This window comes from Euleptes europaea, chromosome 11 (genome assembly GCF_029931775.1).
Source record: "Euleptes europaea isolate rEulEur1 chromosome 11, rEulEur1.hap1, whole genome shotgun sequence".
Lineage (NCBI taxonomy): Eukaryota > Metazoa > Chordata > Lepidosauria > Squamata > Sphaerodactylidae > Euleptes > Euleptes europaea.
Genome location: NC_079322.1, coordinates 32,404,543 through 32,476,631, shown reverse-complemented (window position 1 = coordinate 32,476,631; position 72,089 = coordinate 32,404,543). Strand labels below are relative to the sequence as shown.

Here is a 72,089-nt window from a genome sequence, read left to right as displayed (position 1 = left end):
AGGAAGGACAATTCAACGGAGCAACTGCATTAGAGCCACATGATCTACTTTTTCAATATGAAGAAACCGAGAAATGTATTCACTCTTTTAAAAATGAAGGTTATGACCAGATTGATATCTGGTTCATACTTCTATAGAAGGTGATAATGTTTTTCTTTCTTATAGTGTTATCACAAAAATTTTAAAAATAAAAAGCCATGCAGGAAGAAAATAGCTTAACTGAAGAATTATACTGGGTAAGGTGGGTCGTCCCCCAGGTCCCCTCAATATTATAGAAGAAATACAAGATCTATTTTTATAAAATTGTATTCATGGTGGAATCAATTCCTATGAGCTCAATTTTTATGAAAATTTGAAAAGGATATAACTAAAGGGAAAAAGGAAATATTCCAATTTGCCTGGATTATTTTTCACATTTGAGGCTGCCCTCCCCAAGCAAAATGGCTAAATTGTAAGAAAAAGCAAGGTAGGGTCAACAGGGGAAATAGATGCAGAAGGGTCAGGGATTCAGCCCAGAATTCTGGCAAGGACCATGAGGAGAAACTCCAGATGCCACGGTTATGAGCACAGAGGGATTTAAAGGGGAATTCGATATATTCATAGTGGATATGTCCATCTACATCTATTAGCCAAAAAGGGATCTCTGTGTTCAGAGAATACCAATTGCTGAATTCCCAACAGCTGGAAAGCAAGAATAAGAGGTGGCTTTGGGTTCCACTTCTAGGATACCTGGTTGGCTATTCCAAGAATCAGGATGCTGGACTAGATGAAGAACTGGTCTGTTCCAGCATTGCTGTTATTACGATCTTACTACCCAATCCTAAAATGTGAAAGAAAATTAGTGTTTGGAATGGGAATGCTGACTGCTACACCTGAGGAACTAATTCTCCCAGTAAACTGGCATTGCATTGGCGTGGCAAGCGTTGAAGAGAGAGCGCTTGTGAAAAATACTTTGGCCAGAACATGTCGTACGTTCAAAGGCTTACAGTGCAATCGTAAGCAAAGTGGACTCTGATCTGGAGAAACGGGTTTGATTTCCCATTCCTCCACATGAGCAGCAGATGCTAATCTGGTGAACTGGATTTGTTTCCCCACTCCTACACATGAAGCCAGCTGGGTGACCTTGGGCTAGTCACACTCTCTCAGCCCCACCTACCTCACGGGGTGTCTGTTGTGGGGAGGGGAACGGAAGGTGATTGTAAACTGGTTTGATTCTTCCTTAAGTGATGGAGAAAGTCGGCATATAAAAACCAACTCTTCTTCTTCTTCTTCAAAGTTCTCACTCAATGGGTCTAGAATGGCATAACTCTTCTTAGGATTGCACTATTAGTCATTCTTCTCTCAGTTGGCAGGACACATGTTCCAATGTATTTTCATTAAGCTTCTCATGTGTTTAGTGTCGTATTCAGCCCCGACTATAACCCTCATTTTGGAACAGTGTAATTGTGGCAGGCAGTTTTAACAGTCAGGGGTACAGGAAGACCAAGGTGCCTCATCCACGAGACATGAGGCAGACGAGGGATCTCCATTCCCTGCAGTGAACAGCATTTTCTGACTAATACAAAAAAGGCAACCATTTATATTGCAAAAGTGATAACAGAGCATTTGGGATACCAGAGGACGACATTTTAACATGCCGAATAACCACCCTGACCGGTAGCTGTTTGAGGCTGACAAGAAGTCTCCAAGTTCTGTGAAACAGCCACACTGTTTTTAGTTAATCGGTTCTAGTGAGAGGGTTAAAAAAAAATGCAAACGAATGAGTCATTGCTCCAATTAGTATGAAGTGCCCTCTAATGGCCAGCTTCATTCCATTTGATTCATCCTTGAAGGAATCACGCACGTCTCCAGAATTTATAAGTAGAGATCATTGAAGAAACATATTTAACTACAAGAATTTTTCATAATCATTTGATATACAACATTTTAAACCCATGAGGCCACAGGCAGCTACAGGATGTGTCAATTGACTAAATGTCCTGAGATTACAATAAAATAAATGGATTTGCAGCATATGGGGGGGGGGAATAAAAACTGTGGCACTGGGCCCGGAATGACAGTAGAGATTTCGCATGTTAAAGGTGAACTTGTAGAACAGCATTTTCATCCAACAAATTAGGATTTCTGTAAAAATGAATATAAATCATGATTCAAGGAAAGGGGAGCACATATATTAAATTGGATACAAGGAAAGAGGAGGGAGAGAAAGACATTTCTTCAATTCGGAAAAAAAGATCCATTTTTATAGCATTTCTGGCTTGAATATGGCAATGCTGTTGTTGCGCCTCCTAAGATTTGATAAAGAAAAGCTGCAATTCTAAATATATGACAAAAGGGGGTGGGTTGTATCAAGGAAAGTACCCAAGCAGACATCGCTTCACAAATGCAGGAGCGCTCCTCTTTTTATCCCTTTAGATCTTTGTACCGTTGTGAAACTAATTCTCGTGTGTGCATTCATCATTTGATGACTGCAGCAGGAAGTCATGATTAGCATGCATGGAACATCTATCATAGATGAAAGCACACAGACACATGATGACGTGGCAAAGGGCAGCGCACCTCGCATCGCTTTGGTGATCCCCGTCTCTTCTCCAAATGTGTTGTTCCCCATTACTTTGGCGCCAGCAGCCTCAACTCTCACTGTCCTCCCATTATACAAAAATACCCATTCAATTTATATATGTAACCAATTTATCTTCTCCTGCTTGGCATGAATCTTTATGTACTTTACATCTAAAACAGGTTGCAAAAGGCCAGGGGGAAAAGAATGGTAGATGCTGTTAGCACAAAAAAAAGAGAGAGGAGGAAATCAAAGAAGGACACGGAGGATAAGATTGGGGTCTCTCACCCTAAATCTGTGAAACTGTCAAAAATACGTCACATATTTTGTGTGTCTCCAACACACTCGTTATCTTTGTGTGGACTATTTCAGAATTCCTGGAATACTGACAGAACAAAAGGGGGGGCATAAACAAGTTCAAGGAGAGATTTGCATTCTCATCAGCAAATGAGTCAAGGAAAACGCTTTCTATTGCTCTGCATGCCAACAACATCCACCTTTGTCTTTGGTTCATTAGAACAGAGAAATCCTTTCCAGGAAGTTTAGGAAAAGACTGAGGCCTTTTATGCAGGGACGTTTCCCCACCACCACCTCTGCCGACTGCTTTGGGGCTTCCTTTTGATTATGCATGCCATTTCCACCCATCAGAGGTCGCCTCGCTCTCCCCACATGTTTTGCCCACATTTTCCAGATTCTGGCTAAAACAGCACCTGGAAAATGCAGGCAAAACGCACAGAGAGAGCAAGGTGACCTCTGATGGGCGGAAAAGGCATGCGTAATTGAAAGGAAGCCCCGAAGTAGTTGGCAAGGGTGGCTGTGGGGAAACGTCCCTGCACAAAAGGCTAACTTAAGCAGAGTTACACCCTTCTAAGTCCATTGACTTCAATGGTCTTAGAAGGATATAACTCTGATAAGGATGGTACTGCTAGGGTTGCCAACTGCCAGTTAGTTAACAAACAACAACAAGCACTGATGGCACACAACTTATATAATGATATAGGTACAACATCCCATACAATATATAACAATATACAGAAAAACCATATGGTCCCGAAAAAATCTGTAAGGTTTACAGAAGGCGTGGCGCTGCGCCAGATGGCGGCGCGGCTCCAGTCAAAGCTAAGGCAAGGTGGCGCTCCGTAGAAGGTAGGTGGAAAACCTGGACAAGAGTTCCGTGGCACAGGACACGGAGGAGCGTGTGTCAGCGTGGTCAATAATGTGGAATTCATCTGAATGAGCTGCAATTATGGCATAATTTTACTTCATCCCGAGATGGGAGACCGGTAAAACCCATTTTGCCATGGCTTTATCCATCGGGGAAGTATGGCATAGTGAGAGATGACTATCTATCTCTATAATAACAAAATAAAATTGTAATGGGACTCAAAATACTTATCACTAAACTTGTTAATGCTAATATAAACAAGAAGTGAGCATTACATACCAAACGCTGAGAAGCATGTAGCTTACAGATCGAGGGATGGCTAATAGCGATCTTACAACAGTAACATTCAGCCGGATTTTTATGTGTACTAATTGGCTACAGGTGTGATTGCAAGAACTAGTCTTAAAGGAGTATACAATATATAAGAAAACACTACAATTGCTACAGTAGTAGCAGGGGATCTCCTGCTAATTCAACTGATCTCCAGCCGATAGAGATCAGATCACCTGGAGAAAAATGGCCGCTTTGGCAATTGAACTCTATGGCATTGAAGTCCCTCCCCTCCCCAAACCCCGCCCTCCTCAGGCTCTGCCCCAAAAATCTCCCACCGGTGGCGAAGAGGGACCTGGCGACCCTAGGTACTGCTAAGCTCATTAATGGAACTAAGTTTTTGTTTGAATGAAACAAAATATATATATATATATATATATATATATATATATATATATATATATATATATATATATATATATATAGTATTTTAAATTACGAAGACTGTCAGTAATTCTGCTTTTTTGTTGTTGTTGTTATTGTCATTGGTTTTTTTCTAATAAAATTAGGAAAAAAAAGAATGAAACAAAAGAGCCCCCTCACTCATCTGAAAAACACAGACACCACTCTACTGTCTCCCGTGCCCAGAAGAACAGTCTCAGAGCTGTCTTCATGTGTACGGAGAGGTCAGACTCAAATGACAAGGAGTGGCTTGGAGCTAAATCCTTCTAGGCCTGCATCGCTGCTCTGTAATCCACCCCGTCCACCAGGTATCTAAGGGGAGCAGCTGAGGTAGACACTTCAGTGACAATATTTTATGTCAGCACAATCTACAGATAGCCTCAATCTTACTCTTGACCCCAAGCTGCCCCCTGGCTCTGCACATCTTTCCTACCACCCTTTTTACGCTTTTTATTGGCTTTGAAATATCCCTGAGATAAAGTTCCATCCCTGGGCCGGTGCTGTGACCTTCATTCCTTCTCAATTTTTTTCAGAAAGGTTGTTTATACAAAGTTTTTACAAGCCAGTCCTCCAACACACTCTCTGCCTTCCTCCGTATTGAAAAAAATCTGATGAGTCATTCAATAGGGTTGCCAACCTCCAGGTTCTGGCTGGAGATCTCCTGCTATTTCAACTGATCTCCAACTGATAGAGATCAGTTCACCTGAAGAAAATGGCCACTTTGGCAATTGGACTCTATGGCATTGAAGTCCCTCCCCTCCCCAAACCCCATCCTCCTCAGGCTTCGCACCAAAAACCTCCCACCTATGGTGGTACCTGGCAACCCTACTCCCATCTCAAGATTCTATGCTTGTTATCATAGGCAGGCACACACAGAAGTTTTAAAAGAAGCCATATATAGTCTTGCTGACAGCACTTAGGTTTCCGCTTCTTGCCGTCCCGAGGCCGTGGGATTGAGCCCCCGAATCCGAGTCTCAGGGCCAAAGCTGGAGGACTGGCAATCCTATGAATGGAAAGTCACAACCTTAGCAGAGATAGGTTGCCATCTCTGGTTAGGGAAATGTCTAGAAGATTTGGGGGTGGTAAGTGGGGAGGGTAGGATTTGAGGAGGGAGCTCAGCAGGGATATGCCACTGAGCCTACACTCTGAAGCTGCCATTTTCTCCAGAGGAACTGATCTATGTAGAATCTAGAGATCAGTTCTAATTCCAGGAGATCTTTTCGTGCCACCACATGACAACCCTAGCTGCATATATGAGTTCCTGTCTTGAACCCCTGGCTACAGTTTCCTAACGACTGGGAAGACACACATGAGGCAGTATAGTAACCAGTAGCTACTGGCAATTGACCATATGAGCAAATGGTCCATGGTTGGATACCATGATGAGGATGGACAAAATGAACAGTGTCATGGAGCATTAAAAAAGACCGATCTCCTTCCCCCCTACATCAACTTCATAAGAACATAAGAAGAGCCCTCCTGGATCAGACCAAGGCCCATCAAGTCCAGCAGTCTGTTCACACAGTGGCCAACCAGGTGTCTCTAGGAAGCCCCCAAACAAGATGACTGCAGCAGCACTGTCCTGCCTGTGTTCCACATCATGTGACCTAACTTCATCATGTGACCTAACTGCTGCTGGGTTTTAACATAACAAAAACTTCAAGAAGCCTGACCCTCCAGAAAAGATTATGGTTACCCAAGTCTAGCCCTGACAGAGAGATGCATACCTGCAAGAATGAAGTAACTGTAGAAGAGTAACCACAGAACAGCAGCCTATCAGAGCACTCCATTACATTTGTTCATACATCCCAATGGGGTGGACAACAATATGTCTGTCATGTAAAGTCTGAAATGGCTTCAGGAGCAGACTCCTCTGATACTAGGATTTATGTTTCTTTCTAACTGAAGTATTTAAAGAGACAAGGGTCATCTCTATTTGTCAGCCTACAAATGATACCTCAGCATCAGAAGTTTAATAAGATAATGGAATATCAAGGGACTTGTGGCTAACACAGGCCATAAGGAAGTTAGTGCACCCAAGAGATATATTAGTAGTTAGCAGCACTAACTTCTAATTGTTTTCTCATTGTATGTTGGTATGTTGAGAACATTGTTTACTTAAGTTTATGATCCTTGAAATTAAGGTGTGAATGGAAACACACCACAAGACTCAACTCTAAGAGAACATGTTCTGTGCTTGTTTTGTACTCAGTTGAAGATTATAGATAAACATACAGATATGTATTCGCACACATGCTATAGCCTAAGTAGGGCTGTCGATTAGGTTCTATCCGAACTGGAAAACAGCCGAATTTCACCCGATCCAGTGGTTTTCAATTCGGATGGAGCCGAACCGCAAAACGGCGGGAAACCGCGGTCCCGAACTTAGCAAGTTCGGGGGACGGCGTAAAAAATTCGGCAGGTTCGGGGTCTCCTGAACCTGCCTTTTCCCGCCTTTAAAGAGCTCTCTGGAAGGCAAGCAAGCAAGCTTGCCTTCCAGAGAGCTCAACCCGGCGGGGGACAGGATCGCCTTCCCTTTCCCCCCAATCTCCCCCCCAATCTCCCAGGTGATCCTGGCCCTTGGATCGCCTTCCCTCCCCCCAATCTCCCCCCCAATCTCCACGGAGCAGTTTAAAGCCCCGCCCGCCCGCCTTCCCGGGGCTCCCGGGAAAGCGGGCGGGGGGTCTTTGAACTGCTCCGCGCTGCCAGCTTTATTCGGCCGAATTTATTCAAGAACGCGGAATTCCAAGCCGAATTCCACGAATCCGAATAGGGGGAATTTGGAGTTTGGCATTTCCTGAATAAAAACGGGACAAATTTTGCCGAATCCTCATTTTCCTGAATTTTTTTTCCAACAGCCCTAAGCCTAAGTCCACCAATACGTTCTTCTGTATCATTCCTCTTGAAATGAATAGAATCTACACAAGGATATTGCATTTGGGACCATGATAAGAATCCAGATGGTAGGGTTGCCAGGTCCCTCTTTGCCACCAGAGGGAGGTTTTTTGGTGTGGAGCCTGAGGAAGGCGGGGTTTGGGGAGGGGAGGGACTTCAATGCCATAGATTCCATTGGCCAAAGCAACCATTTTCTCCAGGGAAACAGATCTCTATCGGCTGGAGATCAGCTGAAAAACAGGAGATCTCCTGCTACTACCTGGAGGTTGGCAACCCTACCAGATGGTGATTTCTGTAAATGTGCAGTCTTTTAGTCATGTCAGCCACTCTTCCTGCCCAATCCCATTACAAACAATATTAAGAAGAACAAGAACCCTTCTGTCTATCATAATCCTTCGGAGACCAGGAAGCAGCAACTTTTCCACCATACACAAACATAGTATCTGCCAGCACTGACAGAAGCACAGAGTCAGAAGACATGCACATGACCAGTCACTGGGTTTCCACTCCTTCAGTAGCAACATGTCCATAGGATCTGATTAGACCAGTGGTATTCACTGTGGAGAGTTGCATACACAATTATCATCAACCACATGCCAACCGTATGCCCTGTGTGCCACCCAATCAAACACACACATACAACCCATCATTAGGTTGCTAGAATGATTTAATTCATAAGAGAAAAGGATTGACTAAACAGCAGAAGATTAACAGTGCATTCCTGACCGGAATGCCTGCGCCCAGCTTAGGAGGCAACGCAGCGGCGCTGCCTCCTAAGGAGGTTTCGGCCCGGCCAACACCTTTGCCCAGCGCCAAAAAACTGTGCACCCCCCTTTTAGGTGGCGTATCTCAGTCAGGGGAAAAGGGGGCGTTCCCAAGCTGTAATGGCGGCCCCACCCCCTGGCCGGCACTGTAACACCCTGGGAACGCCTACCAGGACGCCACAGGAACACCTCCCAGGATGCTGCCGCGGCCTTTGCCAGCGTCCAGATGCCAGCAGCAGGCTCCATCAGCGTCTGGGCCTGGCGCTGCCGCAGTAGCAGCCGGCAACCGGCGTCCGGCCCTGCACGCCGGTGCTGGGGCCACAAATGCTGGTGTGCACCGCCCAGATGCAAGCGCTGTGGGCCCTTGCACCAGCGTAGGCCTTCACCGGCCTCCAAAGGCCTTTGGTGCGGGCCGCCAGCACTTCTCAGGAATGCACTATTAATTAGGGCTGTTGAATTAAAAAAAATTCGGTATAGTTCGGATTCGGCCGAATTCAGCACATTTAGATTCGGGATATGCCGAAGTCCGAACTCCCCCACTTTGGATCCGTTCAATTCGGCGGGAATTCGAAGTTCGGAAAAAAATTCGGCCGAATAAAGCCATTAAAAACACAATTGCGCCTTTCCGCGGCTCTGGGGGGGGCATTTTTGGGGTTAGAGGTCCCAAACTTTTGGCAGAGCTTCAAAGGACGTTTATTGAAAGACTCCCCAAGTTTTGTAAAGATTGGGTCAGGGGGGGCTGAGATATGGGCCCTGAAAGGGGTCCCCCCCACCCTTAATGTGCATCTCTCAGCAGAGCTTGCCGCCCATGCACAAAGCTCCCAGCCCCGACAACAGCTGAGAAAGCAACTGCAAAACAACAGCAAAACAACACAACCTTGTAAAACAACACCTTTGCAACTCACAACTGAAACCTCCCCCCTCAAACCAGGGAGCGAGAGACTCGAGGGGGAACACACACCCCAGGCAGAACCGACGAAAGCCCCCTTTGACCCCCCCCCCACAGAAACTGCTCCCTCCCCACACACACACAGACTCTGCTTTCCCCACACACACACACACACATACACAGGAGAAAAATTATAGATTAAAGCCCCCAAAGGGGTCTTACTGTGGCTGTCTTCTGTTCCATCAGGACGGGCTGGGGAGGACTTGTAATCCAAGATGATTCCAATTAGGCACGGGAGGTTTTGCTCTGGAGAAGATGCACAGGATCGGCTGATCCATTCATCCCAATAGGGAAAAGGGGAAAGGGGAAAGGGGAAGGGGGAAAGGGGAAAGCCCATATCTCGGGACCCCCTGACCCAATGTTCACACAAAACTTGGGGGGTATCTTAAGAACACTGGTCTGAAACTCCGCTCAAAGTTTGGGATCTGCACCCCCAAAAATGCGCCCCCTGCAGCCATGGAAAGAGAAAAGGGGGGGAGGCGATATTTCTGCCCCCACTGAACCCATCTTTACAAAACTTGGGTAGTATCTTAAGAATAATTGTCTGAAGCTATGCTAAAAGTTTGGGGGCTATATCCCCAAAAAAGCGCCCCCTGCAGCCAAATAAATGGGAAAAGGGGAGGAGGGAAAAGGGGGAGAGCCCATATCTCAAGACCCCCTGACCCAATGTTTACAAAACTTGGGGGGTATCTTAAGAAGCTTCATCTGAAGCTCCAGTGAAAGTTTTGTGTCTGTACCCCAAAAAATGCTCCCCTGCAGCCATGGAAAGAAAAGGGGGGAGCCCATATCTCGGGACCCCCTGACCCAATGTTTACAAAACTTGGGGGGTATCTTAAGAAGCTTCATCTGAAGCTCCAGTGAAAGTTTTGTGTCTGTACCCCAAAAAATACGCCCCCTGCAGCCACAGAAAGGAGCGAATGTGCACAAGCACCCACACACACACACACACGAGGATTTCGCTCTCTCTCTCTCTCTCTCCCTGGCCGGGCCGCACATCAGCTGATTCCTCCAGTACTCAATCCTGACTGATTGGCCAGAAGAAGACCCAGCTTGGCCACCGATTGGCCGGGGGAGGAGAATGCTGCTTACTGACGGTTATGCTGCTTACTGACGGCCCCGAATTTGCCGGATTTATTCGCGAACTCCCGAACTCGCTGAATTCGGCCCCCCCGGTTGCCCGCCAGTTTTGAGTTCGGTTCCTCCCGAACTAAAAACCACCGAATCAGGGGAAATTCGGCTGATTTTCAGTTCGGGCCGAACCGAATCAACAGCCCTACTATTAATGCTATAAAACAATAGATTGAATATTACATAGTTATGATAGCATGTACTGGGAAGACAGCAAGAGGGAATCTAAGAAATGTTTTTATGTCCACCGCTCTTCATCACTACACCATGCTTCCATGTATACATAGTTGGAGTATTGCTTGCTGTATTCGCTGCAGCAGTTTAAATGTTCAGCTGTGGCTCACAGTGCTCTGAATAAACCCAGAGCTCTTAAGTACCTGGTCTTTCTTCTGGCTGTTAGATGGGGCTGGGCAGAATGTGTTTTCAAACAAGAGCCTGCTTTTTAAAACATAGGGGCACTGCTCTTTCTGCCTGGTGTGCACACCCATCAAGACTTGGGGGAGAACCATCTCCCCAAACAGGTGACATCAATGTGACTGCCTATGAGAGATTCATTTTTAAACTTTTTTTAAAATTCCATCACTGCTACAGAAGACTTCCCACAAAATGCTATTTTTCATTTTGTGCCTGAATGCATGAACTACTGCTGATTTACTGGTTTTACATGGCACAAAGCCTTTTTCTTTCTTTTTTTTACTGAGCTCACTGGGAGTAGCCATCACTCTCTCAAAATGCATATGGTTATGTCCTTCTTGTCCATCCTGAAAAGATGAATGGAAGCAAGCTCCTTGGGTAAGCAAACAAACAGCATGATCCATGGCCAGCGTTAACTAACTATTGTTAGGCACAGCCTCAATAAACTGTTGTTTCACAAGGGCTTCAAGAATATGCATCATTAAGAAAGATTTATAACCAGCGTGTCATTCAGACAGTAGGAATGTACTTACAGCAAACAGAGATGAGAAAACATTGGCCTGCAGAATACCTCCAGCCATAGCCAATGTCGCAGTATACTTGCTTGAAATGTTGCAATTAAGTGATTCAATTTATTCTGTGCTACCCTTTCTCTTCCTCATTTTCCCTTGAGACATTGTTTCCCAGATCCTTGCCATTTATTACTGTATCATTTCATATTTTGGAGGGCGGGATATTACTGCCCCATGGCTGGGTCACCCTTTTGGGACCCAGCGTGGCTTAGTGGTTAAGAGTAGGGGACTCTAATCTGGAGAACCGGGTTTGATTCCCCACTCCTCCACATGAGCGGCGGATTCTAATCTGGTGAAATGGGTTTGTTTTCCCACTCCTGTACATGAAGCCTGTCCAGTGGGACCTTGGGCTAGTCACAGGTCTCTCAGAACTCTCTCAGCCCCACCTACCTCACAAGGTGTCTGTTGTGGGGAGGGGAAGGCGATGGTAAACTGCTTTGAGACTCCTTAAAGGTAGGGAAAATCAGCATTTAAAAACCAACTCTTCTTCTTTGTATTGTGACAGGACACAAGCATCCACTACCGTTCTGTTGGGCAAAGGGGACATCACAGTTTTATTAGACACAGTGGTTAACTATCCATTTGCTTGGACCTCTGAGTTGTTCTCCATTGAACTCTCTTTCCCATCAAGAATCTGGGCTAGGAAAGAAGAAACAAGAGAGGGGGAATTGGGCAAACTTGTTAAACCTGGCTTAAAACCTGAGTAAATGGATGGGTTCTCTATCTGTGGTGGGCATTTCACATGTGTTACTCGCTTATGCAGCCAAAAAGGGATGACTATGCTTGTGTAAGATCACACTTGGAAATCAGAGTTTTCAGCAAACCTAGTCCTTCCTTTATGCAAAGCCTACAAGTAGAAAGAGGCTGGAGATCCACAAAGCGCTCCTCAATCCACCCAACAGGTCCGTGTTTCCTTCTTTTCCCATTCCATTAATAGCTATGCCTAGCAATAAAGTATGTGCGCTTGTCTCAAGTAAGTGGATAAAATGCCTGGCCCATATATTTAAGCAGCCAATATAAATCTAGCTTGCATTATTTGGAGTGCCACTCGCAGCAGTTGCTTCCCATTAGGTGGCTCACGTGTTATCAAAATTATCTGGCCACGTTAAATAAAGCTGAAGCTCAATTTTGTAAATACTTTAGTAAGGATTAGCTAGATGTTTTAGTAATAAAAAAAGACTACTAAACGTTTATGAACTGTAATTTACGAAGCTGGCCTAGATAGCGTTGACAGCTGACCAGAAAAAAAAAATCGGCCAGGCTGCCTTCCCCAGCACCTTGAATCTGCAGAAATCAGCCAGTGTACTTTTTTTTTAATGGCAGATTGTGACTTGCCAATGACTTCAGATCATTAAAGGAACAGGAGCGATAGAAAAATGGGCAAACCAAGATCGAGAGGTTGCACATAAGCGTGTCTATGTAAGACAGAGGTGGAGTCCGCGGGCCAGGGTCTGACATGTTTCTTGATGTAGTGCGCAGAGACAAGATGCAAGACGAAGCTATTCCGTTGGGCTTATGGTTGAGGCCAGCGATGGTTCTCATTATAATTACTGGCCTCCTTAGTCCTCCCCCCCTTTCCCTGCCGCTGAACACCACCCCTTCTATACCACCTTGGGGGGTGGTTAGATTCATCTGCCGCCTGCAGATTGCTATTTTGGGGGGTTTAGCGCCATTGAAGGGCATTATTGGGCTATTTTAAATTGTATCTTAAATTATATATTTTAATGTGTTATTGTTTTTATTACGTTTTAGATTGTGTAAGCCGCTCTGAGCCCAACCTTCGGGTTGGGGAGAGCAGGGTAGAAATGAACCAAATAAATAAATGGGGGATAAGGTTGCCAGCTCTGGTTTGGGAAATACCTTGATATTTTGGGGGTGGAGACTGAGGAAGGGAGGAATTTAGGGAAGGGAAGGACTTCAGTGGGGTAAAATGCCATAGAATCCACCTTCCGAAGTGGCCATTTTCTCTAGGTAGGGCTGCCAGGTCCCCTCTCTCCTCTGGTGGGAGGCTATGGGGCTGCGGTTGGGATTGCGCACGTGCCACTTATGGTTTACAACCGGAAGTGCTGCCTCACGAGGGGCCTTTTCCTTAGTTTGAGTGGTAAAGCAGCCCTTTACCACTCAAACTAAGAGGAAAAGGCCCCTCGCGAGGCGGCACTTCCAGTTGTAAACCGGAAGTGCCGTGCGCTCGGTGTGTATGTGCACATTTGCCCGACAACCCTCAGGTGGGCCAATTGCCGGGGGTTTGTCCACCATTTCTGGGCACCTGGCAACCCTATCACTAGGGGAACTGATCTCTGTTACCTGGAGATCAGTTGTAATCCCAAGAAATCCCCAGCCACCACCTAATGAGGAAAGCAGCAATACTAAATTAAGGCCTAAACAGGATGCCTGTGTCTTTAGCAGCCTGTAGGATGAAACTGGGAGAAGTTCTTTAGGTGCTCACCTAGCACAGAATTACCTAGCAAAGCCATTGCCTCAGAGGAGTGAGAGAGATTCCAATATTTACCCTTTTCTCAACACATCCCATCATCCATAACCTTCCTGAAGAATAGGAAGTGCCAACTTGTGCCAAGCCCTTCGGGCCCCCCCTTGCCCATATCCAGGCATCCAGAAGAGGCTCAGCTTCCAGAGCATCACTACATCTCACAAGCTGAGCAGAAAGAAGCATGCATAAAAAAGGGAACTTCTAAAAGGACAAATGCAGAGTAAACATTTGAGCTGGTAAGAATCAGGGGCCAGAGAGAAATAAGCAGACTCTCTTTGTTTGTGTGGCAGGCTTTAAAGTCCCTTGAGTGAAGGTACAGAATCAAGCCATTGGTCTTTCAAGGTCAGAATTGTCTACTCTGACCAGCAACCACTTTCCAGGGTCTTGGGCAGAAAAAAAAAGTCATTTTTTAACTGAAGATATCATGGATTGAACCTGGGGCCGTATCTATACAGAGCTTGTGTTTCATCACGGAGCCATGTTCCCTGCAGGTCCTACCTGTCGCTTGTTTTCAAGTTTTTGGCTATCTAGGAATCTTTTTCACACTGACTTGTCTTATGGTGAATGTTGCTAGTTCTGTTGCAGAACATCCTGTGTAGGGTCGCTGGAGATCTCCTGCTATTACAACTGATCTCCAGCCGATAGAGATCAGTCCATCTGGAGGAAATGGCAGCTTTGGCAACTGGATTCCATGGCATTGAAGTCCCTCCCCTCCCCAAACCCTGCCCTCCTCAGGCTCCGCCCCAAAAACCTCCCGCCAGTGGCAAAGAGGGACCTGGCAACCATAATCCTGTGCCATGTTTTAGGGCATAGAGTCTAGTCCTACTGGGCTCTTCATCCATACCGTCTGAGAACTGAAACCTTTATTATTACTTTATCTGAATATCTCACAGAATACCTCACTAGTAGGATTGCAAACTTCAGCTTGGGAAATTCCTGGAAATTTGGGGGGCAGTGCTTGAAGAGGGCCCAGTCTAGGGAGGGAAGGGGGCTCAGTGGGGATGTGATATCTTAGAGTCTGCCCTCCAAATCTGCCATTTCCTCCACCTGCGCACATGACTTGACCCCAGTCCTCCACTGCTGACCAGTGCAGCAGTGGGAGAAACTGGGCTAGAAAAGTGATGTCACAGCAATATTGCATGATGTCACTTCTGGTTATGCAGCAAGCAGTGATGTTACAGCATTGCCCCCACAAGTATACACTCAATACTCACCTGAAGTTGTGCGTTAAGGGAAAGAACAGTAAATGTGAAAAAGTGTCTTTCACTATTGCTTGTTTCATTGAGGAACCTCTGATAAATTTCCAAAGAAAGCCAGTGTTCCCCAAACCATGGTATGAAATTATGGTTGCCAACCTCCGGATATTAGCAAAATAACAAGATGCAATGACAGCAACACAACCACTGATAACTGTGCGGTGAGTGTTTATGTAACAATTCTACAAATATAAGCACTGAGTTACTAACTTGCTTACCAAATGTTCTTAGTGCAATTCTATTACACAACATTAATAAATACAACCGAACAAACAAAAACGCCAACCATGAGAGGAAACAGCTTCCGTGCCCAAGTCAAGAGCCGCCGTAAAGGTTGAGCTCCTGAAGCCGTTGCACACGAGGAGAACAATCCTTCTGCATTGAAAACAAAAATAGCCGCGGTGGTTTACTTGGCTCCTATGGCTTGGCTCCTAAAAGCCGCTGTGTGTTCAATATCACTATTCCTGGTGGAAAACCTGAAGCCTGAAGCTTTTACTTTGCCTTGTTTCAATACAACACAAAGGTATAGATTCCGTGGGTTCACCTCTGTTGCAGGTATTTAGCCTGAGCATAGACATGAGCTTGTCCCCTGCAGCCATAACTGATCCAAATTACTAAAATCAGTATCAGCTAGGGTTGCCAACCTCCAGTTATTAGCTGGAGCTCTCCTGCTACTACAACTGATCTCCAGCCGATAGAGATCACTTCACCCAAAGAAAATGGCCTCTTTGGCAATTGGACTCTATAGCATTGAAGTCTCTCCCCTTCCCAAACCCTGCACTCCTCAGGCTCCACCCCAAAAACTTTCCGCCGGTGGCGAAGAGGGAACTGGCAACCCTATATGAAAGCCAATTTAATTTTTTAAGGTATATAAGCATTCTAAGTCTGCAGGGACCACAGCAGCAACCATTGAAAATGGCCTCATTATAACAGTGGCTCCAATTCAGTGCAGAGATGAGCAGCATGGGTAAGCATCACTGTAATCTGTGGCCCATAGCATGCTTAACTATGCACTGGATTGGGGCCACTCTCTGTATCTTCACTTCCTGATGTGCTGATAAACATGTGCTATTCATAACGCTTGTGTCTGTAATGTGCTTATAATTCCTGCTGAGTCTTTAATAGCTGTGTATAAACACAGCCCCGTGGCGCAGAGTGTTAAGCTGCTGTACTGCAATCAAAAGCTCTGCTCACGACCTGAGTTCGATCCCGATGGAAGTCGGTTTCAGGTAGCCGGCTCAAGGTTGACTCAGCCTTCCATCCTTCTGAGGTCGGTGAAATGAGTACCCAGATTGCTGGGGTTAAAGGGAAGATGACTGGGGAAGGCACTGGCAAACCACCCTGTAAACAAAGTCTGCCTAGTAAACGTCAGGATGTGACATCACCTCATGGGTCAGGAACAACCCGGTGCTTGCACAGGGGACCTTTACCTTTTAATACTACACTATGATGTCTTAATTTGAAAATGTATACAATATATACAAGTACTGGGTTGAATCCAACCAGCTTTTCTGCTGGTTAAAAAAGGAGACATCATCTTTGACTAGGGTTGCCTGCTCCGGGTTGGGAAATACCTGGAGATTTTGGGGGTGGAGCCTGCAAACAAAGTCTGCCTTGGAAACGTCGGGATGTGACGTCACCCCATGGGTCAGGAATGACCCGGTGCTTGCACAGGGGACCTTTACCTTTACCTTATAAACACTAAACAAAACCTTTATCATCACTTTATCTGAATATCTCACAGAGCAGCTTTCAATTCATTCAAAATCCAAACAGGCATAGTTCTGGAGAAAAGCAGCTGTTTATTGAAAAAACATATCATTAGAAAAGTGCTTGATCTGTTTTTAGTAGATTCCTAAACTACACACTGGGAAGTGAGGTGCAGAAACCTGCAAGAAGAATCACACAGTCTGCAGAGATCAACATTCTGGGGATCAAAAATGCAAAAATAAACAACCAAAATGTCACCCTTGGCTCAACAACATCCAAATAGACACATTAATGGGGGGAAAGAAACATGATCTGTAGGTTTAAAATGTATTATCAATAAACAAATCCCTTTTAAAAGCCTGACTTTTTATTTTCATTTGGCAGAGAAGACATTTTCTTCATACTTTAATTGAAGGTTGTACAAAAATCCCGAGGAAGGCCAAATGATAGAGGCTAGAAATGATCCCCAACCAAGATCAAATGAAGCAATGGTTATTGTTATCTATCTGATGAAAGGGAGCTTTGACTCTCGAAAGCTTATAGCGTGGAAATCTTTTTGGTCTTTAAAATGCTACTGGACCTGAATCTTGCCCTTCTCCGGCAGACCAACATGGCTACCCACCTGAAACTGTTATCTATCTGCTTACAGGGGTTTCGGGGGGGGGGTAGAACAGAGAAACCTTAGTGGTCCACCATCCGTTCCCTAGATTTAACAGCCACTCACTATCCCTCAATCACTTCACACTTTAAAAGGGGGAAATGAAATTTAATTTTTCCTTGACACTATAAAGAGAAAAGTTGCCACATCTCTCACACAATTGACTGATCTATTTGACAGCAGATAACGCAGTATCCGCTTCTTAGTGTCTATGGTCGTTTATGCATGGGTACTTTTACTCATGTTTGCCCCCTGTCTGTCTCGGTTGTTCTTTCAAGTTATGTATGAGTTTTCTGTCCATTAGAGATGACCTCGCTGCCAGCCCTCACAACGTCCGGGTCTTCCCATTCCTCTGTTAAGCCGACTCATCCATCTTCCCTGAGCAAAGTCCAGGTGAAATCCCAATGCATTAGGCAAAGTGCGGGGCATGCAAGCTTAGTTACATTCACAGCCAATTACAAAGCAGCATGTCCACAGGTGGGGCTTGAAATACTCCTTGCTTCCTCGGAGCTCTTTCCGAGCAGAAGAAAATCTTTTTAAAACCGAGGCTTGGATTTCTCCCCGCCCCTTCCTTTCAGGTTGCTCCGTTTTTTTATGTTGTTCTTAAAATTCTTTTTAAAGTGGCAATTGGGTTGGGGGGGGATTTTCTCTCACAGTAAGCACTAAAAGTAAGCCAGTTACAAAGCAGCATTTAAAGGGGTGGGACTTGATTTGAGCTTGGAGACTGCTGGTGCATAGATTTCCAACTGGAAAATGTAGGTCCATGAGCCTCAGGTGAAACTCCCATGCATAAATGACCTTTAGCTGTTTTATCCAGGGAGTGATATATTTATTCCGTGCAATATTATTTTGTGGACTTGCTAAAACAATGTGGGCTAGGGAGTCTATTTGATCCGGACAAAATGGGCATTTTCGTTCTTCTGCAGTAATTTTATTGTATCGCCCTTGTGTCTCGACTGAGTCAGGGCATTACATCTCACCAATCTCGTCTGAACTTATGAATTTCTACCTTCACATTCCAAATGATTATATGAAGCTGCCTTGTCCTGCCAGCCCAGCGATCTACCTAGTTCAGTTTTGTCTGGGGGGATTGGGAGCGGCTCCCCAGGGACTCAAGCATAGAAAGGTCTTTCCTAGCCTGAGATCTTTTTCTGTTCTCGCTGGCCTATCAGCGGCCGGAGTCAGGATACGGCGTCTCTCAGGAACAGGGCTGGGGGATTCAGAAGCGAAGTCAAACAGTCCGAGGTCAATAGGGAGCCAGAGGAGTTGCCAAAGCCGGTTATCAGTCCAAGGTCAGGTAAGTTCAGGAATCAATCACAATGGGGTCAGCGGGTTACGCGTGTGGTGAACAAGTTGCAGCCAAGCCCTGCAACTCCTTCCCGGGAGCTTTACTGCTGACGCCTGCCTCTAGGAATCATCCTGCCAACACTCTTCATCTGAGCTTCCCCCATGTAGCTTATACCTGGCAGCCAATCTCGGCGTTCATGCATCTCTGTGCGCAGTCTTCTGCGGCGGCTTTCCACGGGGGCTGGTGACCCTGGAGAACTGGGGCCAGGGTCTGGGGCTGCTGCCTCTGGTGTAGGAGGTGCCCCTGGGCTGCCTAGTGGCCTGCACCTGCAAGAATGCCTGGGTCTGGTCTTCCTGGTGGCTCTCTGCTGACAGCCTTGAGCTGGCCACACAGGGTCCCTCTTCCTCCGAGGAGTCCTCCCTGTCATGGAGTGCAGGCTGGGCCATGATATTTACTTGGTGATACCAGGACTAGACCTAGGACTAACAGCTTAGTGACAAAAGGTGCAGAAAAGAGCAACCAAAATGATTATGGGACTAGAGCAACTGCCTCATGAGGAGCAGTTAAAACGCTTAGGGCTGTTTAGCTTGGAAAGAAGGCGGCTGAGGGGAGACATGATAGAGCTCTATAAAATTATGCATGGTTTGGAGAGAATGGACCGGGAGAAGCTTTTCTCCCTCTCCCATAGTACTAGAACGCGGGGTCATCTGCTGAAGCTGGAGGGTGAGAGATTCAAATACAGATAAAAGGAAGTATTTCTTCACACAACACATAGTTGAATTGTGGAACTCCCTGCCCCAGGATGTGGTAATGACTGCCAACTTGGAAGGCTTTAAGAGGGGAGTAGACATGTTCATGGAAGAGAGTGCGATTCATGGCTACTAGTTAAAATGGATACTAGTCATGATGCATCCCTATTCTCTCCAGGATCAGAGGAGCATGCCTATTATCTTGGGTGCTGTGGAACACAGGCAGGATGGTGCTGCTGCAATCGTCTTGTTTGTGGGCTTCCTAGAGGCATCTGGTTGGCCACTGTGTGAGCAGACTGCTGGACTTGATGGTCCTTGGTCTGATCCAGCAGGGCTTTTCTTATGTTCTTATGTTCTTAAAAGAACTAGCTACATTGTCCTCTCTCCATTAGGATTTAGTGCATGTATTTGGACGAGTTTGCACATATGCATACAGACACCTTGATTAATTGGTGCCCGTGCCATATGTATTGCACCTTCTCATTAAACTATCTCATCTATGCAGAATGCTTCTGCTCGATGTATGATTTATTAATATCTGTCAGAACCTCAAGCTGAATAATGATGGTAATGAAGATCCCACAGAGAGGGAAGTGTATGAAGTGGCTCTTTTCTCCACGTTCAGGAAAATGCTTCATTACTAGCATGAACTCTTTTCGTCCTGCCTTGGATAAAGCCAAGAAACTGCTCAGCTTGGAGCAACCAGTGTGACTCCACTGTATTCTAATTCTGCAGACATTTTAACATGGTCTTTGTGCAATGCGTTTGGGGACCTGTCACGAGCTGGCGGGTGGAGGTCCAAAGTAGCAAAGTGTGGGGTGTTCCCCTGGGCACATGAAACCTGTCAAAACAAAAATGTAGTGCAGGAAAATATGTGCATTTTCTGTTGTCATGGGGCAGTTCATATGTTCAGCTGCATAACAGCATGGATGGGCACCATTGCTTTGGGTAAGAACATAAACGACTCTAAGATATCAAGGCTACTTGGTGTCTCCGTTAATTTTCTTCTTACTGTTGGAAAGGGTTTAACTTAACTTAAGGGTTTAACTTAACTTAAGTCAACAGCCTGCTGTGGTATGTATTGCCTTTGTACCTGATAATGGAGTTTACCTTCCAGCTATTCCTGCTTTGATTTATACTGTGCTATTAGTCTCTTGCCATGAAAACCCCAGAAGGGGTCGCCAGAAGTGGGCTGCGACTTGAAGGCACTTTACACACACACACACTACACTATTAAAGGAGCCCTGTGGCGCAGAGTGTTAAGCTGCAGTACTGCAGTCCAAGCTCTGCTCATGACCTGAGTTTGATCCCGACGGAAGCCGGTTTCAGGTAGCCGGCTCAAGGTTGACTCAGCCTTCCATCCTTCTGAGGTCGGTCAAATGAGTACCCAGCTTGCTGGGGGTAAAGGGAAGATGACTGGGGAAGGCACTGGCAAACCACCCCGTAAAACAAAGTCTGCCTAGGAAACGTCAGGGTGTGACGTCACCCCATGGGTCAGGAACAACCCGGTGCTTGCACAGGGGACCTTTACCTTTTAATACTACACTATGCTGTCTTAATTTGAAAATTTATACAATATATACAAGTACTGGGTTGAATCCAACCAGCTTTTCTGCTGGTTAAAAAAGAAGGAGACATCATCTTTGACTAGGGTTGCCTGCTCCGGGTTGGGAAATACCTGGAGATTTTGGGGGTGGAGCCTGAGGAGGGGGTGGTGGAGGGGGGGACTTCAATTCCATAGAGTCCAATGGCCAAAGTGGCCATTTTCTACAGGAGAACTGATCTCTGTCGCCTGGAGATCAGTTGTAATAGCGGGAACTCTCCAGCCACCACCTGGAGGCTGGCAACCCTATCTTTGACCACCCAAGATGTCTATGCTGAGAATCATGGGACCTGCATGTACAAAATCTACAGGGAATGGGGCATCGTAATATGGAAGGGAATTGCATAAGATTGAGTGGGAAAGCTGCCTGCATTTCTTAAGCTTGCTCAAGACTAAATTTGCACAACTATAACTGTAGCCTCCTCAAATGTGCAGTTTAGTCTTAAAAAGCAGCCACAGGGCAGGTCCGATATGGATCAAGGCCATGGTGCTAAGGAAGGGAACCATTAACTTTTCCCTTTTGATCAAAACTGGACTCTCACCTCAGTTTTCTTTTAGCATCAGTAGAGAAAAAAAGGAACCTCGTGGCGCAGAGTGGTAAGCTGCAGTACCACAGACAGTTCTGTTCACAACCTGAGTACGGTTTCAGGTAGCCGGCTCAAGGTTGACTCAGTCTTCCATCCTTCCAAGGTCGGTAAAATGAGTACCCAGATTGCTGGGGGTAAAGGGAAGATGACTGGGGAAGGCACTGGCAAACCACCCCGTAAACAAAGTCTGCCTAGTAAACTTTGGGATGTGACATTCCTGTGATCTCTCAAGCCTGTTTGGCTGTGATGTATTGGGAGAGATTGCAGCAAAACCAGGGTCGTACCCATGTGGTTGGGAAAGTCCAGATCTTCCCAGTTGTACCCACATCAGCACCATATTCCCTGCCTCAGTACCCTGTGATGGTCATTCCCCCACCTGCCACTATATAGTTGTATAATCATGTTATGACAAGCTATCAAGTTCTCTGCATTTCCAGCTTTCTTACTTTTTTTAAAGGAAGTCTCTAACCACTTTTGTTGCAGAGATATAAGGGGAAAGGCATATCTCTGCAACCAAATGGGATAGACTTCCTTTTCTAAAAAATTAAAGCTGGGACTTCAGAGAATCTGATACACATTGTTATCATGCAATAGCAAGCTAATTGCTGATTTTTTTAAAAAAGCCCTTGGCTGGCAGGGGGAAAAGGCAACCACAGGGCAGGGGAAATGAAGGGAAACCTGCTATGTGGAATCTCTGTGACCATCGCACTGTTTTGGCAGCTGGAGCAGCAATGGAGACATTTGTCCCACGCAAGTTCGGAAAACACCTCTGTGTGTGAGATGCAGCATTTCAGAAGAGTTCTGGATGAGGAACGGCTAGAAATGGTTGACAGAGCTGACCCAGAGAAAATGCTCACCAGACAAAAAGAGGCTATGTCTGGTGCCAAACAATGAGAGTTACAAAGAGAGTAAGGTGTTCATATTAAAGAAAGAACTTCTGCACATGGGCCTGTTATGTAGCCGGCTTTGTTGTTTACATAGTTTCATAGCGAACAGCTAGGGTTTCATTGAAAGAAGAGGGCTGCCATCTGGTCAGCTCAAACAGTCATTTTAAATTCTGAGCCAGGGAGCTCTCATGGAAACAGCTAATAGTCCCTAATAATAAACTGGCTGGTCCCTGTGCAGATGGTGGAAGCAGAAAAGGCAGGCCTCCATTAGACAGGAGAAAGGCCTCTACGCAGTCCGGGAGCTACCCTGGGACACAGAAAAATATTACTTCCAAAACCCTCAAAACTGTCTGATGGGGACTGGAAATGCCCCAGAAGGGAAAGAATGTGAGGGCAGTTGAGGGTCAGTTAAAGAAATAGGGTTGCCAGCTGGCCTGGAGGGAAAAAATGTCCTGTCCCTTTAATTATAGAGGCTTAATGTGAAATTATTTGCCAGGTGATATTCTTTACCTCCCCACTTTGAAAAGCTTCAGCAGCCTATTTCCACCCTTAGTGTTGCCATCTGTCTGCTCCAGCAGTAATTTGCCTGTTAATCCACAATCACTGATGTTGATTGTCTAGGTGGGAGAAAGTGGAGGGGGGCGATTGTTTCCAAACTCAGAAGTGGCAGGTGATGCTTTAGGAATCCCCCCCATTAAAAAAATCTCCATGGTTTATACCAGAGAGGTTGGGGATCCCCTAGAACTACAGCTCATCTCCAGACTATAGAGATCAGTTCCCCTGGAGAAAATGAATGCTTTGGAGGATGGACTCTCTAGCATTATACCTAGGGTTGCCAGATGCCTGTTAATGGCGGGCAATTGCCCACCAATTAACAGGCCTGCCCACTGCCCCTCAGCTGGCCGGTGGGGGAATCAGGCCAGCTGAAGGGGGGGGGGATGATCTGAATGTGCACATGGCAGCACACGGCACAATAATGTCCCTTCCAGTGCAAACCTGGGAGCAATGAGGACCCTCTAGCCCATCCCTCAAAAAATTCTATGGAAACCATAGAGTTAGGGGAGGAATATGCTAGAATGTCCCCATCGCATCAGTGTTTGACGGGGATGCTCTTTCACATTCCTCCAAAAACTCTATCATTTCCATAGAGTTTTTAAGGGATGTGCTAGAACATCCCCATCACTTCTGGGTTTACCTCGGAAGGAACTATTGCACATGAGCACTGTGTCCTTGCAAATCACCCCCCACCCCTCACCAAAGATCCTGCCGCTGGTAAGGGGGGACCTGACAACCCTCATTGTATTCACTGAGATTCTCCACAGGCTCCATCCACAAATATCCAGGAGTTTCCCAACCTGGGGCTGGCAACCCTACCCCCCACCCCCTGCCGCCAGCCAGCAGGGACCTGGCAACCTTATTAAATCTGTTAAAGAGGCAGGACATTTTTCTCCAGTCGGCAACCTTAGGGGGGAAAGGAGGAGGAGAAATCGGCCTGCTCCAGCCCCTGAGAGATTACAGAATCCTGGAGAGGGAGACTGAAGGGTGTGCGGAGTGGGGGTTTCCAAACTGACGCTAGAATAAAATTTTCTTAGAGGGTTACCGCATTTGTATTCCCAGCGATGTATTAAGAATTTGAAAACGTTATAAAAAATACTGTTTGCACTTTGTTTGGCCCCTTTAGCTGTGAAGACGTCTTCCAACCATTTATAAGCCGTGGTATCCAAAAACCCTTTTAAAGCAATGTTTTTTACAACATTTTCAAACTCTTAATACATCGCTGGGAATACAAAGTGCGGTAACCCCCTTAGTCCTTAAGGTGCTAAATTTTTGTTAGTCTTCAAAGGATTGGTTTTGTCTGAGACTGCTCAGCCAGGAGAGAGGTAGCAACACAGTGCCAGAGAAAGAGGATGGAGATAGGGTTGCTAGGTCCCTCTTCACCACCAGCTGGAGGTTTTGGGAGCGGAGCCTGAGGAGGGGAGGGTTTGGGGAGGGGAGGGACTTCAATGCCATAGAGTCCAATTGCCAAAGCGGCCATTTTCTCCAGGTGAACTGATCTCCATCAGCTGGAGATCAGTTTTAGCAGCAGGAAATCTCCAGCTAGTACCTGGAGGTTGGCAATGCTAGATGGAGAACATAGGACAGATTCTGTACCATAGCAGGCCTATGAGCTCTCTTGTTCCTGCCCTGGTCCCAAATTCCCATGGCCTGTAGTACATGTGGCATCAACTGTCCTTCCACACCATAATAGGAATTGCTCGGCCTGTACCTTTTTAAATGAACAGGCTTTTGGTTTACAATGACTTCCTAAATCTCCAAGGTTGCTTCCTTACAAAAAAAAAAAAAAGTCTTCAGAGGTGACCTCTTCCTCATTGGTCATGGACACAATAGGCGTGTTTACTGTTTCTCAGATCACATATTTCAGATGTATTAGGAACAACGGTACAAACAAAGGAACAAAACAATACATGCAGATTAATGTAAAGTCAGCAGAAAACAAGGCAGGCTCTTATTGAACATGCGTGGGATGAGTTATGATAATAGAGAGACCGCAGTGTTAACACTACAACTAATATTAATTTTCAAATGCTGCAGGAGAGTCGCCTTAGTTTTCACATTGATGGATGCTGCTTTCAACCTCAGTTCCTACATCACGTTTTGTGTGGGAGCTTGTTAGTGAAGGAAAAATGTAGGCCACAGCCTTGTTCAGTGAAAAAATATGGGACTGCCAACAAATCTCAGCAACAGGCACCTTCAAAGTTCACCTTGGATCAACCCCGATTTTCTAAGAAATCCAGACATCTCATCAACTCCCTTATATAGCTATGGATCTGGGATAGGGTTGCCAACCTCCAGGTAGTAGCAGGAGATCTCCTGCTATTACACCTGATCTCCAGCCGACAGAGCTCAGTTCACCTGGAGAAAATGGCCGCTTTGGCAATTGGACTCTATGGCATTGAAGTTCCTCCCCTCCCCAAACCCCGCCCTCCTCAGGCTCCACCCCAAAAACCTCCCGCCAGTGGTGAAGAGGGACCTGGCAACCCTAATCCTGGAGTTGGTGGCAACTCAGAAGTCTCCTGATTGTAGTCATGAACCTTCTCCTGGTCAACACCCCAATCATCTTTTTTTTTTAATGGTCATGTAATAATTGGGTAGGCCTTCAACATCTTTTTCCCCCAGAAAGACTAAGGACATCCATTTTTAAAAAGCTGAATGTGCTTCCACACTGAAGCATATGTAATTCCAGAGAAAAATGGCCAAAGAGCCTCTCCTCCTTTTTATAATTTGGGCAGGGGTGTCAAACATAAGGCCTAAAGGTCAGATCTGGTCCCTTCAGAGCTCTTATCTGGCTTGCAAGGCAGGCAAGGCAGCCACACACACACACACACTCTCGATCTGGGCTAGCAAGGCATGGCCCGGCCCAACCAAGTGTCATTTATGTCATATCTGGCCCTCGTAACAATTGAGATCGACACCCCTGATCTAGGGTATTTGGTATCTGTGTGATAATACAAGACACATAATGAAACCACCGTGCATTTAACCATCTTGTTCATGCCTGTGACATGGGGGACATTATACTGAAACTATTTATTAAGCTTAACTGCATGATGACCTCATGGCAAGGAAGACACTGGCCATCTGAATCAACCAGCCTTCAGAGATAGAACGACGCCCTTTGGGTCAGCTGGTCATTAGTTGAGGTCTTTGTGCCCATTTATGAAAATTGCATCCTAAGACAAATTCACAACTGATGAAGCTAACGCGAAACGAGCACAATATCCAGAAGTGTCGTTTTGTTTTGTTATTCATTCTTTCATTTGGACATACACGGTGTGGCTACTGGAGTCCCGGTGCGCATATACATATTTTTGAAACAAAGGAGGCAGCAGGAACTTACTGCCCTTACAGGAACTGTACCTTGGAAACTTACCTGGACGGTGAAGCAACCGGCGTCTGTGGACCTTCTGTTTGTAAATTAGGCTGAGAGCATCAAACACAAGCCTTAATTCTTTTTATTTATTGTTTAACATATCATTGTTTGAAATACTGTCTATCTGCATTGTTTGTTTAATGAAAGTTGCTCAATGAAAGTTGCTTGTTTCTATTTGATTTGAATTTTGAGCTGTGGTGCTGTTGATTACTCTAAACTAACGTTGTGCAGCATACGTATCAATTATCTAGTTTAAATAACCTCCTGGTTAATAGCTGGAGATCTCCTGCTATTACAACTGATCTCCAGCCGATAGAGATCAGTTCACCTGGAGAAAATGGCCACTTAGGCAATTGAACTCTATGGCATTGAAGTTCCTCCAGTCCCCAAACCCCACCCTCCTCAGTCTCCGCCCCCAAAACCTCCCACTGGTAGTGAAGAGGGACCTGGCAACCCTATACAGCAATAATGAGAATGATTCCATTTGCAGGAAGCAGGACAGTTTCTAAGCACAAAATAAGGTGGCCAACTCTGGCTTGGGAAATTCCTGGCGGTTTGGGGATAGATCCTGGGGAGACCAGAGTTTGGGCAGGGAAAAGAGCTCTACAGGGATGTGATACCATAGAGTCCACCCTCCAAAGCTGCCATTTCCTCCAGATAAACTAATTTCTGCCATCTGGAGATCAATCTAAAATAACTCCAGGCCCAAGCTGGAGGCTGGCAACCTTAATACACACATGTGCTCTGCATATGTTGATAAGTATAGCAGCAAAGAGGCTAAGCTCTGAATCAGGAAATATTCGTTCCAGACTTCACTTTAGCCATAAACTCATTGGCTGGTCTTATCGAAGCCTAGGGTTGCCGGGTTCCTCTTTGCCACCTGTGGGAGGTTTTGGGGGCTGAGCCTGAGGAGGGCAGGGTTTGGGGAGGGGAGGGACTTCAATGCCATAGAGTCCAATTGCCAAAGTGGCCATTTTCTCCAGCTGAACTGTCACTATCGGCTGGAGACCAGTTGTAATAGCAGGAGATCTCCAGCTAGGACCTGGAGGCTGGCAACCCTATCGAAGCCACTGGCTTATATCCAAAAAGATCTCTTCAACAGAGCAAAACATTCCATTTGTCCCTCCTGCTACAGCCTGCTGAGCCCCTTCATTTTGTTCCTGGGGGTCAGTGGAACAACACTGAAGGAAAAGGGGGAGTTAGCAGCAAGAGGGGGAATCAGCAGAAATTGCCCACCCCCTTTTGAAGATGGGTCTGTGTCTTGGAATTTTAGATGGCCTATAAGGCATAACTTGTTAGGAGGACCTTTGGCTCTTCAAGATGTTTGCTATCCTATGGGTGCTTTGCATTTAAAAGGTTGTTTTTTTCTCTGATGGCTGTTCTGTTGTTTTTTTAAGAATTATCTTTTGTACTGCCAATCACTACAGTTTGTATTGATTTTACCCACCTCAGGTCCCAGTTATCTGAGAGAAAGGAGGATTTTTTTTAAGTTAAGTAAATAAGCACAGGGCCTCATGACACAAAAGTAAGAAAGTGGCAGAACTTTGCTATTTTTTGATGAATCTGAAACATCCCCAAAGTTACTCACAATATTTATTAATTGGTTCACTAAAGGAATAAACCCCATAACTTCATTTATAATAAACCATCTGCTAAAATTGTGCTTAACAGGCAGTCATCACATTCTTCAGTAGGGGCTCAGAAATATCCCTCATGACTATTGTATAACATGTGTATTGAGACTTTGGTAATTATGGTGCAAGCAGATGTGACTATTGAAAAATATTGTGAATAAAATTGTTTTACATGCTGAAAATGTGGCACTGTCTCCAAAGAACATACTTCCCTCAGTTAAACATTTCATAAATAATCTAGAGAAATTTGGAGAGGTTTCAGATTATACATTTTATCAAGGGAAATTTGAATTATTGTTGATAAACCTGGATGATACAACCAAACCAGGAAGAGCAGCGATTGCTGGTTCCAACTGCAAAGAAAGGTGTCAAATACCTGGGGATGTTGCTAGCTAAAGATGTTCGAGCTAAGAAGAACAACAACATCAGGATCCTTTGATTTAAAAACTAGAAAAAAATTGGGCTAAAATATAGCTTTCCTGGATGGGTACAACTCCCAAAACCTCCCGCTGGTGCCGAAAAGGGTCCTGGCAACCCTACTGTGTGTGTCTCTGCCCTGCATAGGGTAGAGGGACCAGAGGAGGTGGTCAAGGACACAGTGGGGGAGGGGCTCAAGGAACCATGCCTCAAGTATTGTGCGTCTTGAAGCTTAGAGGATCCAAAAAGTACATTATAAATTAATATATGCAGCTTCAGAGAAGCTGCTGAGCAACACAAAAACCATCTGAGAGACAGACGTCTTTTAGACATTCAAGGCAGAGATGTTTTGTTGCTGATGAAGAGAGGCTCCTCCTGCCTTTTCCCAAAGGGCTCACTTTACTGTAGAGGAAAAGTGGAAGCAGGAAAAAAAAAGTTCCAGACAAGGAAGCAGTTCGAACAACAGCCAGGGCTATGGCTGGGGAGCGGGGGGGCAAGGAGGGCAGCCGCCCCTGTGGCAAGCAGAGAGGGTGGCAGAACAGCCTCTCCTACCCGGCACAGAGGCGCCTACAGGAGAAGCAGTTCTGCTGCCCTCTCTGGATGCCACAGGGGTGGCGGCTACCCTCCTCAAACCCCCCCTTCAGTTATGACCCTCCTGACAGCAACCACCGCTCTCCCATCCTATAGTGTAGACCACTGTGATTTCGAAACAGAGCTTTGAAAGATCTTAGTCTCTCTTATAGAAGTTGCCCAGGAATTGCTAGTGTTGAATCCTGATGCAGCGGAACTATTAAAGAAGGCAAATGCCGTGTTAGATGAATACGAGGACAGCAGAGTGGATGAGACTGCCTTGCACGAACTGACAGAAAGGAGTTTTCAGAGGTCAAAGCCCTTCATTTAAGCCACACATCCATGACTCAGGCTAACTCAACATGCAGATGACTCCACCATTGATGGTCCTCTGCCAAGTCATTTCTTGGTTGAAAATGCAGCAGAAACAGACACATCCTCCTTTTTGGTAGTTGCTGGGACTAGCCTTCAAGTAAACGGAGAAGAGCCAAAGGATGACCTGACAGAAATATTCGTTTTCTTGTTCGATTGTGTGGATTTCCTTCCTAAAGAAGTCCATGATTTTGTGCTTTAATGCTGTAACATTGGCAAGGTTAATACTTGCCCAAAATTGGAAGAATTTTGTTGTTGTTTTTTATATGCTGACTTTCTCTACCACTTAAGGGAGACTCAAACCAATCACCTTCCCTTCCCCTCCCCACAACAGACACCCTGTGAGGTAGGTGGGGCTGAGAGAGCTCTAACAGAGCTGTGACTTGCCCAAGGTCACCCTGCTGGCTTCGTGTGTAGGAGTGGGGAAACAAATCCAGTTCACCTGATTAGCCTCCGCTGCTCATGTGGAGGAGTGGGGAATCAAACCCGGTTCTCCAGATCAGAGTGAACTGCTCCAAACCACCGCTCTTAACCACTACAGTACGCTGGCTCCATATAATCCCAAAGAAGGAGTAGTAGTTGGAGAAGCTGACAGAGTGCATTCATTTGTGTAAACTAACATGTCTATTACATGGCCAAAAGTCCAAAAGGTTTGAAAATGGAATTTTTTTTTCTGTCCAGAAGGAGCAGTTACATTTGAATTTGTATATTTTGATGTCAGTGTTTTCAGTAATTTGTATTTTAGACCCTTGTTTTTATCTGGTTTGTTTGAATAAAAATCGTTTTAAAGAAATATTCAAGAAGATACACAGGATAGGAGCGTTTCGTTGTGGCCCATGTGTCATCATTGCCTTGATGGAGAAGGGCTTTGATGAGAGAGAGGTGGTAGACACATTCAGAGTGAACACCCACCAGCAAAACGCAACATGTGAGTGGCTTATGGGAGATCAGAAACCTACCCTAGATGATTTATTTATTTAAAAGATTTTGATCCTAGAAAACTCAGTGGTATAGCTGGCTCTAATAAATCCTAAAATTATACCTGTCTTTGAAAGTATGCTCGAAAACCCCTTAAACACTACACAGTGGATGAATGATCTAGAAACTAGGCCTGCCATGTTACAGATTTCTCATATCTTTCAGACACTGATAAGGTTGCCAGGTCCCTCTCAGCAACCGGTGGGAGGTTTTTTGGGTGGAGCCTGAGGAGGTCAGGGTTTGGGGAGGGGAGGGACTTCAATGCCATAGAGTCTAATTGCCAAAGCGGCCATTTTCTCCAGGTGAATTGATCTCTATCGGCTGGAGATCAGTTGTAATAGCAGGAGATTTCCAGCTAGAACCTGGAAGTTGGCAACCCTAGACACTGAACCATACATGGAAGAGGCAAATCCGTACGTTATGCTACCTTTGGATTCTGTTCTTGACATTGCAATTTCTGAACAACATTAGGCACTGACTGTTAACTGAGAGAGAGTGAGTAAAAACAGTGTTTGGGGTGTTTTCTCTTCCTTGTGTAGGTTTGTTGCAAGCAAAACATTTGTTTTAGTTTTGTCTTACATGCTGTGTGATTTTAGTGTTAAGTCGGCTGGGGATCGGTTGTAATAGCGGGAGATCTCTAGCCACCACCTGGAGGTTGGCAACCCTAGGGTTGTAACATATATAGAGAGAGAGTAACCATGGTGTAGTGGTTAAGATGTCAGACTAGGACATGGGAAACCCACGTTCAAATCCCCACTCGTGCCGGAAAAATGTTGCCGGGAAGGCAGCGCCGGTGCATGAGGCTCGCACTGCCACGTCACACCCTGAAGCCAACATAAGTTGCCCTGTGCTGGCATCCATGCCACTCTGGATAGTGCAAATAGCATGGACGCCAGTGCTGGGGTCATGCCAGCTCCTAAGAGGGTCCCCCCCTTCAGGATTGCACAGTAAGGAAAAAAAGAAAGAGGGTGGGGAGTCGAGCCAAACATCAAAGTCTAACATCAAATTGGAAAGGGAGCTACATCTTTTAATTTTAACTTCATAGTGGGCCTATATCTGCAAACACCATTAAGGCCATTGGATGACATAAAGTCCTTATGGATAATTTGTTAATATCATAATAATCCTGTATCAATGTATTGGGGAAGAATGCATTTCCACCAGCCAAGTAATGGCAACGGAAAACAAAACAAATTGGGTTGGTGAGTAGAGTTTTTTTCAAATTACTTGGAGAAGGCACAGACCAAACAGGAGCCTCACTGGTAGTGAAATTCCTCTATTCAGTACTGGAACGTTGCTGGGTGTAATAAAAACACTGAACAAGACAGTTTTGTCCAGTGTATAATGCAGCAATTTTCATTCATTTCTTTTAAAGCCCCATATTTCATTTAAGAACCAAAAGCTGTTGCCTCTGAGTCAATCATAACGCAGAATTGTTGTAGTAAATTGATCCACATGTATTCTGTAAAGATCAAGATTTCCCCACTGATCCAAGTAGTTCTTGAATACCTTGGTTTTCAGAAGCCGAACTGTACCCCCTGCAATATATAGGATCCTGAACACAATACTAGATCTTAGGGGAATAGTATGAAATATAGCAGTGGAAGGGGGAAAGAAACCAGTAAAAGAAACAAAGAGAGGTGGAGATACAGAAGTTAGCAAAGGTACATTAAAGGTACATTAAAAGTTCCACACGGAAGCTTAAAGGTATTAAATGCAGTTGTCTGTCAGACAAAGAGCTTCGCTTCCGATGTTGTCAGTCATGTACTACTGAGAACTACAAAGTTTCTCTGTGAACTGGTCACAGCCCAAGAGAATTCACCAGAAATGAAAAGATGAATGAAGAAATGCCACGGAGGCAGCGGAGCATGCAAGACTTGATGTATGAAAAGAGGATTCTTAAGCCAAAAGGGTCCAGGAAAGAAATATAATTTCAAAGCCCTTCTTATGTGCAAACAAGCCAATTGCTTGCGCTGAGCATGGCCTAATCCCCTAAATATTTCAAACATCAGTCTTCGGTTTTGCCGGGGCGAAAGCATTTTCAAAGTTATATTGCAATTCCTTAAGTTTTATGGGAAGCCATTAAGAAGGAATTGAAGCAGAGAAAAGGTTCTTTCAGGTTTTTATGACAGGCCTCACAAATTGTTTTATATTCAAAGGAAATGGCTATCCCCTTTCCCCACTGTGTACAGTAATGATACCCAGGAAACGGTTACCTCAGTAAAATCAATTTTAAACCAAGGATTCCTTTTTTTATATTAAAGCCAGTCTCCAAAGATTCTCTCCTCATTAAATAGTTTGACATTTTTGGCCATGTTGAAATACAGAGGTATAGAGCCGACATCACACAGCGACCATTCAAGAATTATTTATGAAAGCATCAGTGAGAAGAAAGAAAATGGATCTTACAAATAGGCTGCTTAACCTAGAAACATTTTGAGATGGAAATCAGAGGTTTTCTGAGAACAATCTAGGATTTATAATGTCGTTCTGAACAGAGTAACACCCTTCCAAGTCCATTGAAGTCAATGGCCCTAGAAAGGTATAACTCTACTTAGAATGACATGGTTAGTGTTTTTTTCATATTTAGGTGTATAATTAAGGTTCCCTGATCTGGATGGCCCAGGCTAGCCTGATCTCGTCAGATCTCAAAGGTATACACAGTTGACCCCGGCAAGTATGTGGATGGGAGACCTCCAAGGAATACCAGGGCCATGACGTGGAGCCAGGCAATGGCAAACCACCTCTGAATGTCTCTTGCCTTGAAAACCCCACCAAGGGGCCGCCATTAACTACTATTTGGGAATGAGCAGGACAACCAGTGTGCCTTAAACACATGTCCATGTGAATAGGCCTAATTTTCTAGATTGGTCCCAATTTCACACTATGATAGCACAAGCATAATAGAGAAAGCCTTTACACTCTGAAGAACTGGCTTGTATTCTGCCCCCGGCTTTAAAAGAATGTTTTGCCCAATCTAGGCACAGACCAACAAAACCAAGAGATCTTCGACAAAATAGCAAAGCTACTTAACAAGAAGTAATGAGATTCTGAGTATACTGAAATGAGAGGTAGCTTTACTGAGGGGAGAAATTAATACTCTCAAGCTCTCATGACAGTATCAAACGTTCAAGATCAGTACCAAAAACCTGCATTCCCATGTTAAGATGCTAATATTCCAAATACATGTGCACATGCGTGCACACACTTTGCAATATTTATCACACAAGAAGGGAAGACAAAAGAGTGAGAACAAGAAGGCAAATCAGGATTTATAAGTTAACATGTTCTAGGCAGAGATTCAAATAATCAGGCAAGGGTCCCAACATGTCTGAGCAGAAAATAAGAACCTGAAGGGCAAATTCAATGTGGGCTGAGCACACCAAGGCAACACACTCAGAACACCCAGCAAGAACAGCATGAGTGTGCTCAGCCCACATGGACAGGATCCAAAGCAGTGGCCCAAGCAGCACTTTAAGTAGAAGTAGAAGAAGAGGAAGAATTGGTTTTTTATATGCCACCTTTCTCTACCACTTAAGGAAGAATCAAACCGGCTTACAATCACCTTCCCTTCCCCTCCCCACAACAGACACCCTGTGAGGAAGGTGGGGATGAGAGAGCTGTGACTAGCCCAAGGTCACCCAGCTGGCTTCGTGTGTAGGAGTGGGGAAACAAATCCAGTTCACCAGATTAGCGTCTGCCGCTCACGTGGAGGAGTGGGGAATCAAACCTGGTTCTCCAGATCAGAGTCCACCGCTCCAGACCAGCGCTCTTAACTACTACTGGTTAAGTTAACCACTTCTGGCTAGAGAATCAGAAGGGAAGAGAAGCAAGGAGACACATTATATGTGAAAGGAATATAAAGTTAAATGCAGCTAAGACTGAAGTTCTGTGGCTGGGAAAGGCTGGGTCATTGAGGGGAGGCGTGTTGCATCCCCCACTGCTCTGGACAGGGGTCCAGCTTACATCGGTGGAGTCCATAAAGATCTTGTGGGGTATGGCTGGACACTTCTCTCACCTTGGACAAACAAATGTCCTTGGTGGCAACAAAATTGGCATTTTTTAAATCTCCGCCAGGCTTGTCAGCTGTCCCCCTATTTGTCCCGGTCGGACCTGGCCACAGTGATGTACGCAACGGTTACCTCCAGATTGGACTACTGCAAGTCACTCTGCGCAGGGCTGCCCCTGATGATGCTTTGGAAACTTCAGGTTGTCCAGAATGAGGCTGCCAGGCTTTTGACTTATACAACCTATTTTGAAGCCACTGCACTGGATTCCCGTTGGTTTCCAGGTCAAATTCAAGGTGCTAGTTTTAACTTTTAAAGCCCTAAACTGTCTGGGAGCATAGTACCTTAAGAACTGCCTCTCCCATTACAACCCCCCATGGTGCTTGAGTTGCTTTACATGAAGTCCTGGTGGTGCCTGGCCTTCGGATAGCTCATTTAAAGTCGGCCAGGGTGTTTTCAACCATGGCCCCAACCTGGTGGAATGCTCTGTCTGAAGAGACTTGTGCCCTGTGGGTAGGGTTGCCATCCTCCAGGTTCTGGTTACAAAATATCACCAGTACTGCTAAGTTAGTTGCTAAGAAGAACCAGTACTAAGCCAATATACACTAAATTGAAAGTCAATAAACAAATTTTGTATATTTCTCAAAAGATACACAACGGTGCAAACACTGTTTGGAGACCGTGGCAAATATTGAGGATTGAGCTACTCCTAGCCTTATGAAATTTGCATGTTCCAGTGTGACTGCTAAAGAAACTTAATGCTGGCTGAAGAAGCCAATGTATATTGGTGAAAACTCTACACATCCAGAAGGCGTTCCCTGAGCACCGCTGGGCACTTTGTGCTGCGCTCTTGTATATTTCACACGCCTTCTACTTTGACACGCAATTTGCGAGCAAATCGAGATAGTTCATTGTTTGAGGCTTATGAGCCCTTTACTAGTGGGTTTCTTCATCCCCTTGTTTGGACAGTTTATGTATAGTGTGGGCTTTGTTGATGTTGTTGTATATTTTTGGTTTGCACATTTACACTGTTGTCATTGTGTTTGCACCGTTGTGTATCTTTTGAGAAATATACAAAATTTGTTTATTGACTTTCAATTTAGTGTATATTGGCTTAGTGCTGGTTCTTCTTAGCAACCTCCAAGTACTAGCTGGAGATCTGCTATTACGACTGATCTCCAGCCGATAAGAGATCAGTTTACCTGGAGAAAATGGCCGCTTTGGCAATTGGACTCTAGGGCATTGGAGTCCCTCTCCTCCCCAAACCCCGCCCTCCTCAGGCTCCACCCCCAAAATAGCCTGGTATTTCCCAACCCAGAGCTGGAAACCCTACCTGTGGGACCTTTCTAGGTCTCGCAGGGCTTGTAAGACAGAATTATTCCCCCAGGCATTCCATTGAGGCAATCTTACTGGGCCTACTATCAGTTTCTCTGATCATCATACCAGGGTGCCAGTGTATTAAATTGTTTTATAGAATATTTGCATTCTATTTATGTTTTGTATCTACGTTGTTAACCACCCTGAGCCCCATTGCCAGGGTAGGGGCAGGATAAAAATTGAATGAAACAACAACAGCAGCAACAACAACAATAATAAAGTTTTTTGTAACAGCAGATTTTTATTGTACCAACAGATTCTAGCTTCAGTTATAGGATTAGGAACGAATGAAAACAAAAGACTCATTTTTCCTGGCTTGTGAACAAGGCTTGAGAGGACTTGATTAACTAGCTGGGAGAGGGTAGTTTGTCTCTGAGGCTGTCTTTGTCTCTTAGCAAGTGTAATAAGATGGAGGTAGGTATATGTCAGTCCAGCCCCCTTTCTGCTGGACCTCAGCCTCTGTCTTGGAGGTGGCTCCAAACTCCTTTTCAGGGCCTCATGAAGCTGAAAACATCTAGTCTTGGCACCAAGATGGGGGTGGGGTGAGCAAGCCAACAAAAATGTGGGCTTGGTGGCAACACCACACATCTTTTGTGTAACAAAGGCAAGGAGAAGGCAAACTTCAACATCACACTGAAGAAGATATTGTATGCCCTAAACTAGATAGCTGTACTGCTGATATCAGGGCTCCAGTACATATTTAGAGTATCACTCTCGTAAGGTCTACCTTCCCATTTTCAAGAGAGGGCCCAGTCTTACCACCACAAAGGAATGTTATAAAAAATCTCCCTGCTCCACTGAATTTGTGTGGGTAAATGGGATGTGTGTATCACCGTTCACCCAGGTCTTTTGCATTGGATCGATGTCTGATTCATCATTCTTTCGTTTAAAAACAAAACAAAACACTGAAATTTCCTTTTCTCTGTGTTATGTGTTTGTCCCTCAACCACCGATGCCCAAACTACACCTAACAGTTAAGGCAAGTTTTTTTCTCCCCCTAAAGAGGAGCACAAGTGTGGTGTAGTGGTGGGTTCTGATCTGGAGGACTGGGTTTGATTCCCCACTCCTCCACATGAGCTGCGGAGGCTAATCTGGTGAACTGGCTTTGTTTCCCCATTCCTATAAAAGAAGCCAGCTGGGTGACCTTGGGCAAGTCACAGCTCTGTTAGAGCTCTCTCAGCCCCACCTACCTCACAAGGTGTCTGTTGTGGGGAGGGGAAGGGAAGGTGATTGTTAGCTGGTTTGAGTCTCCCTTAAGTGGTAGAGAAAGTCGGCATATAAAAACCAACTCTTCTTCTTCTTCTTCTTCTTCTTCTACTTCTTCGCAATGGGACAGTTCTAAGTTCAAAATCAGACTCACCCAGAAGATAGAGACTGATTCTGATCCACACATGCTCCACACAGCTGCTGATTATTCTGAAACGCGTAGACTACTTTGTAGCCACAGAACCCTGAATCTAAAATGACCTCTAGCAGAAACAGGTGAGCTTTCATTCAAAGAAGCCCAGTTACTCATAATAAGCCACCCACAGAACCTTGGATTTCAAATAAAGGCGATAAAGTAAAGTGACACGACACGCCTGCAGATGGCAAATACATTCCTGACAGTTATTACTCCGTGTGGCAGCGTTCTGTTGTGATCCTGCCAGCCGCTGTGCCGTACTAATTGCGAGCCGCAGCAAAGACAGGGCTCTGTGCATCGTTTATGTAGCTGTGAAACTCTACAGACCAACTGATGACAGCTTTTAATTCTCTCCTGTGGAGTCTAGCAAGGCACAGCGACATAACTCACGGGGATGTTGTAAACAGCAGCTCATCAAGCCAACTGGGCGATTCAGTTTCCGTATCTATAGGCATGCAGCTATCTAAGACCTTCACACAACTGACGGTCTCTCTCTCACCCATGCACACACACACACACAGACACACAGAGCAAAATTCCTGCTGAACCCATCACCTGTTGACAGATTGTTTCAGACTGAACTAAAGGACAAGGCAGATGTGTCCATTCTCTGTCCTTTCCCTTCTGGTCTGGTTATCAATCCCTCAGCCATAAATAGCAGAGACAACCAAGTGATCTGAAGGTCTGTCCTGAACTAATGAGACCACAAAGCTTATCTTCAAACACAGACAGCGATGCCCTTCAGGTAAAAGGACAGAGTAGCCAATACTTTGCAATAAATAACATCCCAAAGCAAGTGATTAGTGCCGGAACAAATTTAACTAGTGCAGTAAAGCGGAGCCAGTGGCCTCATAAAGACCAGCGAAGCAACTATTTTCTCAGCGGGCTTCATTGGAGGTCCATTGGTAGGCCAGCTACATGACAGATGGACTGGTTGACCTAATACCCCACAGAAACTTCCCTGTGATTCAGTAGGAGGAGGAGAGAAGGTTGCAGTGAAGATGTGGCCTTGTGTCATGTTGACCCTCATGGGGCAATAGGATAGGGACTTTTCAATTATGACATTTCATACAAAACATCCATGGAAATAGGGGCCCATCAATGTCCTCACTTCACCCTCCTGGTTATACTACAGTGATGAAAGTGATGATTTAAGTGTAACTGCTTCACATGCAACTACCATATTTAGTTGAGCCATATTTAGTTGAGCAACTACCATATTTAATTGAACCAGCATGGTGCAGTGTGGACTCTAATCTGGAGAACCGGGTTTGATTCCCCACTCCTCCACATGAGCAGTGGATGCTAATCTGGTGAACCGGGTTGGTTTCCCCACTCCTACTTGTGAAGCCAGCTGGGTGACCTTGGGCTAGTCACAGTTCTCTTCGAGCTCTCTCAGCCTCACCTACCTCTCAAGGTGTTGTGGGGAGAGAAAGGGAAGGAGATTGTAAACTGGTTTGATTCTGCTTAAAAGGTAGAGAAAATCGGCATATCAAAACCAACTCCTCTTCTTATTGACATATTTATATCCTCTCTTTCCCAGCAAGATCTTTAAATGGGTTATACCAAATCAGGCAAAGCCAAGATTGTGTCACTATCTGAGTTTTTAAAGGTTGGGTTGTTGTTGGTTTTTTTACTGGTGGGATAAGTTTCTATCCTTTATATATATGACTTTATATAGATTATATTAATATGGCTTGGCCACGGATGAGCAACAAGCATCACTGAACACACTGTCATGCAACAAAGAGCACGATCCATTCAAAAATATGCCATTTCAAATACCACTGATGTAGCGGATTTACTCTGTAATCCTATGCCCAGTTATTTCACTTGAAGCCCACAGATGGGCTGGACTAACTGCACAGGATTGCACTGCCAAGCAGATACGTAGTTTTCCTACTAAAATCAATGTGACTGAAAAACGCTCAGCCTGGGCTGGATCAGTATGCTCACAAAGATTTATTTTCAATTTCGAGTTCCAAATTGATAACGCTCTAGAAAAAAACGAATGACTTATCTTTAAATCGGCCACGCTGAAAAAAACTACTTTAAGTTTGCTCAAAAGTTTGAAGCTGAATTTTTAAAAACAATATATGTGCCATATCACAAATAGCGTTCGAAACTCCTTTCAGTTAGAAAAATGATTTGCCACATGGTACGAAAAGATACCATTCGAGATGTGTGTGTGTGTGTGTGCTATCAAGTCCCAGTTGACTTAAGGCAACCCAGTAGGGGTCAGTTTTAGAATCAGTTTTAGATTCTGCAGTGAGAGACAAGCTGGTGCGGTGGAAGTTTAAGCCTTCATCACTGCTAAAAAAATTATTCTCTCCCCACCCCCGACTTCTCATTTTTGGGTAGAAAATTTTTATCCCATCAATTTTCTCTAACAAATTTTCCATTTGTCTTTGCTGTTTTCCTGGCTTTTTTGTGCAACTGATGAAAAAAACCAGAACAACATTTCTTAAGGGCAACATTTTAACTGAATTTACTTAAAAAAAATTTTGGGGGGGGGGGGGAGACCAGCAATTTTATTCCCAAAGTGGACAAACCATAAAAGAAACAGAGGCACAGTTGTTACCGAATTCTGTAATGCACCTACCACGGAGGCGCTGAGAAATAGCAACAGAGGCACTGGAAGGTGGGTCAGCAGCGGTATCATTCTTGCACAGAGTTGACCTAGCTGCCTTTCAGCACAGTCCTACACAGAGTTATACCTCTTTAAGCTAGGGTTGCCAACTGCCCGGTAGTAGCAGGAGATCTCCTGCTAATTCAACTGATCTCCAGCCGATAGAGATCAATTCACCTGGAGAAAAATGGCCGCTTTGGCAATTGAACTCTATGGCATTGAAGTCCATCCCCTCCCTAAACCCCGCCCTCTTCAGGCTCCGCCCCCAAAATCTCCCACCGGTTGCGAAGAGGGACCTGGGAACCCTACTTTAGGCCCACTGACTTCAATGAACTTAGAAGGTCGAAACTGCCCTTCAGATGGCGCTGTTAGCCTCCTACAGTGCCTCTCAATGTCTCTACTGGATATAGCTTCCTTCCTTCTCAATCACCATTTTATTTGGGGCCGTGACAGAATAGTGTTTTAAGCAATTTATTTAAGTTTGAGTGATTGCTTGCTTGTGTGTGTAAAGTGCTGTCAAGTCACAGTCAACTTATGGCGACCCAGTAGGGTTTTCAAGGCAAGAGACTAAGAGTTGGTTTGCCATTGCCTTTCTCTGGTGTTCCTTGGTGGTCTCCCATCCAAGTACTAACCAGGGCTGACCCTGCTTAGCTTCTGAGACCTGACAAGATCAGGCTAACCAGGGCCATCCAGGCAAGGGCGATTGCTTGCTTATAGGTTTACAAATAAAAAGTGAAATAATTAAAAAAAATATTATTCTGTTAGGTGTAACACTGCAGGTATATGTAGGGGGAACAGGTCTCCCATGATAGAGGGAGACCTCTGCTCCCTGCCACCCAGTACAACAGCAGGAGAAATGTGTCAGCGCAATGGCACAAGGTCATATCCAGACGTGTAATCAGAAGTAGCATAATGCGTCACCATGAGGTTCTAAGCAATGAGCAATCCTCTCAGTCTCTATGTCTTTCAAGAGTGTCACTTTGATGCATGACGTCACTTCTGGTTATGCAACTGGGAATGACATTATGAGGTGCCACATGATGCCAAGCCCTCCCTCCAAAATCTCCCAGGGGTTGGCAGCCCTTGGCTGGCAACCCTACTTATATGAAATACTGCCAGAATTATGCTCAACTGCATGCAGCTTCTGGAAATGTTAAACCACAATCTGCCAACATGGCCTTATCAAGGTTCCCGGGCAAACTGCAGCAGCTTGATTGTTCTGAATAGATCTGAGATAGGCCCAAAATAAGGATGTTATATCTTTTGCCCCAATACATTATAAAGTGTTCTCCGCAATTTGTGAAGCAATTGGTGCCAATGTCTGTACAGTGACGTGACGAGAGAGTCCATCATTCTGGCTTGGAACACAAATGCTCATTCCAGGATTTCAAGAGCCCAATATGGATGGGTGTTGTTGTAATTCAGACAGCTGTCAAATTAGTTCTTCCACGAAATTCATCTTGAAAATATTAAAGTGCCAACATTTCTTGTTAAGCATTTCAATGGGTGATGGATTATTTAATATATTTTGCCAAATCAGTCCCACTTGTGGACTGTGAGGGGCTGACGCACCATGGGAAATTCGCCCAAACTTGGTGACATTCAAAATGCACAGATGTTCCTAGGGTTACTTTGAATCATGCTCCCTTATCTCACAAACTCAAAATCTAATTCTTAGCCATGAAATTTGTCAGATGTTGCCCTGAGGTTTGTTCTAGTGCTCCAAAGAATTAAATTTAAAAGCCGTGGGAGGAAAAAGAAACAGTTAAAAAAGCATTAAAAAGTGTGTTTCTGTGGAGGGTGGGGGAAGTAGTTTAGGTAGTTAGTTAGTTAGTTTTTATTTTTGATTTTACGGTCATTTGACCAAAAAAATAGAACACATCCAATCAGAAGTAACATAAATTTGTAATAAAAACAGTATCAGTCAGACAAAGAGTCCACAAAATAAAATATACCAATAAAATCCCATATTTAAAGAGGCAAATAAGCTAGCTTCTAAAATATTTATCTATCAAATTTTAAAAAGGTAAAGGTCCCCTGTGCAAGCACCGGGTCATTCCTGACCCATGGGGTGACACCACATCCCAATGTTTCCTAGGCAGACTTTTGTTTATGGGGTGGTTTGCCAGTGCCCTCCTCAGTCATCTTCCCTTTAAGCTGGGTACTAATTTTACCAACCTCGGAAGGATGGAAGGCTGTGAAATCTAAATCACACATTAACAGATCACTTCAGGATACAATGGTTCCATATTAACATACCACACCCTCATTAGCACATGATCTTGATACTTACAGGACAATGATTAGCACATTACCTTTGATACTTTTTGCAGGACAATGATTCAGCTCAAACCCAACCCCTTTCTGACTATATATTACTCTTCCTACACACTTGATACTGAGAGACACTGTCCTTCAGTGTTACTCCTCTGAAGATGCCTACCACAGCTGCTGGCAAAACATCAGGAAAGAAAATACCAAGACCACGGTCACACAGCCCGGATAACCTACAAGAACCAATGCAGTACTGCAGTTTACCACTCTGCGCCACGGGGCTCCTATTTTACCTATTTGTAAATTGCATCCTTTCGGGCCTTATATATAGCAACACAAATTTGGCCACCCATCTCGAAGTTTGTGGGTTACTATCCTCCAGTAGTCGTTGGATACAAATTTTATCAGGTAGCCCTATATTATTTCTTAAAATTTCTTGGATAGTCTTAGATCTTAACTCATGATAGAGAGGGCAGTATAAAAAGACATGTTCGCAGGTCTCAATTTCTTCACCACTGCACGGGCAGACTCTCTCGGAAAGAGGAGTTTTTTTATATCTGCCTTCTAGGACGGCCACCACATCTGGCTAATGTAAAAGCCCTTCTAAAATTGTTCACCTCCAGTGTCATCAGATATGGGGCTGCTGTCATCAGGTGTCTGAACTTCTGTGAGGCTATGAAACCAGGCGACCTTGCGAGATCATGCTGTCTGTAGTTTCGGTAGTGCCCAGTATTTTTTTCTCACCAAAAGGTGTGAGTTAATTGAAAATATTTTTAGACACACACCTCCCCCCCGCCAAATGGCAACTTGCAACAAAAAATGTTAAACCTCATGAAAATTCAGCACAACACTAGTTAAGTTCCCATATTCCTCTTGCAATCATATTTTGGACAGTTATTTCTCTTAAAGTTGAAAAAAAAATAGCCCTGGCCCAGCAGATAACAAAAATTATCATTTGAGTTCTAGAAAAATGTCATTTTCCTTTAAAAGAAAATCACAAGAGATGGGCTTATAATTAATCAAAACCCAAATGAAACATGCCCCATTGTTTTGCTATAATTGATCCAAACTGAAAAAATGATGATAGCTGGTTACATTTGGAAAGCTTTGGATCAGGCTGTTATTGTAGAGGTTGGCCTTGATTCACAGACAGACAGAGATAGAGAGAAGAGATGACGCTACAGCTATCTAACTGACAGAAATGTTGACCAGCCAGGCTACAAAGAGATCATGCCACCAAAGAGGACTGTTCCATTGAAACTTTTACTTACACCAATAACATTGCTCACTCACTGCCTTAGGGTCGCCTTTGATTTGATTATCTATGCTTCTTGCTGTACCGTTCTCTCTGGTCCTGTGCCTAGAAGGCATAGAGGAGATACTTGTTTGCATATTCAATAGGGTTACCAGGTCCCTCTTCTTCACCGGTGGGAGGTTTTTGGGGCGGAGCCTGAGGAGGGCGGGTTTGGGGGAGGGGAGGGGCTTCAATGCCATAGAGTCCAATTGCCAAAGCAGCCATTTTCTCCAGGTGAACTGATCTCTATCGGCTGGAGATCCATTGTAACAGCAGATTTCCAACTACTACTTGGAGGTTGGCAACCCTAATATTCAGGCATACAAGCAGGCAGTGTTAGCAAGAGGGAGGTAAGTGCTGCAATTCCTTTTCAATTAGGTGTGTGTACAGCAATCAGCAACACAGAGGGAAACAGGAAGATTTAGGGCCAAACTAGAGGAAACATAATAGATCAGTGATGAGGATCTGAGATCTGTTGACATCTTTATTTTTCTTTAAAACAGCTGTAGCCAGGCCAATTTGGGGGTGTTTTGCCCTTAAAAACATCTCGCATATTGCTATTAGTCCCAGTAAGGGGGTGGTGGAAGATAGGCAACCTTTTAACTAACCTAAGGAGTTCCCTCTGGAATGTAGTTCAAGCCCTGAGGTCAGGATGCACAGCAAAGACTCCCCACATTATGTTTCAACCATTTCTTTAACCGAAAAACAGATCAAAGATGATAAATAACCCCAATTCAGCAAGAAAGCCTGGTTGCTCATCTTGCAGGAATTAGCTTTGAACACTCTGCGTGAAAATTGGTTCTTTTCTCTCATTACATCTAATGCAAATATAGATGTTTTCCACAGAGAATGAGCAGAATTGCTCCTGGGCTGAGAGAAGAAAAGCAGAATTGGCTCAGGACTTTGCTCACTGACTGCAGCACTTGAACCCAGAGGGATAGAATGGCACACTGGTCACAGTGTTGGACTAGGATCTGGGACAACCAGGTTTGCATCCCTGCTCTTTAGGGTTGCCAGGTCCCTCTTTGCCACCAGCAGGAGGTTTTTGGGGCAGAGCCAGAGGAGGGCAGGGTATGGGGTGGGGAGCGACTTCATAGACTCCAATTGCCAAAACGGCCATTTTCTCCAGGTGAACTGATCTCTATTGGCTGGAGATCAGTTGTAATAGCAGGAGATCTCCAGCTAGTACCTGGAGGTTGGCAACCCTACTGCTCTTCCATGGAAGCTCTCCAAGTGACCATGAGCTCACTGAAGTCTCTCAACCCAAACTTCCTCACAAAGTAGTTAAGGTGAGGATAAGGTGGAGGAGGAAAGAATGGTGTGAGCAATAAGCTACTTTGGGTCCAATGTAGGGAGGAAAGTGTGCTATAATTTTTTAAAAAATATCCAAAAACAAAATAAACCCAGCTAGGTGGGGCCATGCAATGGTATGTATGTGGCTTTTGCTGGGTAGTGGGATTGAAATCACCTGAAGTTTCCTTAACTAGCTTCATCTTTGCTAGTTTATGGTACATCTTGGATTTTTCTAAGAAATTTTATTTTTGTTATTTATAGTCTGACACATTAAATGATGCAAAAGATAAATAGATTTTTAAAGTAAATGATAATTTAGATGTTTTATACTTATGCACGCTATACTCTATCATTCTATATACATTCTATATACTTACTTACTGATGTTCACCCCACATTTTGATATAGAATTGTTACCTGAATTTATTACTCTTAATTCAGTATTATTTTGTTTTTTGAAAAGGAGGAAGATGCTATGATAGTAAATGAGCCATAGGAAGCAAGTCTACGCATAAGTAAATCCCATCATATTCAGTGGGGCTGACTCCCAGGAAAGTGTTCTTAGGCTTGCAAGCAAAGTATCATCAAAACTATAGTTTGCAAATTGGGAAGTGTTAGCAGAACAACACTGTCCATAACAACAACCTTTTCCATAATAACTACTTTTTCCAAAGACAGTTACAAGAAATGACTATGAAGGACAGTGATACGCCTTTAGGAATAATTGGATTGAATCAAGAATGACAAGACATTAAATCAATACTTATTTAAGTCTTTCCCTTATATTATTTTGCTACTTTTCTGCCTCTTCTATCACTAATCCCCTTCTTTTGTGCAAAGAATTTGAAACAGAAAACTGGCAGAAAATCTGATTTGCATTAAGCGGTACTTCTGAGTCACATCATCATAATATCTAGACCCAATTTTTCATGTCTTCTGGACCACACCTTCTCTATTGTCCTTCCACATGCCTCCATATGTCCCAAACTCCCACCCACAGCTAGGGTTGCTAACCTCCAGGTACTAGCTGGATATCTCCTGCTATTACAGCTGATCTCCAGCCAATATAGATCAGCTCACCTGGAGAAAATGGCCACTTTGGCAATTGGACTCTAGGGCATTGAAGCCCCTCCCCTCCACAAACCCCGCCCTCCTCAAGCTCTGCCCCCAAAACCTCCCGCCAGTGGCAAAGAGGGACCTGGCAACCCTACCCACAGCCCACAATGTTCTCCACTTTATAAAACCATCTCCAGCTGCTGTATTTTAAAAAGGAAATAAGTCTTTAAAAATTAGCATCAACAAAAATGAATGTGTATTTTGACCACTCTGACAGGCCAGAAGAACTAATGCTGTGTTGAGGACAGTGGGGTATGAAAGGGATGTGGTTTTCCTCCTTCGCTCTTTCCGGACACTCTCCTCCTGCCCTAGTAAATGTTTGTCCTGCGTAGGGTTGCCAACTGCCAGGTACTAGCTGGAGATCTCCTGCTATTACAACTGATCTCCAGCTGATCAAGATAAGTTCACCTGAAGAAAATGGCCACTTTGGCAATTGGACTCTATGGCATTGAAGTTTTGGGGTGGAGCCTGGGACTTCAATGCCATAGTGTTCAATTGCCAAAGTGGCCATTTTTCTCCGGGTGATCTGATCTCTATCGGCTGGAGATCAGTTGTATTTGCAGGAGATCTCCTGCTACTACCTGGCAGTTGGCAACCCTACGTAGGGACCAACAAGATTTTTAGGGTATAAGCTCTCTAGAGTCAAAGCTCCCTTCCTCAGATACCTACGAGGTAGGTTAGGCTAAGAGGGACCAGCCTAAGGTCATCCAGCAAGTTTCAACACATAATGGGGATCTGAACCCAAGTCTCCTGGTCAGATCTTAGTCCACTACACCACACTATCCACATGTCCGTGCTGGCTAAAAAAATACAGGAATTTTGGATTGTCAAAGAGTTAGCAAGTGAAGCCCTGCATGGGGACTGCTGGGGAGTGAAGACTGTATTAGCGTCATTTGCCTAACAATTAACCACCATTCCACTTTTTTAGATGATTTGTAAAAAGATAAGCTTTAGTACAAAAATCCCACCCACTTTCGAATCCCCAGTGCTACACACATTCCTGCAATTAAATTTAAGAGTCGATATGCTTGCATGCAGTCGGATGTTATTTGAGTTCTAATTAATTCTCGGCCCGTTTCAATGCTTCGGCTTGTTTCATTTTCTAATCTCCCTCTACAATCTTTTGTTTTAAGTGTATAAAACATAAAGAATAAGGCTGAACGAGAATGAAATAGTTAGCTTTGCAACGGGGTAAAATGACTGTTTTTCACAAAGGGGTGCGCAATTACCGAGAAATGCAAATGTGGATGCCTGGTCACTGCACTTCCAAGTCCCAACTGATTTGATGCAATCTGACTGCAAAGCTCGGTGATTTCATAATGCAGCAAACTCAGTGTTCAGTGCAATCTGACATTGATCCATAGGATCCTCTTTCGATTGATTCTTGCTGGGGTTAGCTATCAGATGCAGCGCTAATGGCAAAGATCTACAGGAATATCACAAGTTGATCTCAGTCTAAAACTCCCCTAGAAACAGTTCTCTCTGAAGTTCAGCAATTCTTGGTAACATTATCAGTCATAATTTCTACACACACTTGGGGTGAAATGCAAAACTGCACAAACTCTGTTGTACCTATTTCAACCTCGTACATGTAACAGCAACTTACACTTAGGTCTTTTATGCATGGCTGTTTCACTCGCTGTCACCTTCTTAATGGTTTGGGGTGGATTTTTTAGAAAGCAGGCAGGGTCAGGGTCTTCTGCAGGTGCCAACCTGCAATAGGGTTGCCAACCTCCAGGTACTAGCTGAAGATCTCCTGCTATTACAACTGATCTTCAGCCGATAGAGATCAGATCACCTGGAGAAAAATGGTCGCTTTGGCAATTGAACTCTAGGGCATTGAAGTCCCTCCCCTCCCCAAACCCCACCTTCCTCAGGCTCCACCCCAAAAATCTCCTGCCGGTGGCGAAGAGGGACCTGGCGACCCTAACCTGCAAGTGGGCAAAATCAACAACTGCTCATACACATGCCTTATCCATTGTGGCCCCCTTATATAATGGCCAGCCTGAGGAGGTCAGGATGGCTCCCACTCTCCTGGCTTTCCGCAAACTATGCAAAATTGAATTATTCAAGAGAGCCTTTCTACGCAGGCAATAGAGTTGCACTGTACTAAATGATCCACAAAGTTACTTAGATGAGTTATTGGGGACTATGGTCTATGCTACTGTGTTTAGCGTACTGAAACTAAGATCCCACTATGAAATTTTTGTATCATTTAACGTGTCATGTTAAGATTTTGGCTTATGATTTGCTTCAGTTCTGTTTTTAGATTTCTGATTGGTTCTACAAGCCAAATCCTATTGTATTGGTTATTGCATACCCTGACCTGTCGTTTGCATTGACTCACTCTGTGTACTCCGCCTGGAGTCCTAGTGAGAAAGGCGGACTAGAAGTGATGTAAATAAAAAGAAAGAAAGAAAAGGTTCTCTGGGTCTATCAAGGCCCACCTAGGCTCGTTTGCCTGAGTATCAGGCAAGGGAAGGGAGGGTGATTGTAAGCCGGTTTGATTCTGCCTTAAGTGGCAGAGAAAGTCGGCACATAAAAACCAACTCTTTTTCTTCATCATCTATTCCTCCGAAGGTTCCCATTTACCCTTTAAATGGTTGGTTAAGGTTATTCACACAGTTGCCAATTAATAATATACAAATGCAAAATGAACATCTTTTTGCCGAAGTAACATATTTAATACAAACATTTTCTTGAATTATGGATCCAAGATATAATATTTCATTTGTACTTACTGAAGCGCTCCTGCAACTATAATAAGGGATTAGGAGAAGTGATGAGAGTTTGCAGAAGTTACTCTTGTAGTTAATTCCAATCATTAAAAAAACGAGCCTTGGACTTCCACTTCCGTTGCTGATCACCGTGGCAGCACGATTCTCGAGCCCCGATCAAAGTGGCAAGGGAGGGAGGGAATCCCCCCTCCCCCGAACAACAGCCACGGCTCCCCTTGAAGTAGAGGGGAAGCTGAGCAAGCGGCCGGCTCGCGGCTTGCCCTTGATGCGCTCCCTGCCTTGGAAGCGGCGGGGAGCGTTCGGGCGAACCAGCGGAGAAGCAGGCGCCATTGTTCTCAGGCTGATCGGGACGGCGGTTTAAAGGCACGGAAGAAACAACAGGTTTTTTTTTTACTCTTTTGATGTACAACTAGTGATTCACGGGGGTGTCTGGTGGTATAACTCATAGGGAGAAGCAAGCTGGTTTTTTTTTCTATACTTGCTAACGAATACAAAAAGAAACTTGGCTTTTTGCCAGACTGTGGCGCAGTTGAATTTCCTGCTCTGTTGACTTTGACAGTTTTAAGAGATATCCAGCAGATTTATGATCACTGAGCTGGCTCTTCAAGATTGACTTTACCAGTTAAATGCTCCATTACTGAGATTCTTTGAACTGATGTTGTGAGACTGTCATCTCTCCCCCCCCCCTCTCCTCTCCTTTGGATTACAAATGTTGCATTTTTGAGCCCTTCAATGGGAGATAAAGAAGGAAAAAATAAAAAGGACTCAGAAAAGCACCCTAAAGTACTTATTAAAGACCCCAAGACCCTTCAGACTCAATTATCTATGCAAACAAAAAGAAGACCATCTCTCACTAGTCCAGCTATTTCTCCAGATTCCTCCCCAGTAACAGGATCAACTTCTTTGGCAAAAATGACTAAGAAAGCTGATGCCACGCTGAACTCTTTGCAAGAGCTGCTAACAAAAACACTTCAGGAAGTGACATCAGTTAAAACTGAAGTGGTTGAAGTCAAAAAAGAAGTGACAGAAGTAAAATCTGAAGTTGTCTCAATGAAGCAAGATATGGACTATGTAAAGCAAGGTCTTAACCAGAATACTGCAGCTATCTCAACATTGCAGGACTCTATCTCAGCTTTGACTGTGAAGCAAGACAAGTTGGAGGCGAAACAGCAAAAACAAGCAAAGGATAATAAAGAAACCAGAAAAAAGGTTGATACTATGGAACTTGTACTGGAGGCCCGCCAGGAACATGAAGAACGGCAAGAGGATAATGTGGCGATGTTAGAAATGCGGATAAAGGAGAGCTGGATTCGTATTCGCGGATTTAAAGAACGGACTGAAGGTTCTGACCTGAAAGAATATTTGAAAGTGCTCCTGGCTGATTTTTTGCAAGAAGAAGAAGCAATAGTGGAAGGGATGATAATTACAGCTTATAGAGTCAACTCTGCTTATGCAGCCAGAAACAAAGTTCCAAGGGATTGCTTGGTACAGCTTTTTTCAAGATCTCACCGGGACCTGATACTAAATAAACATTACAACAATCCTTTAACAATAGAAGGTCAACCAGTGAGACTAATGAAGGAGATACCAGGGAGACTACTGAGAAAAAGAAAGGAGTTTGCAGAATTGGTGGCAAGGCTGAGATATAATGGAATACAACATAGATGGGAATACCCTCAAGGAGTCTCATTTATATTCAAAACAAAGAGGTTCAAACTTACTGACATGGCTAAAGTTGATCAGTTCTTTCGGAGATATGAAGGAGAATTAAGTAAACCACCACAACAACCAATTAAAGAACTGGTTGAAAAGAATCTTACAGAGAATGAGAAGGCTGCAGAAGCTTCAGGAGGAAAATCTCTGACGGAAGAAGAGGACACAGACTGAATTAGGGTCTGAGGATTCATGAGAAGGAGATGGGGATACTATTGGGGGAGGAGGGGGGGAAGGGGTATTATACCTGGGGGAAAATTTGAGTTACTAACCAACAAATGATGAAGATACTATCATGGAATGTTAATGGTTTAAACTCTCCAAATAAGAGGAGAAAAATATTCTATCATCTACAGAAATCAAAAGCTAACATTTTTTGTTTACAGGAGACACATATTTTAACAAAAGAGGTTTTAAGATTAGAACAAAATAAATTAGGTAAACTGTTTACTTCATGTAATGATAAGAAAAAGGTTAATGGAATAGCTATGTACATTCCTTTAATATTTGAACCAAAGATGTTGTATAAAGACAGGGAAGGGAGGATTTTGATGGTAGAGGTTCTGTGTGGTTACCAAAAAATAGTATTAGTCGGTATATATGCACCTAATAATAACCAAAAATTATTTTATATGGATCTAATATCGACATTGGCTGAATATGCTACGGAAAATATGTTATGGATGGGTGATTTCAATGGAGTAACAGATCCTCGTTTAGATAGATCAGCAAAAAAAAAACAGGGGAAATTTGAAGGTAAAATACCTGGTATTTTTGATCATTTAACAGAACAATGGGAAATGTTTGATGCGTGGAGAATGAAAAAAGGTAATAAAAAGGGATATACTTTTTACTCTTCAAGACATAAATCTCACTCTAGAATAGATATGATTTGGCTATCTAAAGATATTATATGCAAACTAGATGACCTTGAAATTTTACCGAAGGTTCTTTCAGATCATAATGCACTGTTGTTGCAAATGAATTTGGGAATTAAGAAAAACAAATCTTGGCATATTAATGAATATTTATTAAAAAATAAGAAAATTACAGACAAAATAAAAGTAGAAATACAACATTATTTTCAAGATAACATAAATAAAGGCACATCTGAAGATGTTGTCTGGGATGCGGGGAAAGCAGTGATAAGAGGCATTTTAATACAACAAAACTCGCGGTGGTTTAGAGAAAGAGAGTCAAAAAAGAAAAAAATACTGGAGGAAATTAAACAGGCGGAAATACAGTTAAGAAAAGCACAAACCAAATTACTTAAACAAGAACAGATTGATAAAATAAAAACTTGGCAACAACAATATGAGATTTTATTAACTACCGATATAGAAAGAAAAATATTATATAATAGACAAAGATTTTTTGAACATTCAAATAAACCAGGCAAAATGTTAGCATGGCAACTTAAACATAAAGAGAGGAGAAAGCCAATATTGAAAATAAGGAAGGATGGAAAAATTTTATTAGATAAACAAAAAATTACAGAAACTTTTATAGATTATTATTCTAATCTTTATACACAGGGAATAGTTTTAGAAAAAGAGATAGAAAAATATTTAACACAATTTGTATGGGATAAAATCTCACAGGAACAGAAAGAATTATTAGATGCAGAAATAACATTAGAGGAGTTAAAATCAGTAATAAAGAAAAGTAAATTAAACAAAGCACCAGGAGAAGATGGCTTCACAAATCTTTATTACAAAACTTTTATGGATCAACTATCACCAAATTTATTGAGAGTTATGAATAATTGTATACAGGGAGGATCCATTCCAAATACCTGGAAGAAAGCAAATATAGTTTTAATACCTAAACCAAACGCTGATTTAATGGAAGTTAAAAACTATAGACCAATATCATTATTAAACAATGATTATAAAATGTTTGTGATGATTTTAGCGAATAGATTGAAGAAAATTCTTAATAGTATTATACATGAAGACCAAGCAGGATTCCTTCCGGGGAGGTTAATCAATCAAAATGTTAGAGTTGTGTTAGACTTACTAGAATATGCAGAATTTGATAATACACCTTTTGCAATGATATTTTTAGATGCAGAAAAAGCGTTTGACAATGTAAATTGGAATTTTATGAGGAAAGTGTTAGAATATATGGGTTTTGGTGATAAATTTCAAAAGGTTATTGGAAATATTTATACTTGTCAAACTGCTAAGCTAATAATTAATGGAGAATTATCATCACAATTTGAAATACAAAAGGGCACCAGACAAGGGTGCCCCCTTTCACCACTGTTGTTTATTATTATTTTAGAGGTATTGATGAGAAAAATTAGAATGAATGCAGAGATTGTAGGTTATAAAATAGGGAGAAATCATTATAAAGTTAAGGCATATGCAGATGATTTAGTGTGTTTTTTAACTGATCCTATTACTCAGATAGCTGAATGGAGCAAAATGATTGAGGTTTACGGAAAACTTGCAGGCTTTAAAATAAACAAAAATAAAACTAAAATATTGGTCAAAAATATTACACTCTTGCAGCAGCAGGAATTAGCGAGAGTAACAGGTTTTGGTATAGAACATAAAGTAAAATATCTGGGAATATGGTTAACTCCTAACAATTTTAACCTATTTAAAAATAATTATGAAAAAACATGGCAACAAATAAATACCGATTTGACAAATTGGGAAAAAATACCCTTATCATTGTGGGGTAGAGTATCGGTGATTAAAATGATGGTATTACCCAGGATGCTTTTTTTATTTCAAAATTTACCGATTATTAAGGGGTTCAAAGTTTTTAAAATTTGGAAGAAGGATATTCAAAAATTTTTGTGGGGAAAAGGAAAACATAGAATAGCGTATAAAAATTTGATTCAATTAAGAGAAACGGGAGGATTAGGTTTACCTGACTTGCAACAATATTATGAGGCTTCCTGCTTTCTCTGGTTAAAAACCTGGATTAAATTAGAAAATTATCGATTATTAGAGTTAGAAGGGTATAATCTTCGATATGGCTGGCATGCATATCTGTGGTATGAAAAGGAAAAGGTAAACAGAGATTTTAAAATTCATATTATTAGAGCTGGGTTATTTCAAATTTGGACAAAATATAAGAAGACTTTAGAAAATACGACCCCGGGGTGGATTAATCCAATAGAAGCTTATATGAAGAGGGGAAAACAATTAAACTTAGATATAGAGATATATAGGGGTATTATTGAATGGAAGGAGAGTAAATGGGCTTTAAAAAGCAGGGAAGAGTTAAATATAAAAGACTGGTTTTTATATTATAAACTACAAGATATTTTTAATAAAGATAGTAAACTTGGATTCAGTAAAAATAAATCCGAGTTAGAAAAGATATTAGATAAAGGAAATAAAGGATTGATTGGTAGGATGTATAAATTATTGATGACTATTAATTTAGAACAAGAAAGAATTAAACCAGTCATGATCAAATGGATGCAGGATTTAGGATTCAATATAGACCTGGATAAATGGGAAAATTTATGGAAGAGGGAGTTTAAATTTACAATAACTAATGAAATTAGAGAAAATCTCTATAAAATGTTTTATAGATGGCATATAACCCCATTTATGATATCTAAAATGAACAGTCAAGATAAAGGAATCTGTTGGAAATGTGGAAAAGAAAGAGGAACTTATATGCATGTCTGGTGGACTTGTAAAAAAATCAAAAAATTTTGGAAAAAAATAATAAAAGAAACAAATAATTTGATTAATAGTAAAGTGAAAAGAAAACCATTATTTTGTTTATTGGGAATACCCACAAACGATATTCATGATCGGGATAGGATTATTTGTCAATATAGTTTTGCTGCTGCAAGGATTGTGATAGCGAGAGTATGGAAACAAACAAGTAAACCCTCAATTACAGAATGGAGAGAGAAAGTGTGGTTATATATGAGGATGGCCAGATTAACAGAAATTCTGCATGGAAATGATTTGGAAGAATTTAAGTTAACATGGTTTAAGGCTACCTCATATTGGGATAAGTTGGCAAAAATGGATTTTACTTTGTTATTTAGTGAGCTATAGAAAATTATTCTTTAAGCAATATTAGAATTTAGATAAATAAATAAAGCTACCGGACACTTCTATGGAAGTCATGGTGATGGGTCACTTTTGGTGGGTGGGGGGAAAGGGTATTTTTCTTTTGATGAATGTATTAAAAAATGAAATGTATTCAATATGTTATGTGAATACCCTTTTATATCTATATATGTATTTTTTTTCTTTCTTTTTTTTCTTGTTTCTTTTTTCTTTTCTTTTTTTTTATATTGTAAAATTCAATAAAAAATTATAAAAAAAAAAAAAAAAAAAAAAAAAAACGAGCCTTGTGTCACCTTAAAGACTAACAGGTTTACTGAAGCATAGGCTTTCATAGGAAGCCCTATTATGCATCTGACAAAGTGGGCCCCGGCCACAAAAGTTTGTATCATAAATCTGTGAATTTTCACGGTGATTCCAAAAAGATTCCTTTTTGGCTGCAATCCTAAAAGGACAAGGGGTGAAGCTCCTTAGGAGCCAGCATGACCCCGCGACGGTGTAAGTGCCCATTTAATAGGGTTGCCAGGTCCCTCTTCACTACCGGCGGGAGGTTTTTGGAGCGGAGCCTGAGGAGGGCAGGGTTTGGGGAGGGGAGGGACTTCAATGCCATAGAGTCCAATTGCCAAAGCGGCCATTTTCTCTAGGGGAACTGATCTCTATTGGCTGGAGATCAGTTGTAATAGCAGGAGATCTCCAACTATTACCTGGAGGTGGGCAACCCTATCAGTTCACCTGGATAAAATGGCCATTTTGGCAGGTTTACTCTGTGGCATTGAGGTCCCTCCCCTCTCCAAACCTCAGACTCCGCCCCCAAAACCTCCTGCCGGTGGCAAAGAGGGACGGTGGCAAAGAGGGACCTTGCAACCCTACTAGCTGGTGGGGAAAGCACTTGGGCCAGCCAACCTAGGGCATAGAAAACCCTCAGGCTGGCTGGCCCTGAACCCAGGTCATTTTGCCAGGTAGCAGCCATGATGAAATTAATGCCATCTGGTAAAATGGAAGCTGGTTTACCTTATGGAACAGAAGCCAGTAGCTGTGGGACAGATGCCATAGCTAGAGGGTTATCTGAAATTTGTCAGTGACTATTGACCCAAAAGTACTTCCATACAACATATGGAACACTTAATTCCAAGACGAAAAGTATATGTTCCAGCCAAGAGGGTAACCCAATCAATATTGTTTACAGTGAACTCTAATTTACTTGTCGTACAACTCATTAAGTTTGAGATATTATTGATTCCTTCCCCCCCTTCTTGTAGATGGCTTGCCCATGAATAAATAAAGTACTTTTTTTTTATTTCTGGGGCCTTGGTTTGAGTTTGATCTATAAGCTTCCATCAGATGAGTTTGGTGAGCGCCGGCCACTCCATTACACTGTGTCTATGGCGGAATGAGGGAAACATTACCCAGGGCCTCCAGTGGCTTGCAAACAAAAGGCAGGCAGAAATATCCTATTTGGACTAGCGCTGTCCTCTGGCCTTCCAAGCAGGTGACCTGAGGGAAAATGAAGTCAACTGTGAACTGATTTTAATTATGCCATGCAGCTTTTCTGTCTCTGGCTTCGAAGGCTATGAGTTTCGTCCACTGACTGAAATACAAATAACAAAGGCCCCGAACAATGAAGGCTTATCTTATTCGATAACTTGATGCCAAGAAGAAAAGGGGAAACAGAATCTTGCAAAGTACCATTTTCTTTCAAACCATAGGCGAATATCATTTTTTAACATTGCTAAAATTAAATTTAAAAAATATGTACACCTCGATGTCAACCCACAGCCAGAGACTAAGTTTACATGCAAAGAGTTGCTATGACAGCAAATTCAACAATTTCTGTGAAACAAGGGCACGCTGTTAATAGTATTCTCAGCACCTTTACAAAATGATAGTTTTCAGGATTCCTTGGCTAGGAGAGCCATACAAACAATTAGACCAATTGCTTCATGACAGATGGGAGGGCGTGCATGGATGTGAACCTAATACCCATGTGGATTCCTGCTCTTCCTCCTCCAGTTCACCACTTAGTTCAGTTTATATTCGCGTTGCCAACCTCCAGGTGGGAATTACAACTGCTCTCCAGACCACAGAGATCAGTTCCCCTGGAGGAAATGGCAGCTTTGGACTCTATGGCATCACATTCTTGCTGAGCTCCCTTCACTTCCCAAACTCCAGCCTTCCCAGGCTCCACCCCCAAATCTCCAGGAATATCCCAATCAAGAGTTGACAACCCCATGACCACATTTTTTTCCTGGCAGATTCCTGAGGTTTGAACAGCCATGCATGAAACAGAAGTTAAAATTTCCCCCATCACCACATCTCCGCTCTGTGAAATGCTAAATTTATCTAATTTCTCATTCTTAGGCAACAGTAGCCTTCCCAGAAAAAAAGATGTCTGCTTATGTTCTCACACAGCCTGTGCTGCTGCTCCTCCATATCTCAGTTACCCACACCCCAGACCAGAGACATTGCAGGAAAAATGACATTTTGTTAGGACTAACCAGAATATCACAGAAGTGTGTGCAAACCTTTGAGTTCTCCAGAACTCTTCACTAGACTGGAAATTAAAAGTGGAAGGTTGGTAAAAGCTGTAAGGACCATGATGTTCCTACATCTTGTATAAGAAGAGTGTTTTTACCATCTGGAAAGCAGAATCTCTTAGTTTTCATCTTTCCAACCTTTGAAAGGTCCTGTCTATGTTCTGAAGCAAGAGCAGAAAGTTAACAACACAACAGCTGTCTTTTATTTTAGGATGACAAAGAATGTGGATGTAGCTTGTGCTGTAGGAATAGTCAACACAATCTGAGACATTTCTGTGCTTAACCAATAACCAATGTTTAAAAAAACAACCAGTACAGTAAAATTTAGACTGGTGCAACCCAGGATTGCCAGCCAAGGGTTGGCAACCAGCAGAAGATCTGGGGGGAAGGAACATGGGAGGCACCATTGGCCATTTTCCCCAGAAGAGATGCCAATTCTTTTTAGGAATCACTGAAAATTCTATGGTTTTACCATAGTATGGTTTCGCTGTAGCGTTTTTACCATAGAGTTTCTGAAGATTCCTAGACAGGTTTGGTATCACTTCGGGGTTTTCCCTGAAAGAAACGAAACACCAACAGCCAGATAACCATTTTTTTTAATTTTTAAAAAATGCAAGGGCAGGGAGTACCTTGCCCTGACCAAGGGACTGACAACTCAAGGGGGTGGGTGGGACTATCATGCAGTATCATGCAACACTGAATCATAACTTCCAGCCACCTAACTGGAAGTGACATCATGCATCACCACAATACTCTACCAATTCCCAAAACTCTATGGTTTTACCCCAGTTTCTCCAGTTTGGAGATTTGGGAGTGGTGTCTGGGCAGGGCAAAGTTTTGGGAGGGATATCTGAGGGGTGTGATATCACATCTGTTCTGTGATGCTACATCCAGGTCAAAGGTCAGTTCCCCAACTCCTCCCCTTCCTTTGAGGCCACATCCTCTCACCAAAATTCAAATTTTCAAATTAACTTTATCTCCTCATATACCTCATATTACTGCCCCATGCCTTTCTCTCCTATCTTACATAACTTGTGGGCTTCTATGTGAATGTGTTATATATGTCCTATTAACCCTTTGATCCTAAGTAATTCTGCTGCTAAACTGGTTACTCTCCAGTTAGGTTCCAGTCAACCTGAAATTAAGGAAATTATGCAAGCCCCATATACTGAAAGAGTGTCGTATAGACACACACAAATGCAGGTTCTTCATTTTATTCTGTATCCCTTATTTTTGAAGGGAGAGAAGGGTTGTCTTTCCAATGTACTAGGAGAGTGGCATATACAAAAGGTTTTGCAGCACATTGTTTGAAGGAGAGCTTTCAAACAAATTCCCATATGGAAGTATTTTTATTATTCTAGTCATTTTTTTATCATCTTTTGGAAGTTTTCTATTTTTTGTATCCTTTTTCTGAAACTGAATGACCTCAAGCAAGCACAATCTTGCGGTATATTATCGATTTCTAAAAATGGCCCTCTCGTTTTCTCTCTTAATACAGCCAGACATCTTGTTTTCCTTTTTTTCTTATTGAGCTGTTCACAATGACTTCTAGATGTTTTTCCACTCAGTTGTTTCAGTATTGAGAACCTGTCAATTGGCATGAATATTCCAAATTATCCTTTCCATTACCACACATTCCCTCTATTGAATTTTTGTCTGCTGTTATGCCATGCAATTGCTTACTTACTTGGGGGCTTTGATGACTGACCACTTACTTTTTGTTACGTGGCTTTAAAAAAAGAAGCATTCGGTTAGTTTTCACAGTACTGCTACTTTTGCATGACTTTATTACATGCTGTCTCACTCTTTTCTGTTCTCTGCTTTCAAACTAGATCTCCATGGGAACATTCCTATCTGTAGTGCAGCGTATCTGTGATATCAAGGGGTCACGGTATATACCAAGGAGATTGCCAGTTTTGCCCTGGTCTTATTATCCCTTCTTGTTTTTCTCGCTTTCTGGTTTCTTTCTGTACCTCTTTGGGGCTCTTCACCAATCTAGTTTTTATCTCCTTTTTACAAAGTGTTCGTGCATGAGTGGCAAAAGTCTGGTACTGAAAGTCTGGCCCCAGATAGTATCTTAATGGAGATGCTGGGTGGGTGGGGGATACATGCTTTTCATTTGTTTTCTACTTTAGATCATCCTTGGGAAATAACTGCCTCATGTTTTCCTGTGCCATCAAGAGAAGCTTACCTTGGCAAACAGCATGACGATGTCTTATAATGGCTAATGGGCTGAGGAAGCATGGAATGCCAAAACACCATGCAAAGAGGAACTTATTGAGGAATAGTATTGAGGCGCATAGGCTTTGACACATGGTTGTGCCCTACTCTGTATCACAGCCTTTCACTCTAACATCAGTATCCGAGTTTACATCTGTCTGTGTGCATTCACAGTTAAGTTGCCTACACCAGATTTTGTCAGTTGTTCTGCTGCATAGTTGCTGTTCTGTCCATTCTCCTCCCTTCTTTCTGATTCTGCCCTGAAAATTATTGTCTGTGTAAGATTATCCTACAGCAGTATATAGATGTACTGATTCTCCTCCATAGAAATGCATTTTCTGCATTTGCAACATATACAAAATGACCTCTGCAAGGATTGGGGAGGGGACTTGTGTTCTACTTTCAAAGCAAGCGGACTTTGTACTGTGCTGATAGGCTGTCCCATGCACCATCCAGGAAGCCATGTCTCCTTCCTTGTTGGAGAGGAGGACAAAATATAAACACAAGAAGAGGCAAGACTTTTAAATAATAATGCTGTGAGCAATCTTCTAAGGAGGTAACCCTACAGATGGTTTGAAAATGCAATTGAAAGCAAAAGCAGACAACCTGCTGTATGGGGGTGGGTGGGAGAGGTAACATTAATCTCTCTCTCTCTCTCCCCCCCCCCTCCCCAAGCACAAGAGTCAGGGTACAACTAGAAAGGATCCTGGAGATTCATGGCTGGCTCTCCCATCGCTTTCAGTTTCTCTAAAAACCAATAATGGGGGGATTCAGATCAAGACCACAGTGCTAGAGAAGGAAGACTTTAGCTTTCTTCCCTTTTGCCCTTTATCTAATCCAAATTTGTAAGGAAGAGGGCCGAGACTCCTATTTAAAGCAGTTTAAAGAAATGGAAAGGAACCCCATGGCACAGAGGGGTAAGCTGCAGGACTGCAGTCAAAGCTCTGTTCACGACCTGAGTTCGATCCCAACAGAAGCTCTGTTCACGACCTGAGTTCGATCCCAACAGAAGTCGGTTTCAGGTAGCTGACACAAGGTTGACTCAGCCTTCCATCCTTCCAAGGTTGGCAAAATTAGTACCCAGCTTGCTGGTGGGTAAAGTGTGGATGACTGGGGAAGTCAATGGCAAACTGTTGCCTAGTAAATGTCGTGATGTGACATCACCCTATGGGTCAGTAATGACCCAGTGCTTACAAGGGGGACTACCTTTACCTTTTAACCTAAAGAAATGGAAGATTTCTTTACAAATTCTCCATCAGTGTAGGAGGAGGAAAGGCAAGGGATAGCCAAGGCCCTGCTACTGTTCCAATGTATGAACATAAGAACATAAGAAAAGCCATGCTGGATCAGAACAAGGCCCATCAAGTCCAGCAGTCTGTTCACACAGTGGCCCAACCAGGTGCCTCTACGAAGCCCACAAACAAAACGACTGCAGCAGCATTGTCCTGCCTGAGTTCTGCAGCACCGAATATAATAGGCATGCTTCTCTGATCCTGGAGAGAATAGGTATGCATCATGACTAGTATCGATTTTTAATAGTAGCCATGAATTGCACTCTCTTCCATGAACTTGTCTACTCCCCTCTTAAAGCCTTCCAAGTTGGCAGCCATCACCACATCCTGGGGCAGGGAGTTCCACAATTTAACTCTGCGTTGTGTGAAGAAATACTTCCTTTTATCAGTTTTGAATCTCTCACCCTCCAGCTTCAGCAGGGGACCCCATGTTCTAGTATTATGAGAGAGGGAGAAAAGCTTCTCCCTGTCCACTCTCTCCATACCATGCATAATTTTATAGACCTCTATCATGTCCTTAACCACCTTCTTTCCAAGCTATACATCCCTAAGCATTTTAACTGCTCCTCATAGAGCAGTTGCTCTAGTCCCCTGGTCATTTTGGTTGCTCTTTTCTGCACCTTCTCAAGCTCTGCAATATCCTCTGCGTGCATCTAAACAACCCAAACACCACAAACAAGATACAATATTATCTTCATTGGTCTCCACCTTTCAGTGACAGACCTCTAAAAGGAGCAAAGACCAACTAGTACTTCTACTTTGTAAGGAGAGCTCATCACCAAAACAAGACCGAGGGGATGCCTTTTGCCCAGTACTGCCTCAGGGCAGTTTGGGCTCCCACTTGTGGACCCTGAAGTGGCCCTTTGCAGTAGTGCTGTGAAAAAGGATTTGCTTCTTGACTCCTCTTCAGCACTGTGGAAAACATAAAAAGGGGCAGGGAAACTGCCAAGAGAAAGATTGGCATCACGTGTGAATCCCCTTCTCTTGAATTAACTTCTGTGGTCGATGGACGTTCAAGATGGTTGCATTCAGCTGATTTGGGCGCCCCAGTCATAGTGATCAGCTTTCCATGGGACAAACAGTGACTTGCGCCGCTGCACAGTTGTGGATTGGATTTCCTCCAACTTTCTAACTCTCCCTTAATAGTAAGTATGGGTGGTTCACAAACCTTTTTGACCTCTATGGATTTAAAAAACAACAACCCATGTCCATTGGGTGCTGCCATTTTTGTTCTGCCAAAGCAGAGTAAAAAGCCAAAGGACACGTTCATTGTATTGAAGGAAAGAATGGGCAGACAAATGGATGGGCTTTTACTTGGCATTGCAGTCAACTGGTGCTTTAAGCTGTCCAGTCACATAAATCAGCTGAGCATCTGTATCTTTTCAACGACACAGAGGAAAAAGATATATATTTTTAAGCTGGTATGTATCTTCCTTGTTGTGTCTCTGGCTTCATTTATACACATTTATTTGTGACCCAAAAGGAGGGTGGGTGGGAGAAAAGGGGTAAGCAGCGTGCCTTGGAAAATACTGTATGGGTTGCAGGCCACTGGGAACTATTTTATAGTCATCAATAAATGCCGGCATAAGAAATAAAAACAGAGCAGGTATAAAATGTGCAGGAAAGGCTAAGCAGCCATGAGCATCACAGTAAAGTGCCTTTATTTTATTGTCTATTTACTACTATTCTGATGGGCCATTTTAATCTTTTAAAAAAACCCTCTCTCAATAGCCATCATGAGGAAAAAGTAAGACTGGGAAATGGGAAAAGAAATATGTAGGTACAGGTACTGTCAATATGAAACCGGTGCTTGTGGTATGTCTGGGCTGGCACCTGCATTCATGTGTCTGGGATAGGTCTTGCCACGTGCCCGCCTGCACTGCCTGCCTGCAGTCCCCCACCCTTAGTCCTAATCCCCTGCCCTCAAGAAATTGAGGGGTGGGAGACAAAATGGCTGGAAAATGACCTCCATACGGACAAGCCAGGAATTTCCCCATGTCTCTATTGTCTGTTCCTAGTGGTGACAACACTGTTCCTAGCGATGATAACATTAACTTGCAGAGTGTTGGATCTGGGGGCTTTGTGTACTGTAGTGGTTAAGAACCATGGTTTGGAGCGGTGAACTTTAATCTGGAGAACCGGGTTTGATTCCCTACTCCTCCACATGAAGCCAGCTGGGTGACCTTGGGCTAGTCACAGCTCTCTCAGCCCCACCTATCTCACAAAGTGTCTGCTGTGGGGACGGGAAGGTAAGGTGGTTGTAAGCCAGTTTGATTCTCCCTTAAGTGGTAGAGAAAGTCAGCATATTAAAAACCAACTCTTCTTCTTCAGTTGAGGCGCTGCATTTTTTACAAAGGCAAGGTGGTACAGCACCTTCATTCCTCCTTCCTACCTAAAGTGAATTCAGTGTTCCACTACACACAGGAGCTATATTTTATTTCATTCTGTTCCAAAATGCAATATACCAGGGAGAAAGAAGAGCATACTCAGGACATAGGAGCCCTTAAGAACTATATTAGCAGAATTCAACCTGGAAGGAAGTCAAGAGTCTCTTTTTGTAGCTTTTCTACAAATGTGCAAGAAACGAAGGTTTTGAAATGACATTGAACAGGTGATTAAAGAATCACATCGCCTTGACTTACTAGGCTTATGACAAGCAACCACCTGACAAGCATCTGATCAGGGGAGTGACATCTTCAGTGGCTTTTGATTCCCAACTACCAATCAAGGGCTGCTACATCAATGTCATCTTCCATGTTCCTGAGACTTTATAAGACTGATGCCCTCCCCTCAGCCGATGCAGCATTCTAGCAAAGAGTGCTTCAGCAAGTGGTACAACAATTAACCAACATTGAGCAGTCAGGATGCTCTCTTCCTTTGAGGAAGATTGGGTCTTGCCATAGGTGTTTCTTCAACTCATAAGTTAATTCAGTTCATCCTACCCCACCCTAGAATTTCAGGGAATGGGAAAAAATGGCTGCTTTTATGTATGAGCTGTCCTTTCTGATTCCTTACCCAAACTGTTTACCATGCTATTTTTACTTATTAATATCTATAACCTGTGTTGTTTACTAAAGTTTGAAAACTATGCTTAGTTAGCTTTCTGGAGGCCCTTCTATCAATACTTCTGGTGTGAAAGTCTTGAAATGAGGGAGGGGTTGCCCTCTTACATCAGCACAGGGAATTGTAGAATAGTCCTGCCTCCCAGTCCCAATGGGATGAATCACCCATCACTCAGGATGTTCTCTTAACTGGTGAGTAGAAAGAACTCCTAGGGTTAGACTAGCATTCCAATTCCCTAATAATAGGCAGAAACTGAATGTTTCACTATCACTCTACCTCTCTATATAGAAAAACTTCATATTTTTAAAGTTTTTGTTCATAATGGAAGGATTGAAGGCTCAGAACATTTGTCCTTTAAAAAGGTGGCAGCCCTATACTTACCAGCAATGCTCAGCCCATACATAACTGTTGGATGTAAAGATGGGGGAACTTCACTTCTGCTTCTTCTCTACATTTCTCTTGCAGAAATAAGTTTTGTTGTAGATTTCCCTTTCCTTTCTTTTCTTTTTTGAGCGCCAGCCGGTGTACTGGTTGAGAGCAGTAGTCTCTAATCTGGAGAACCAAGTTTGATTCCCCACTCCTCCACATGAGCAGCGGACTCTAATCTGGTGAACCAGTTTGGTTTCTCACTCCTACACATGAAGCCAGCTGGGTGACCTTGGGCTAGTCACAGTTCTCTTAGAGCTCACTCAGCCCCACCTACCTCACAAGATGTCTGTTGTGGGGAGAGGAAATGAAGGAGATTGTAAGCCGGTTTGATTCTCCTTAGAAAGGTAGAGAAAATCAGCATATAAAAACCAACTCTTCTTCGTCGTCATCTTACTCTCAACTTTTCTAAAGTGTTATATTTCTGAATCTTCACATTTTCCAAATTGTCACTCATTAGCTCTATTGTACACAAGGCCATCAAAATCAATTTGAATCAGTGGAACCTAAATGGAATGTTGACTATACACCATGGGCGTATCCTCCTTTAATCCCTGTTTTAGCCAGGATCGAACGCACATTAGGCGAAACGCATGCGTTCGATCCTGGCTGAATCCTGGCTGAAACAGGGATTAAAGGAGGATAAAGCGACCATGCGTTTTCGCCCCATGTTACCACTTTAAGGAAAATTAGCTTTCTAGGCTTCTGACTGAGATTATTTGTCAGCTTTTTGTTTTAAATTAAGTACGTAAATGTCTGAAGACAGAAGTCATCAGTGTTCTGGTTGCAGTCTTGGATGAGGTTATGCCTACTAAATTGATTGACTGATGTGACATCAGGGCTGGATTTCAGGTTGGAAGCCTGTGTAGTCTGACTCAGCAATCAGGTGCCAAAGAGCCCTTCCTCTTTCCTCCCTATGTACTCAGCTCTCTTCTCCCAAAAACAGCCAGACAGGTCTTCTGATACAGTGTGAGACCGTACACTGGCAGCCTCTGACCTCCCCCCCCCATACAAACACACACACATCTTTCAGTAGGGTGGCGAGAGGGGGATGCTGGGGAAATCATCGCCTCTAAGCTGGTCTGATGTCACTTCAGCCACACCCCCAGAAGTTATTTTATCGCACTGGGGACTTTTAGTTGAATCCAAGAGCAGGGGTCCCCAACATCTTTGAGCCTGTGGGCATCTTTAGAATTCTGCCACAGGTTGAAGGTGCAACCACAAATTGCCCACCATAGAAGGTGGAGCCAACCACACACACTAGGGTTGCCAGATCTCTCTTCTCCACCAGTGGGAGGTTTTTGGGGCAGAGCCTGAGGAGGGCAGGGTTTGGGGAGGAAAGGTACTTCAGTGCCATAGAGCCCAATTGCCAAAGCGGCCATTTTCTCCAGGTGAACTGATCTCTGTTGGCTGGAGATCAGGTGCAATAGCAGGAAATCTCCAGCTAGTACCTGGAGGATGGCAACCCTAACATACCCACACAGGAAGCCCAACAGCAGGGGACGGGAGAACTAATTTTTAAAAATACGCTGGGAAAGAGTGAGGGAGAGAATGAAACCACTGTGATTATTTTAATCTGCACAGCCAATCAGATCTCCAGTCATCAATCAGAAGGCCATCTGGGCAGGTGCCCCATCTGGCTGCACCCACTATCTAAGAACACTTGGTGGGCACCAGGGTGAGTGTTGGCAGGGCACCATGGTGGGGAACCCTTCCTAGAGCATCACCCACACACAATGACATCACTTCCAGGTTCATGCCAGAAGTGTGTCATGCTGTCGGAGCTATGCCGACTGAATTTCCCCGCCTTTCCCCAGGCCTCCTGCCAGTTGCCAGCACTCAGCTGGCAACCCTGCCCAGGCCAGCCAACTTGGCCTTGGGGTTTCAGGCCAAGGGGGAAAGGGCCAAAATCTGCCAATGAGTAATCAATGCAGATCGTGGGCTGTGTCATGCCACCTTTGTACACTAGAGCGGGAAAAGATTTCTTCTAGTGCACTCTCCTGGCTACTGGATGGGGAGAAAAGGTGTGCATTCCTATGATTCCACGTCGAAGAAGAAAAAGAAGAGTTGGTTTTTATATGCCGAATTTCTCTACCACTTAAGGAAGAATCAAACCAGATTACAATCACGTTCCCTTCCCCTCCCCACAATAGACACCCTGTGAGGCAGGTGGGGCTGGGAGAGCTGTGACTAGCCCAAGGTCACCCAGCTGGCTTCATGTGGAGGAGGATACCAACCTGGGTTCACCAGATTAGTGTCCGCCGCTCATGTGGAGGAGTGGGGGATCAATCCCGCTTCTCCAGATTAAAGACCACCCCTCTTAACCACTACACCATGCTGGCAAGAGGCAGAGAATAAAAGAGGCAGACAAGATGAACAGTGCAGTCCTAAACAGAGTTACACTAGAAAGACAGTGGTTTTAGAAGGGTGTAACTCTCTTTAGAATTACACTGTGAGGCTACACACTCACCTGAGAGTAAGCTCACCAAACTGTATTGGGACTTCCTTCTGAGTATATATGCATAGGTTTGTTCACTTTGTGGATTAACTTCCCCCCTCCCCATTTAGGGTTGTACTTTAGAAGTGAGCATGAATATTACATAGGCATCACAGGCTCAAGAGAATCCCCAACCGTCCGTTTATAAAATTAGAAGCTCTGAGGTTTCGCTATGCTTGGAAGCCCCTTCTGGTCCGCAGTCTTTACAGTTTTCATAAATGGTAGAAGTTACTTCTGAATGCCGGAGGGGGGGTGAGTGTAAAACAACCTAACTGCACCACTGATCATTTTAAATTGGCATCATGGACACTGAACACATTCTTTAGGTTTCCTTGGAACAGAATTTGATCATTTGGGATCAGTTTCTAAACAGCTCCAATTCTATGAATATCCAGCCTATTTAACTGATTTTTCTGTCCTGTCACTCCATTATGGTTCTCGTTTAGGGTGGAATGTATTGATTTCCAGGTATGAGTAATGTCAATTCTTGACTTTTAAAGGAACGGGCCTCAAAACTGCCGGAAAGTCACCTTCCTCATTTGGAAGCTCTTTCTCTTAACACCTGGCTCTCTGTACCTGTCAGGGGCATTCTGTTATTTATTATGGCGAAATATATTCCAGTTCTTGAGCTGAGCAATGAACATGGGTCAAGGGTCAGGAATAGTCCTGACTGAAGCCCAGCCCAGCAAGGATGTGAACATCAAGCGTGTAAGAAAAGAGACACCGTGTTTTATTTCCCTAACCCAAAGGCTGGGTTGAAAATGCAGCTTCTTCTCAGTTCAGAGCCTGTTTAGCAGAAAATTATCATCCATCTGTCTGCTACTGTTCTTGAAATCTGGAGATGTTCATTTTACACATCATTTCCAGTGAAGTTGTCAAGGCTCCTCTTCTGACAGAAAAAGCAGAGGGACCAAACATAAGCAATTTCGAGAAAGGCAAGCTGACATCTCAAAGGGCACGGTATCGCTCTAAGCATTCTCTCACAGCTATTTTGAGGGAGTGGGTATCACAATCTCTTTCTCTCTGCCATTGTATCCCTGTCTTTTGAACAAGCAAGCATATAAAGCTCTTTGCAGTCTCCTGGAGAGCAAGGGTCTCTTGTGTTTTGTTCCTTGCGACTCCCTATGTAAGAACCTGGAAAGGCTCGGCCAAAAAAACACACAACCCAGATACCAAAATAGGTCTGATTAAATCTAGTTTTAATCCCTGCAGCTTTCAAAGTGACTGTTCAGCAAGATCGACTATGTGGCTTGTGTCACAATGGCTCTTTATCCTCACAAGGTGGATGATAAATTGTTCTCTTTTTTTTATCAAAGTCTTGCAGATGAGATTAAGGCAAGATTATCTGCCTGGCATTAGAAAAGAATTAATTGAGGGGTTGTGTGTGTGTGTGTGTGTGTTTTAAAGTAGTTCTGGTTGGTGAGATGTGTGTAGAATCTTGGATGTTTTTAAAAGAGGAAAAGAGAATCAAATGAACCGCCCCACCTATCTTTGTTGTATCGTAGGGTTGCCAGGTGCCCGCTGGTGGCGTGCAAACCCTCGGTAATGTGCCCCTCTGCCCGCCGACCACCTGAAGGCCGGCAGGCAATTGTGCACGTATGCTCCGACATGGCACTTCTGGTTTACAACTGGAAGTGCCACCTCGCGAGGAGCCTTAGACCACTCAAATGCTTAGCTTGAGTGGTAAAGGGTCGCTGTGGCCCTTTACCACTCAAACTAAGAGTTTGAGTGGTCTAAGGCTCCTCACGAGGAGGCACGCACACACGCACACATGCGATCTACAGAGAAACCTCCCGCCGAAGGTGAGTGGGGACCTGGCAACCCTATTGCATCGGTTAAGAAACTAATGGAATGATGCGGTGTTTCTGGCACTGTTGGTGCTGGCCCCTTATCCATTCTTTAGAAGCCACTTCAGACATTTCCAAGTGGGTGGACCACTGCCAATTCTGGACTTCTACACAGCTGTCTGTGGGAATAACCATTGGTCCATGCTCTAGCTTTGCTTTGCTTTTCTGAAGTGTACCAATCTGGATCAACACTAGGAACTCTGCATGCGGGCAATAAGCCACCAACCTCCATCTCTGCTTTACAGCCATAATATTGTTGTAGCTTCAGTTGAAATAAGAATGTGACCTTTTGGTGGATGAGAAATCTCTTAGTGCAGAAGGTGTTATGTGGATGACTTACATGGTTGTATTAAGAAAGAAGAGCTGAAGTTTCTGCAGTGACTTGTGATTACTCTGTGTATGAAAGGCTAAATGCTTTCAGGACTGGCATGAATTTTGGTTAAATAAAAGACACGCCTTGTCTGTACAGCTTCCTAGTCTTGCTCCAGGAGCTCCACCCATTTCTCTTTTAGCTTCCCTGTCTGCTTCCTGCCTGTTTTGCTTTCTACTTTTCCCCTGTATTCTCAGCCCTTCTTTTTTGTTCTAATACCTCAGGTCAGTACCTAGGTCTGCATCCTTTGTGTTGGCTCTCCTGTAGAGCCTTCTCAGTGGTCCACCATGCATCTGATCACATCCCTGGTAGGGACTTGCTTTTATTTATTCAGAATATTTCTAGCCACCTCTTCAAAGTCCTGCCCAAGTAAGCTTACAATTAAAAACACAAGCCATTTAAACCTTCATTGTCCTGCAGGCTTAGCTGCCAATAACCCAGACTTACTAACTAGGCTGCTCCACCAGATACCACTTACTGGACAACATCTTGGGTGGCATTGCTATTGTCCTATGGGTTTTCATTCTTGCTTAATGCATGTGTTGTCTTGCTTATGTGTAAGACAGTTCTTTTTGCTGCCTGTACTGTCTTTTTAGAGCCCCATGGCGCAGAGTGGTAAGCTGCCGTATTGCAGTCCAAGCTCTGCTCACGACCTGAGTTTGATCCTGACGGAAGTTGGTTTCTGGTTACTGGCTCAAGGTTGACTCAGCCTTCCATCCTTCTGAGGTCGGTAAAATGAGGACCCAGCTTGCTGGGGGTAAAGTGTAGATGACTGGGGAAGGCAATGGCAAACCACCCCATAAACACAGTCTCCGTAGTAAACGTCGGGATGTGACGTCACCCCATGGTTCAGGAATGCCCCAGTGCTTTCACAGGGGACTACCTTTACCTTTTGCTGTCTTTCTGGAATAGAACACCTACACCCTTGAACTATAGGTTGGACCCAAGGTGCCTTGAAATACTGATACATACCATATAGCTGGTTGTTATAACTGCATCACTGGTGCAATGCTAACTTAATAGGCCATACTCTTTCCAAGAAGAAAAAGAATTGGTTTTTATACCCCACTTTTTCTCTACCTTTAAGGAATCTCAAAGTGGCTTACATTGCCTTCCCCTCTCCACAACAGACACCTTGTGAAGCAGGTGGGGCTGAGAGAGTTCTGAGAGAACTGTGACTAGGCAAAGATTACCCAGCAGGCTTCATGTGGAGGAGTGGGGAAACCAACCCAGTCCTCCAAATTAGAGTCAACCGCTCTTAACCACTACACCACGCTGGCTCTCTGAAGACCAAAAAAAAAAAAAATTCAGTGCTTTCTTATACATCTTCCTAATCAGAGAAAAAACTAGCTTTCATCCACCCTGACATCCAATAGGCGCCCTTTCTGTCGCAGTGATATCTGGAAAGGACCCTGGATGACCATTCTTCCTACAGGTGAACAACAGCTTAGTTTGCATACAGATGAAATTCTACACTGAGTAGAGAAAGATGGAGAATACACAAGCTGATTTCCCAACAATTAAAAAGCTAGGAAAGAGGATGAGTCAGATACTCTGGCTTGCCTTTTGCTATCATAGAATAGCCAACCAAAGAAGACAGAATTTGTTTTTGAATGTGTGCAGGTTACAGCTATTTCACACCAAGCACAACCACACCTATGGTGAACTTTAAAAAAAATAAAGGAGAAAACTGTTGTGGTCCATTTATTAATCCACTTGGTCCAGAGGCCAGTGAATTACAGGTTGTTATAGAGACAACAAGTACAACATACAGCAAGCAGAAAAGAACCTTAAGCAATGCATAAAAGGTGGGGGGAGTGTCCATGCTGTTATCATTGGTGGGGTAATGCACAGGTATATTCAAATGAACACCCCTGTTATCACGATCCCTGCGTACCAAGCGAGAGTGAGACAGCTTTCCAAAATGTTCGACTGGAGTTTTAATTTTTCTCCTTAGCCCCTTTACTTATTTTATCTCAGTAGAAATGAGACACCAGAGGCTTTTCAAGTTAACAACCAAGAAACAGAGATATATTAAACACTGTAAAAGGGATGGACTTGGAGGGAAAACGGTAGGTAGGGAAGGCATAGAACCAGAGCTCATTTATAAGTTTTACTACAGAGAAGGCATCGATCTTAGATGGCTTAGTACAGAATTACAATTCTTAAATTATGTTCCCAAATTCAGTTCACAGATTTTTTTTATAGATGTTCCTATTCAGACTCTGCTGCCTAGCTAACAGGGAAGTATGGAGATTATACAATCTGTCTTCCCCAGAGAACAAAGAAGTATGGAGATTATTCCTCAAATCTCTCTCCCAGTTGTCTCTATAGATCTACTCCATTTTCATGGCAGTGATCCCTTAACAAAACCCTGTATCTGGAACATCTCCTTCCCAGAGCCTATTCTCTTTCGGTGACCTGAGAAAGGGTCCCTTTCCTTCCAGTCTCTGCCTGTCACTCCACAGGAGTTGTTTCACAACTGCTTAGGCAAATCTGAACCCTCAGGTTCCCAATGTCAAAAACAGCTAATGAATTTACAGGTTATCAACAACAGACTCTCCCCATTTTTCAGAAAAGAGAGTGAGCTCCTCAGCTCTGCCCACTCCCTGCCAGTTTTTTTTTAACTTCTCTCAAATATTAACTCTTTGTTCGTCACACCTGTCTTCTGCTGTGAATTGTTAGAATAGTACAGGCCGCCTGGGATGATAGACCATCAGCTGTTGAGTGCTGCTCCACAGAAAAAGATAGCAGACTAAATAGCCCATACTACCTAGAGCTTGTCACAGCTTGGAAGCTAAGCAGTCTCAGCCATGGTCAGTACTTGAATGGGAGACCCCCAAGGAAGGCTAGAACTAGTATGCAGAGGGAAGCAATGGCAAACTACCTCTGCTGAACTCTTGCCTTAAAAACCCCATGACATGAAACTTCCCAGGGTTGTCATAAGCTGTGATTCGATAGCACAATTATTATAGGATCAACAGAATGCCACCTTTCTGCAGATGGTCCGGGAAAATATGCTTCCAGCACCAAACCATAGTATGTATTCACTGTGCCCACATCACTGAACAAATGCAGAAGTATCATTGGGATATTCCACATCCAGGGAAGACATCTACTTGCCAGAGTTCACAGTCCCTTTGTCCTCGACATGGGTGTCATCTGCATCCTCGCCCATCATTTCCCTTTCATGGATGATACCTGAAAACAGTATGATAATGAAGTAGAGGCATACAATAATATATGGTGCCACATAGCAAGTCACTGAAATGCACTACAGCACTGGGCCGTGGCTCAGTGGTAGAGCATCTGCTTGGCATGCAGAAGGTTCCAGGTTCAATCCCCGGCATCTCCAGTTAAAGGGTCTAGGCAAGTAGGTGATGTGAAAGACCTCTGCCTGAGACCCTGGAGAGCTGCTGCCAGTCTGAGTAGGCAATACTGACTCTGATGAACCAAGGGTCTGATTCAGTATATGGCAGCGTCATGCGTTCATGTATTCAAATGTGAACCCACCTCCGTAGAGTTAGCAAGGAGATATTTCTTGAGGATTATAGTCTCTTTAGACCCCTTCTGGCCCATGTGCACTGGAAAAGAGGCTTGCATGTATTGGAGTTTCATACTTCTTGAAATGTATTTGGCTT

At 43.6% G+C, this 72,089-nt stretch overlaps 1 pseudogene; it reads left to right on the top strand.

Moving 5' to 3' along the window:
• The first annotated feature begins 29,033 nt into the window (after positions 1-29,033).
• Positions 29,034-32,722, top strand: LOC130484171 (ubiquitin-associated domain-containing protein 1-like; annotated as a pseudogene).
• The last annotated feature ends 39,367 nt before the right edge of the window (positions 32,723-72,089 follow it).